Source organism: Eulemur rufifrons, chromosome 29 (genome assembly GCF_041146395.1).
Source record: "Eulemur rufifrons isolate Redbay chromosome 29, OSU_ERuf_1, whole genome shotgun sequence".
NCBI lineage: Eukaryota > Metazoa > Chordata > Mammalia > Primates > Lemuridae > Eulemur > Eulemur rufifrons.
Window position 1 is genome coordinate 62,656,656 of NC_091011.1, and position 72,089 is coordinate 62,728,744.

The 72,089-nt window shown below is 39.7% G+C and overlaps 1 protein-coding gene across 1 annotated transcript; it reads left to right on the top strand.

The window, feature by feature from the left end:
• The first annotated feature begins 17,684 nt into the window (after positions 1–17,684).
• Positions 17,685–47,398, top strand: PIK3CG (phosphatidylinositol-4,5-bisphosphate 3-kinase catalytic subunit gamma). The gene is made up of 10 exons (XM_069461988.1): positions 17,685–19,679; positions 22,688–22,753; positions 22,864–23,089; positions 24,731–24,834; positions 28,524–28,670; positions 30,225–30,315; positions 31,147–31,277; positions 32,285–32,396; positions 33,635–33,792; positions 47,120–47,398. Exons 1-10 carry the CDS (start codon positions 17,685–17,687, stop codon positions 47,396–47,398), a joined length of 3,309 nt encoding a protein of 1,102 aa, XP_069318089.1.
• The last annotated feature ends 24,691 nt before the right edge of the window (positions 47,399–72,089 follow it).

The following is a 72,089-nucleotide window of genomic DNA, read 5'->3' on the forward strand; positions in this document are numbered from 1 at the left end:
GACTGAGACATGTTCACACAGGTCACCAGTGATGGGTTCTAATCCCAAGGACTCTCAAGCACTGACTTAGCCATGAAAAGCCCTATCTACATTTCATCCTATATTCAAACTTTAAACCACTTATGGGTCAATTTTATCAAACACCATTTTTTTTTCCTGTAAAGCAAGATGAATAGATGTCTCCAGAATTTGTTTCTAAGACAAGGCCTTTAAAAATGTATTACATGCTACTACTGATCATATAGATAGAGTCAAAATAGGCAGTTCCAGCTAATAGCACAGCCCCAGAGTATAAGCAGTAGCTTTTGCCCAAGAGGAGCACAAACAGTGATCTTAAAAGATGGGAATTAACCTGGGAATGGCGGATGCAGTCAATAATCCTCTCACATCCTCTTGGCCCACCATAGAAGTCTTCCGGAAACAGTTCCCACATGTACCAACAGATTCCAAACTCAAGCACTGTGTCTCTCTGCCCAAGGGCATGCTCAGACCAGGCACAGCACAGGCCAGAAGTGCCAAACAATGAGCCCAGGAGTAACTTTCAACCAGTAAAGGATAAATAACCAGCTTCCTCCATCAATATGGTAGTTCTGAGTCGTGTTTCACATATTTTCTTGGAGGATACCAAAGAGATTGAGCCCTCATGCCCAGAGTGGTTATTGATTCCCCCACACCCCATCGCACCATCTCATTCTTTCATCATACTTCCTGGGGCCACCTCCCATATAAACTGCTTGCATTCAAATCCTTATCTCAGTTTTGGAATCCACTGTGGAAGGAATCCAGACTAAGACACTGAACCTTCCATTCCACATTTGTTCACTCCTACATCTCCATTTCCAGAACTACAGTCTTTGAATCAACATGGCATCATACTCCACATATCAGCTACCTAAGAGTCAATGCTTTCAGTTTGACATTTGAGAAAGCCAACAATTTTGCATGACAATGCTTTGTAAGATTGTATAAATATACATTGAAAACACACACACACACACACACACACACAGAGAAGCAACAAAATAATCTGGGGCAACATTTCCCAAAATATTTTCCAGCGAACAGTTGTTTCCACAGAATTTTAATAAATTTTACTTGAAAAACCATCCAATGTCAAATAAATTTTGCAAATGCTAGGTAACTTAAAGAATAGAGAGGTAGGTGTATTGTACATACCATGTTTCTATTGTGCAAAGAAAAAAAAAACATATCTATTCTCTACAACTTATCTCACCTTGTTCTTGAGCCTTTATTCTCACCAACAGGAAAAAATAAATAAATAAACTTGCCAGTTAAAAGTACCTCAGTTTTATCAATTTTAAAACAGTCTCTTTCGAGTAAATATTTAGCTAACTCAAAGTTCAAACTCCCTATCAGAGCTTTTTTCCCTCTCAAAGGGTCTCACCACCTCTAATTTCCCACGGTGGCTTGTGGGCACAGAGGAAAATGCACATATCCCTGTGGCAGACGAAGGATAAGAATGACACTCCGCTCTGTGTGTTGTCTCCGAATGGTTCTCTATGACCTTTGCTAAGATGGCCCCAGCTGTCTACCAGAATTACCTAGAGAGACTGATAAAAATACAGATTTCCAAGTCCTTTCTCTGGATGTTTTGATTCAGGGAAACTGGAGTGAAACCCAGGAACCTACGTTTTCAACAAGTTTCCCAGAGGGTTCTGACATAGCCAGGACAAAGTCTGGCATTTGTGAACCAATAGCATACCCCATCCTGTTTCCTTACCAAGCTTTGAACTTCCTGCTCTATTGTAAAATAGACTCATAACCTATTATCTCACATTAAGGTATACTGGAGAAGAGGATACATGGTATCCACAGTATATCTTGGCACTGTTAGAAAATATACTGATACTGCAATTTAACTATGGTAATCATAGAATTTTCAAAGCAGAACTGAGGAAACAAAAGGAGAAATACGCTCCTCTGGTATTAATTCCAGTTATTTCAATACCATTAAGAAGGAGGAGGTTCTAAGAAAAGTCACACAAAATCCCTGTGGGGAAGGAGGAACAGTTTCATGAAGAAAGAAAGAAAAAGAATGAAATATAATTTACTGTTACTAAAAACTACATCTAAAACGCTGAAAATTATATCTCATTTAAAAGCTGCTAGTAAAAGAAATTTGCTAACATTTTTCTATAATTGTGTACCTTAAATATTACAGGAAATGTTTGCCGTTTCTCTGGTATTTATATAATGAAGTTTACAGATCACTTTTGAAGCATTCTTAAGTCAAGTATTTAATGAGTAAACAGGATGTTCTATATCATCAAGTTGATTTCAACAAAATCACTACCCCAAAAAGCTTTATATTTCAAATCCCATTAAGTGAAATGTAACCTTATAAAATCTGATCCGAAATATTATGTCAGCCTATTTTTTCCCAAGAAGACCTTAACCTGTTGTATCAGTCAGAAGCTATTAAGTTGTACTATAGTTACAAACAACCCCAAGATTTCAGCAGCATGACCCACCAAAGGTTTATTTCTTACCCATAGACATGTCCAACATGGGTCAGCGAGGGGTTCTGTTGATCCCAGGCTTTCAGGGACCAAGTCAACAAGGTTCCATTTCACTATGTGCTTCCAAGGCCTCCACAAGCAGAAGGAAGGAAACATGGCAAATTGTAAGAAATTTCTGTTCACATTTTATGGGTCATCATCCCTAACTTCAAAGGGGTGGGCTAATGTAGTCTCACCACCCGCCTTCTAAGAAGAAAACTGTAGTATTTACAACCAGCCCTATTGACAACCATTCTTGCCTTTGCTTTTTACCTCCTTTGAACCTTGGCACCATATAATTACCCATACTGTCTCCCTGTCTGGGATTTATATTACCAATCTAATAAATTTATACTATAATTCAAGAACAACAAAATATTTCACTCTTTTAGAACCACTGTATTAAAGCAAGGTCTTCTTTCTTTTTCCTTTTTTTTTTTTTTTCAAATAAAGGAAAAATAAAGAATTTATTACCAGCCAACATACCCCAAAAGTATGGCTAAACAGAAAGGCAATAATAAATATTCTTGCAACATAAGAAAGAATAATGCTGGACACATTAATAGCACTAACTTAAGCATTATAAAAGGTATCCACATAACAAAAACATTTGTACCCCCTTAATATTTTGAAATAGAAAAATAATTGAAGAGGGAAATATATGGAGCTTCTTCCTAAGAGTTGGCTACATTTTTCATGTGATTGAAAAACTGACTTCAACAGCCATAATTCCTAATCTTTCATATCCACTAGGAACATAAAATGTCTTTTTTAAATTTTTATTTCAGAATATTATGAGGGTACAAATGTTTTGGTTACATAACTTGCTTTTGTACCATTTCAGTCAAAATTATAAGTGTGTCCATCATCCAGATAGTGTGTACTGCACCTGTTAGGTGTGAATCTACCCATCGCCTCCTCCCCCCTGACCTACTTGATTTCAGATGAATGTTATTTCCTTATGTGCTCATACATGTTGACCAATTGGTTCCAATTTAACAGTAAGTACATGTGGTCTTTGTTTTCCATTCTTGGGATACTTCACTTGGAGTAATGGTCTCCAGCTCTATCCAGGTTAATACAAGAGGTATTAGTTCACGATTTTTTTATGGCAAAGTAGTACTCCATGGTATACATATACCACATTTTATTAATCCATTCATGTATTGATGGGAACTTGAGTTATTTCCACATCTTTGCTATTATGAATTGTGCTGCTATAAACATTCAAGTGCAGTGTCTTTTTTATAAAATGTCTTCTTTTCCTTTGGGTAAATACCCAGTAGTGGGATTGCTGGATCAAAAGGTAGGTCTACTTTTAGTTCTTTGAGGTCGTTCCATACTACTTTCCGTAGAGGTTGTAGTAGCTTGCAGTCCCACTAACAGTGTATGAGTGTTCTTATCTCTCCACATCCATGCCAGCAATTATTGTTTTGGGACTTTTTGATAAAAGCCATTCTCATTGGAGTTAAGTGATAACTCATTGTAGTTTTGATTTACATTTCCCTGATGATTAGAGACGTTGAGCATTTTTTATGTTTTTTGGCCATTAGTCTATCTTTTAAAAAGTTTCTGTTCATGTCTTTTGCCCACTTTTTAATGGGGTTGTTTGGTTTTTTTTGTTAATTTGCTTGAGTTCTTTGTAGGTTCTAGTTTTCAGCCCCTTATTGGATATATAGCATGCAAATATTTTCTCCCATTCTGTAAGTTGTCCATTCACTCTAATGATTGTTTCCTTAGCTGTGCAGAAGCTTTTTAATTTGATCAAGTCCCATTTATTTATTTTTGTTATTGCTGTGATAACTTTTGGGGTCTTCTTCATAAACTCTTTACTTAGGCTGATGTCTATAAGAGGTTTTCCAACATTTTCTTCTAGAATTCTTATAGTATCATGCCTTAGGTTTAAGTCTGTTATCCAACCTGAATTAATTTTCATAAGTGCAGATCCTCTTTCAGTCTTCTATATGTGGCTATCCAATTTTCCCAGCACCATTTATGGAATAGGAATTCCTCTTCCCAGCGTATGCTTTTGTCTGCTTTGTCAAAGATCAGATGGCAATATGAAGATGGTTTTATATCTGGGTTCTCTGTTCTTATCCATTGCTCTATGTCTCTGTTCTTCTGCCACTACCAGGCTGTTTTGGTTACTATAACCTTGTAGTATAGCTTGAAGTCTGGTAAATTGATGCCCACCAATTTGTTCTTTTTGCTTAAGGTTGCTTTGTCTAGATAGGGTCTTCTCTGGTTCCATATGAAGCATAGAATGGTTTTTTCTAGATCTGCAAAAAATGACGTAGGTATTTTAATAGGGAATTAAATTGAATCTGTAGATCACTTTGGGTACTATAGACATTTTAACAATGTTGATTCTGCCAACCCATGAGCATGATATATTTTTCCATCTTTGTATGTGCTCTGCTATTTTCTTCCTCAGTTTCATAGTTCTCCATGTAGAGGTCTTTCACCTCCTTAGTTAAATATATTTCTAGGTATTTTATTTTCTTTGTTGGTATTGTGAATGGTATTGAGTCTTTGATTAGATTCTCAGCATGACTATTTTGGCATATATGAATGCTACTGTTTTATATACATCGATTTTGTAGCCTCAGACTTTGCTGAATTTATTTATCAATTCCAGGAGTCTCCTGGCAGGATCTTTAGGATTTTCTAGATATAAGATCACATCATCCATAAAGAGCAATAGTTTGACCTCTTCTGCACCCATTTGGATACCCTTGATTTCCTCTCTTGTCTGATTGCTCTGGCTAGGACTTCCAGCACTATGTTGAATAGAAGTGATGATAGTGGGCAACCTTGTCTGGTTCCAGTTCTAAGTAGGAATGATTTCAGTTTTTCCCTGTTCAGTATGATGCTGGCTGTGGGTTTGTCATATATGGCTTTTATCATTTTGAGGTAAGTCCTGTCTATGCCTATTTTGTTAAGCATTCTTGTCATAAAAGACTGCTGAATTTTGTCAAATGCTTTTCTATGTCTGTTGAGAAGATCATATGGTCTTTGTTTTTACTTCTATTTATGTGGTAAATTACATTTATAGATTTGCATATGTTGAACCATTCTTGCATCCCTGGGATGAAGCCCACTTGGTCGTGATAGATTATTTTTGTGATGTGCAGCTGAATTAAGTTTGCTAGAATTTTATTGAGAATTTTTCCATCTATATTCATAAAGGATATTAGTCTGTAGTTTTCTTTTTTTGTTGAGTCCTTTCTGGCTTTGGTATCAAGATGATATTGGCTTCGTAAAATGTGTTGGGAAGGATTCCTTCCTTCTAGATGTTATGGAATAATTTCTGCAGGATAGATACCAGTTCTTCTTTTGTAGGTCTGGTAAAATTCGGGTGTGAAACCATCTGGCCTGGGACTTTTTTTTGTTAGAAGATTTTTTTATTGCTGCTTCAAGTTCGGTGATATTGTTCTGTTCAGGAATTCTATTTCTTCCTTATTGAGCCTAGGGAGGCTGTGAGTTTCTAAGGATTTGTCCATTTCCTCCATATTTCCAAGTTTATGTGCATAGATATTTTTATAGTATTCAGAGACGATATTTTATATTCCCTTTATTTTTCTTAAGCCAACATCTCTAGTATAGTTACTTTTGGCAGTCAGGGTACTGTATGTAAGTTTAAAGAAAAGAGAAGTTGGTAGCTCAGCATGGCAGAGATGACTAGCTGTTCATCAAAAACTGATGACCCACCCCCACCACTGAAGGGTAAAGTCATTGCTGAGTTGCAACAGAGGCTATATTTCTCAGACCCCCTACTCTTGCAATAGGTGTGGTCACATAGCTGAGTCTGGCTAATAAAATGTAGATGGAAGTGACATTTACCACTTTCAGACCCACCCAATAAAAATATCCTGCACCATCCTCCACTCTCATCTGCTGGCTGGGTATTGATGTCTAAGGATACCTCAAAATCCACGTGTTCTAAATGACAGAGTTCTTGTCATCTTGTTCTCCAAATGACTATATGATGCAGACCTTCCACCAATCCCCCACCCTGTTGGCAATAAGTATAAACCTTTTATAAAAAGGTGGCTATTAAAAAAGTTTATAAAATAAACTTTTAGTATGATAAATAAACTTTAATAGTGATGGAGTAGAAGAATAAATTGACAAAACACTCCAAAAGTGTGAATTTTAAAAAGTTTAGGCGTTGGCCTTAACAATGATGAGTTCAACCAATGTAATGCCTTGTTATCTAATAAACTCTCTGCATTGTCTTATGTTTGTTATCTGGATTACTGCATTGCCTGATTAGAACAGCCTGATTAGAACAGAATTTTCTGGCAAGTGAAGGAAGAACTGCATTGTCGAAGAGGAGTTTGGAAAAGGCAACAAGGGTAGGACTGCCAATTTCTAGTTTTGTAAAAGCCTTTACTTATCACCACCACTCAATACAGAGACAAGAAATTATCATAACGTCAGTAACTGCCTAAGGCTGGAGGGCCATATTCTAAGTGTCTCATGATAGAAATAATTCCTAATACATGAAATCAGATGCATGATAGTACTTATATTTTATTGTGTTCATTAAAGTTCTATTATCTATAACGTGTTGTAGCAAACATAATGCTATGGGTTTGCCAATCTATTTTCTTTTCCCTCTGGGCACAAGGGTAGGCTATATTTCCCAGCCACCCCTGTGGTTAGGTGGGCCATGTGACAGAGTTCTGGCCAATGAAAAATGGGCACAAGAGATGCCAGCCATTCTCAGATTCAGTGGAGGACTTGAGGCCCAAGAGGAGAGCAGAAGCTAGGACATAGTTGAAAGGAACTAGGTCCTGAATGAATGCTTAGAACAGCGCCTCCCCATGGAACCTGCATGGGACTATGAGAAGAGAAAGAAATAACCCACTGAGATTTTGCTGTAGCAATTAACAGTTAGCATACCCTAATAAATATTTTAGGACTACTGAATGTGTCTCTGAGAACTATGTGAAAGATTAAAACTAGCAGGGATGGAGAATGGTATGTTTCTTAATAAGGCTCTTATTTAAAAAAGAAAGGCCGGGTGCGGTGGCTCATGCCTGTAATCCTAGCACTCTGGGAGGCCAGGCGGGTGGATAGCTCGAGGTCAGGAGTTCGAGACCAGCCTGAGCAAGAGCAAGACCCCGTCTCTACTAAAAATAGAAAGAAATTATCTGGCCAACTAAAATATATATAGAAAAAATTAGCCAGGCATGGTGGTGCATGCCTGTAGTCCTAGCTACCTGGGAGGCTGAGGCACTAGGATCACTTAAGCCCAGGAGTTTGAGGTTGCTGTGAGCTAGGCTGACGCCATGGCACTCACTCTAGCCCGGGCAACAGAGTGAGACTCTGTCTCAAAAAAGAAAAAGAAAAGAAAGAAGAGGGGCTTTAGAGATGTACTACAACCCCTCCCCTACTCTATCCCCAGGCTCTTCAATTTGGCTCATCATAACTGTTTACCAACGCCTACAAGTAAAGGCCAATGCTACTTGCCCTAGCTGTCAGGAACACCATGATTTGACCATAACTGTCCCTCCTCCGCCTCCCCACCCGCCCCGAGTTGGGACTACTTAAGTGAATTTCACTCTTCTGACTTTTGGCTGCCTTACACTATTCCCTCTGCTAGAATGCTCTTTCCCCTCACCTCTGCCTAGGCAGAATTCTGCCTGTTCTCCTTGCCACTCCTATTGCACCCTTCTCTCTGGAAGGTCCAGCTGGGAAAGGCAGCATTCTGCTGTGATTCCTATAATTTGTTCCCCAAACGGCTCTGAGGGCACATCTTATGCCCTCTAGGACACTCTGCTATGCCCTTGCATGTTTCGTGATGATGATAGCTGGATATCTTCTCTGCCCAGCTAAGTTGCAAGTTCCTTGCAGACAGGGACGCTATGTGCTATTACATAAAAGATATTCAACAACAATTGTTAAATGAATGTAGGAACAAATGCATTCATTACATACGTCAGTGAGTAAGTCAATGGAATCCACAACATCAGCTTGGATTGGAGACCCTTTTCCCTCCAAATGAGTCCAAATGGGATCACATTTCCTTTATGACATTCTGCCTAGCCCCACAGCTCACCAGCTAACATAAAGGTGAAGCCACTGGGTGGAGGTCAAAGCTTCTGAGAGGCAGACACAACAGTTCAGAACTGGCCTCCACTTGAAACATCAAGATTCAGGTGGAAAAGAATCTGCCAAGAATGTAGAGGGGGAAAAAAACCATTCTTAATTGTTTAATAAAGTATGGGAAGTAGCTTAAATTTTAGCCATTTTTAAGTAAAAATACCTTTCAGTAAAGCTATTTTTTGATGTGTAACACACATACAGAAAAGTGACCATCCAGTGTACAACTTGATGAATTATCACAAACGGAGCACAAGTGAAGGCAGCTCCTCATCAAGAAACATTACCAGCAACCCAGAAGCCCCTCCCATTCAAGTCAGTACACTTTTAAAAGAAAAGAAAGAGATGAAAGAGGGAAGGAAGGGAGAAGAAAAAAGACACTGGGAGTGAAGACTGCCGGCATCTACTTTAAAGGAAAATGAGAAACGCTACGCTATGCAGAGGGCAGGAGGGCACACCCCTGGGGACCTCAAGCCCTCACTGAGACACACCCCAGCAGGGTATTTCCCGACCTGCAAAGAACTCTCAAGTGATTAAACAGACCCACACAATGGGTAATTCCAGAAAATGCAAGCCGAGGTGTGGGGGTGAAGAGGATTCCTCCTAGGTACAGAGCAAGGTAGGAAAAGAGACTGCCCAGTCCAGCCTGTCCTCCGGAGGGGGCAGTAGCTGAGGTCAGGGCGGGGAGCCCCCCCCCCGCCCGCCCCCTGGGAAGAATGCAGCAGAGGTCGGTGGCATGAAGTTGATACTCGCTTAGGAGAGAAAAAAAAAAAAAGAGGAAGAAGAAAAGGAAGGCCATGCAGGGCTGTGGCCTCGCAGCGGCCCCCCTTCCCTACCGGGTGACAGGGACACTCTTGGCTCTCCCAACCCACCGCCCCTTCCCAGCCTGGCACGCCTACTGTGCCCTTTCTCTGAACCTGGAGTGGAGGGGCATCCGCTTGACTTCCTTCCAACTGGAGGTGACTCCTGCCAGACTCAAAGCTGAGAAGCCACCAGGGCTTTGGAAGGAATAAAGTTCCATAGAAAGGCTCGAGAAGCAGCTCTTATTATAATATAATGTGCTTTCCAGCCTCAGGACCACGGCTTTGAGGACAGGCTCCATCCAAGCCAGTCTACTAAGTCTTCCTCTCTCTCAGGACTCTCTGCTGTGCCCTTGAGCAGGAAAAATCCAAGAAGAAAGGATATAGAGCTGGTCTGGAAACTTGACACCCTTACTGCAACAGCTTTGTCTCTGTCAGGATCACGGTATGTAAGAGGTACCTAGAGACAGGTAGGTAAGTGCTGAGACAGGTGAGTAAGCAGACGGATAAACGCCCTGGGCAGACGCAGGTAATTGGGATGGCAGGGCCCCGGGGATGGGTGTGGATATCCATTATATGGGAGGATTTCTTGCTCACACCAACATGGTCCAGGCAGCCTTTGGTCTTAGATTTCAGTCACTATTAGGAAGGTAACAAAGAAAACTAAAAAATTGGGTCAAACAGAAGACCTATAAAGAGGATGTTTCTAAAGCGTTGTGATTCCTTATAATGTTAGTAAAACTGGGTTCCTTCTTAAGCTCCACGCTCGACCATTTTTCTCCCAGGTTTCCTGTTCTGAGGTTTGAAGAGGAGGCAGATCGCAGGGCTTTAGGTTAGGTGGCTAAATGGAAGGAAGGGGCTGTCTGGGTTTTGTTGGTCTGGGAGGCTTTGGGAATATCACTCAATATTCCTGTTGCTTCCCGTACATGCAGAAGAATCCAATGATTTTCAAAAAGAAATACTCTATACACAGATATTTATTGAGGCCCTAGTTTTGTCTGTGCCAAGCACTGTGTAAAACCCTGGGGAACACAGTGGCTGAATACAGAGCAGCTACGCAAAGCACTCAGTCTGGCAGAGGAGGCAGCTGAGTAAACAGCTGTCCTCCCCTGGGAGAAGCATTATGACACAGCCTTTTAGCAGCTGTAGGACTTGGGGCAAGCCACTTAACTTCTCTATGTCTTGCTTTCATCATGTGCAAATGGGGATGAGAGTTGTGCCCCTCTCCTTGGAATGTTGTGAGGATTAATGAATGAATGTACGAAAGTTCTTAGAACAATGTAAGACTCAGAAAGTGCTATAAAAGAGTTTGTTCTTGGTGGTGGTGGTCTTATTGTTATTGTGGAAGATTACTCATGCGGGAAGCTGCCCTAACCCCAAACTAAGAGAGCCCTCCCAGAGGAGGTTCCTCACCCTGAGCATTGATGAAGCAGGAGTTGGTCAAATGGCTGAGGGGATGAAGGAAGGGGAGGGAGAGAAGAGAAGAGAATACGGGGAGGGGAGAGGACATAGGCAGCAGTGTACAGAGGCCCAGATATGTGGAAAAGCACAGAGAGCTAGAGTAAAGATCAGTTTAATTCAATTGTGGACGGGATTTGGAAGATGAGGCAGAGAGTTAAGGATGGATCATAAGTGATCGATCATAGAGGGTCTAATGTATCATGCAAAGGAATCTGGATTTTTAAAAATCAGTTTACAGAAAAATCTTTTCAAGAAATGTGTGAAGTGCTTACTGATCTGTATTGGCAACATTTAACTGAACAAGGAAATTGAGAAAAGTGCACTCAGTAGTCAATTTCTGATAAGAATGGTGAGGCCAGTCATAGTGGCTCACGTCTCTAATCCCAGCACTTTGGGAGGCTGAAGGGGAGGATTGCTTAAGGCCAGGAGTTCAAGACCAGCCTGAGGGTAGGGGCAAAAAATCTACCCAAAGGGTACAATAAACACTATTTGGATGATGGGTACATTTATAGCTGTGACTGAAGCATTACAAAAGCAATCCATGTAATCAAAAATATTTGTACTCCCTTAATTTTCTAATTTTTTAAAAAATTGAAAAAAAGTAAAAGACCAGCCTGGGCAACATAGCAAGATTCTGTCTCTACAAAAAAATTTTTAAAAAGAAAAATTAGCAGGGCGTGGTGGCACAGGCCCGTAGTCCCAGCTACTCAGGAGGCTGAGGCAAGAGAATCGCTTGAGTCCAAATGATCAAGTTTGCAGTGAACTATGATCATACCACTTCACTCCACTCCACTCCAGCCTGGGTGACAAAGCAAGACCCTGTCTTTTAAGAAAAAAAAAAGAATGGTGAACGAAGTAGAATGTCCCATAGACACAGGCACCTGGATCTGGCTATAGATCCTGGGGGTTCGGTTGACCGTGTCTCATTTCCTGTAGCTTCTTTTCTCAGAACCTGGAATGGCTGCCCTCTAAGCATATGGCATGATAATAGTCTACTTCCCTAATGGCACCAAAGCTGTGGCAGATTCTCTTGTGGACCTCTCCAGTACCCTTTTGTCCTTACTGTCAAAGCCCTGACATTTTGTTCTGGTGTCTGCTGTTCTCTGGCCAACCAGGAACTCAGGGGTAAATCCTGATTAGCTTAAACCATTCACATAATTCTATCCCCCTTCCTACTGATGGCCTGAGGTATAGATGGACACTTGTTACAATTCTGGCTAGAGACATAAGGGAACTCAGGAGGCTTCTGGGAAAGTTTTCCTCTCTGTGAAGAAGAAACACACAGATGACATGGCCTGTTCTTTTTCTCTATGTTGTTTTGGTATGGCATACTTGGAATTGTGTGTCCTTTGTAGCATCTAATCCAATATTTTACACAGTATAGTTAGATAAGTTTTTGTTCCGTTGAAAATTGAAGATTTTTAACAACTTCCTATGAGATAAGTAGGGTGGTTGTTATCCTTTTGGTAGATTAGGAAGCCAAGAGAGATGAATTGGCATATATTAGGCCTAAAGAATGAGCAGGAATCAACCCAGGTCTTATGAAGATTAGTGCTTCTACAATACCAGGATGCTTGTCTTTAATCTTACCAAATACAGACCAAAAAATATTAGGCACAGCTTCAATAAAGGTTTGCCTTTGTGCCCAAAGCAAGGTACAAAAGTGAATTAAACTGTTAGATTAGATTAAAATGAGTTTTTGTTCACAGGGTATAAGCCATCTGAGGCTGAGCTGAAAAAATGAGGGATCGCAGTGCTTTTTCAAGCTGAAAGACACCCTCATGTGAGTCAGAAAGCTACTTCAGCCAGGAACGATAACCAATAACAGAGCTTCCCAACCAGTGTGCCCTAAGGGGTGAGGGCTTTGGGGCTGCATTGTCTCAGGCTTTGAGGAGCCTCCTCAGTTTAACCCAGTGTGCCATACACACGTCATGACTATTCACATGTGCCAAGACATGATATAAGTGTGGGAAGCATGAGCTTATCTTGCCACGCGCTTCCTCATATCTCACACTGCTGTCTTTCACAAACTCTCCATTTCAGTGAACTGCTCTGTTCACTGTCCCCACATACCTTCTGGCTGGGGGATCTGCTCCTGTGATTATTTAAAATATTCTCTGAATATTTAAAATAATTTTTTTTAAATCCCACCCAAAGTGATCTCCTCCAGTAAACTGTTAGATTACATAAAGTTATGTAATACAGTTAAACCACTTGGACTGTATAGACTATCACATTGCACATGTTTTCTCATCTGCATGTTTTGTTTTTCCAACTAAACCATAAATAATCTCTCTGAAGGCCATTGCATAGAGCCTTTCTCATAACAAACAACTAATTCTTAATCTGTTTATTATCTTTGATACTTCCTACTGTGTTCTTATTTCCTAATCTGTTCTATCTTGTCATTCCTGTTACAGTTGGATGTGATATAGAGGGTCAGACTCTTTGATTATGCTTTTTTCCCCAAACAAAATTTATATGTCTACAGATTCACAGAAGGGAAAAATAAGAAACATATTAATAAAACAGGATAACGATGAGGTCTAGGGGTTTTCAACACTAAAAATTCCGGGTATAAAATATTCTTACTAGTAAAGAATACTTCTGCATCGAAGAAGTATCCACACAGAGGAAGGAAACATTTGCCATTACTTCTCCCTAGGAACATTTACCACATATAGTCAAATTTTAGTGGCTATTTAAGATTTGGAGAAGAGCAGGGTACTTTTCATCTCAACCCACAAATAAAGCCTGAAGTGTCTGCAAGTTTAGTTATGGAACAGACAACCTTTGCGTAATCGAATTAGCTGAATAGTTCCTTCAGAAGCAAGGAGAAGCCAGAGCCTGAGTCTAGTATTTCTAGCATAATGTGTATGTGTGTCTAGTGCCAGATTGGGACTTGGCCCCCTGGAAGTGACGGAGCCAGGACAGGGAAGAAATCTGTTGAATGGTCTTGGAAATGGAGCTGGCCTAGTTTATGGTTCCTCTGAGGTCAGCCCTCCCACCCCTCCTACCCACATGTACCCTCCCACACACTCTGGGTAAAACACAGGTTAGCAAGCTCCTATATCATGGCTTGGTGGCTACAGTGTGGTGGACTTCCCTCAGGACCAACCAAGAAGACCTCTAAAGCTGCCAACCTCCTAAGGGAGTATTCCTATATAGGAATATACTTTGGGAAGCCGATAAGCCTCCTCTAAATATTTGGGAGGCAGCCTTTGAATTACATGATTTGCCTGCTAATGTCAACTACTAGAGTGCTATTAAAAAGTTAAGACCCAAAAGGCCCATGTAAAAAGAGATAGATCAGATCAAGCAATTATTTATCTTGACATCAGAGTAATCCAGAGGAACTCTTACCTACCTGCAAGAGACTTGTGAGGGCAACTCCATCTCACCTCTTGTCCCTGGAGCTTAGCTGGAGAGCAGGAGTACCCAGCTCACAGGATGAACTCTGGTATGTGGAACTCTGAGATGGAGGGGAGGGGGCACTGGTTCAGGATCTGAGTGTGCTTGGAGGTTCTAGAAGGAATTGAGGTCACCTGGAAAACACAGAGCTGCTCTAAAAAATGATTTAGGATGGCTTTTCTATGTATTCTCTGCTCCATGGCAGTCAGGCACCATCTTCCAGTGACTCTGTCTGCTACATGCCATGACAGTTTTCAGCTCTCTAATTTCCCCTTGATACTAGGCAACCTCCTAGTTTGTCTGCAGGCAATGAATCATTGCTCACAGCAAGCCTCCACCCTCAACATTCATGATATTTTCTGAAACATTAATTTTTGTTTCAATAGTTGATTTCTTGTTTGAAATATACTGTAGTATAATTTAGTGATACTAAATATTAAAATCTAAATACCTTATTATTCATCTTTCAATTTTAATACTTTTAGTATTTCAACCATTAAGGGTTTCTTACCACAGTATGTCACATTTACACACATACCATGCACATGCTGCTGTACTTTCAGTTTGAGCCAGTGATATTTTGGGCCCTGAAGGCTCTGAAAAAATAGAGAAATCTCTTGCCGAGCTAAGGAAGTGAGCTCCCAAACCTTGTCTCTGAAAATATTCAGCATGATAACTCAGTATTACTAGGTTTCTCTTCCCCCATCCATCATTTACAGTATATGAACAAGGGTTCATTTGAATTCCCATGAGGGGAATGGGCTTAATTTGGCTGTTAAAAAAATCTCCCTAATCGGATGTCTAATATTGTGGCTGTTAGGCCTTATACTTAGAACTAGCTACAAAAATATTGCATTTGTGTCTCATGATGTGTATTTTTGGTTTGGATCTATGTAGTTTTAATTTGTCTCAGTCTTCCACAATTTTTGAAAAATTAGTTCAAAGAGTAAAAAAAAAAATATGGTAAACACGGCTCACTCTCATGTTCTTGCTCTCTCTGTGCTATAACAGGAAATGCATTTCTGACACTTTTAAAATGAGCAATCACACGTATAATCAACTTGGTTAAAACTTCCTTCCTGGTAACTGCAACACTTCCTCTGCATCTGGATATGAAGGGAGCCCCAAAAAAGCGGAAGAGTTTAGAAGCACACTGGGTAGGTTTGAATTTGTTTTGTTTTCAAAAATTAAACAAATGATCCTTCAGCATCATCGCCTCCGCTGCTTTATCAGGTATTGCTTCCTTCTATTTTTTGCCCTTTGTTGGGTCTGACTCGGAATAGTGACACTTCCTTCTCAGCTAGAATATTTTTATCTGGAACTGTTGTTGTCGGTTCTTGAGATGATACTACCACTGTACGTCTGTGTTTCACTGTCTAGTCCGAGCTACACTGTGGATATCCACAAGGTTCCAGCAAGAGTTTTGCAGGTGCATCGGTTCTTTTTTGTTTTTGTTCGGGAGGAAGAGGGAGGGCACGGGAGCCTGAGCCATCCAGGCTTCACATTCTTACAAGTGCATGCTTAGAGATTACTGTACTTACAGTGTTTCCAACGTCTTCTCATAAAAGGAGAAAGCTTCATAGCTCCAACCATGCAGGAAACCAGTGAGTATTTAGTTAGCCTGTTTTCTTCTGCATCCTTTAAGATTGTTTGGTATCACTGAGGCAGATGTTACTGTTGTATATTTGCATGTTGCCTAAATTTGGACATATTTCAAGTTACTATCAATATTAACATACCTTACAGCTCATCTTTGTCAGTTATTATATAAGGTAGCAAAAGACCAAAATGAATGTTTTAAGCTGCAAGAGACAGTTCTTTGGGACAGCTGGTTTCATTTACTTACTAAGTATAACTTTATAATATTTTAAGAGAGGGAATATTGACTTTAAAAGTAAGTAAAACCAAGATTTAAATATAAGTTTGGATCTAATGAAACTTGCCTTTCTTATCTTTTAATCAAACTCTCCTTTTGGATATACATTGAATGCTCCATTATTTCTTAAGGAAATAAGTAGTTGTGAGTCTCACTAACATTAGTCATTTAAGAGAGTAAATGATATTTTCTGAAACATTAATTTTTGTTTTAATAGTTGATTCTTATGTAGAATATAATGTATTATAATTTATTGATACTAAATACTAAAACCAAATACTTTATTATTCACCTTTCAATTTTCATACTTTTAGCATTTCAATCATTAGAAGGGTTTCTTACTGCAGTATGTCACATTTATACTTAAATGCTTTGTGAAGGGTAGATACTTAAACATTTGTAGAAAGGGTGAATAAATTAATGAGAATAAATTTGTGAATTCATGTTATAGAAATGAAAATATTAGAGCAAAAAAGAAGTTAAATAATTGATTGGGGTCTAAACAGCAGGTCACCGGAGTCTAGAAATCCTGTCTTCTGCCCTGTGGCTCCTCCACTGTCTAAAGTAAGGCAGATCAAAAGAATTGGTACAAAATTAAAATTCCCTGAATGTTCATATTAGGAGAGTACAGGCTTGGATGACTCCTCGTAGACACTGACCTAAGCTAGAACATTTACACATTTCATGATTCAAAATTTTATGTATCTGCAGTTAGTTTTGATTGCAAACTTGCCAATTCTGATATTTTTGAGTTTTATGAATGAAATGTCTAGCTTTCCTAAATAGAAAGAAAAAAAAATGAAAAGTAAAAAGGGCAGGAAATCGAGTAGGGAGTGGATCCCGAGTCCAGACAGTTTGAAAATAGGGAACATGAAGAGAGCTTGGGTAAGGTGTCTAGTTCCAAGAAGTGTGAGACCGAACAAAGAGGAAGTAAGTTTAAGGCCTGTTTACAGAGTGAGGTATTTAAGCACCTCACGTTGCACCTTGTAAACTAAGACTTGATCCTTAACTGTATTATTTTACTCATCTATGTGTTTCAGTATACTTAAGAACAATTACTAATATGTCAGGCACTGTGCTATATGAGGGTTTTCCATATCTCTTTTTTTATTAAATTTTTCAAACTATACAAAGGTAGAGAGAGTGATCAGTGAACCCCCACATACCCATCACTGCTATTAAAAAAGTATTACTTTATTTAACTCTCACCTCCACCCTCTGAGGTATTTATTACTCACCCATCTGAGAGAGGAGAAACAGGCTCAGATTAATTAATTAGCCCAAGTCGCCCAGAGAGTAAGGGGTGGGGCCAGCATTCAAGGGCCCTGACTCCAAAGCCCATGCTCTGAAGGCTGTAGTGCCTCCAGCTTGAAGTACTTCGTCCCTCTGGGTCCTCACGCGCACGTCACTCTTCTGCGCCTTCTCTTCTGCTATCTCACGGGAAAATATGAAGTGCCTTTCTTGTGACAAAGCCCTCTGTTCCTCCACTCGCAGGTCGCGTAGGGCATGGAGCTGGAGAACTATGAACAGCCCGTGGTTCTGAGAGAGGACAACGGCCGCAGGCGCCGGAGGATGAAGCCGCGTAGCGCGGTGGCCAGCCTGTCCCCCATGGAGCTCATCCCCATCGAGTTCGTGCTGCCCACCAGCCAGCGCCACAGCAAGAGCCCCGAGACGGCGCTGCTGCACGTGGCGGGCCACGGCAACGTGGAGCAGATGAAGGCCCAGGTGTGGCTGCGCGCGCTGGAGACAAGCGTGGCGGCGGACTTCTACCACCGGCTCGGCCCGGACCACTTCCTCCTGCTCTACCAGAAGAGGGGCCAGTGGTATGAGATCTACGACAAGTACCAGGTGGTTCAGACTCTCGACTGCCTGCGGTACTGGCAGGTGCTGCACCGGAGCCCGGGCCAGATCCACTTGGTTCAGCGGCGGGCGCCCTCTGAGGAGACACAGGCCTTCCAGCGGCAGCTCACCGCCCTCATAGGCTACGACGTCACCGACGTCAGCAACGTGCACGACGACGAGCTCGAATTCACGCGCCGCCGCCTGGTCACCCCGCGCATGGCAGAGGTGGCGGGCCGTGACCCCAAGCTCTACGCCATGCACCCCTGGGTGACGTCCAAACCCCTCCCGGAGTACCTGTCCAAGAAGATTGCCAACAACTGCATCTTCATCATCATCCACCGCAGCACCACCAGCCAGACCATCAAGGTCTCGGCCGAGGACACCCCCGGCACCATCCTCCAGAGCTTCTTCACCAAGATGGCCAAGAAGAAGTCTCTGATGGACATCCCGGAAAGCCAGAACGAACAGGATTTTGTGCTACGCGTCTGTGGCCGGGATGAGTACCTGGTGGGTGAAACGCCCATCAAAAACTTCCAGTGGGTGAGGCACTGCCTCAAGAATGGGGAAGAGATTCACCTGGTGCTTGACACGCCTCCGGACCCAGCCCTGGATGACGTAAGGAAAGAAGAGTGGCCGCTGGTGGATGACTGCACGGGAGTCACCGGCTACCATGAGCAGCTGACCATCCACGGCAAGGACCATGAGAGTGTGTTCACTGTGTCCCTGTGGGACTGTGACCGGAAGTTTAGGGTCAAGATCAGAGGCATTGATATCCCGGTCCTGCCCCGGAATACTGACCTCACGGTTTTTGTAGAGGCAAACATCCAGCATGGGCAGCAAGTCCTTTGCCAAAGGAGAACCAGCCCCAAACCCTTCACAGAAGAGGTGCTCTGGAATGTGTGGCTTGAGTTCAGTATCAAAATCAAAGACTTGCCCAAAGGGGCTCTACTGAACCTCCAGATCTACTGCGGCAAAGCTCCAGCACTGTCCGGCAAGGTCTCTGCAGACACTGCCGGTTCTGAGTCCAAGGGCAAAGCTCAGCTTCTCTATTATGTGAATCTGCTGCTGATAGACCACCGGTTCCTCCTGCGCCGTGGAGAATACGTTCTCCACATGTGGCAGATATCCGGGAAGGGAGAGGACCAAGGGAGCTTCAGCGCTGACAAGCTCACGTCTGCAACCAACCCAGACAAGGAGAACTCCATGTCCATCTCCATTCTTCTGGACAATTACTGTCACCCGATAGCCCTGCCTAAGCATCGGCCCAGCCCTGACCCCGAAGGGGACCGGGTTCGAGCAGAAATGCCCAACCAACTTCGCAAGCAATTGGAGGCAATCATAGCCACTGATCCACTTAACCCTCTCACAGCAGAAGACAAAGAATTGCTCTGGCATTTTAGATATGAAAGCCTTAAGCATCCTAAAGCATATCCTAAGTTGTTTAGCTCAGTGAAATGGGGACAGCAAGAAATTGTGGCCAAAACATATCAATTGTTAGCCAGAAGGGAGGTCTGGGATCAAAGTGCTTTGGATGTTGGGTTAACGATGCAACTCCTGGACTGCAACTTTTCAGATGAAAATGTAAGAGCCATTGCAGTTCAGAAACTGGAGAGCTTGGAGGACGATGATGTTCTACATTACCTTCTACAGCTGGTCCAGGTAGGGATACTGGTGTTATCAACAGAACCCTCCTGGGAAGGAATTTATTTGCATGCGCACAGGCACAGCATTCAGTTGTTCTCTACTGCCCTTTGTTCAGGGCTTTGTCATCAGTCAAAGCAGATCTGATGAAGCCACCTCAAAAAGCAGTAAACTGTTCCATTTACTTTTTTACTGTCTTTGAGGGTTTGCAGGCAAACATTTTAAAAACATTAGTACTTCACTTTTTAGGAGAATTGGCCCTGTGGGAATACTTTGTTCTCATTTATTATTTTAATGATAGATTTGACTTACTGAAGGCTTCCTTGTGCCAAGGCTTCAGGCAATTACCATCCTTTTTGTGTATCATCTCATTTAACTCTCCCAACAATTATAATGGAGGTCAAATTAGTGTTTGCATTTTACACATAAGGAAACTGAGGCACAAGAGGCTAAGTAATGTGCCCAAGGTCACATACTTTGAAAGAAGCGGACCAGAATCAAAACCTAGGATGTTTGACTCCATGCTCTGCTCTTTTCACTATTCCCCTGATACCCTGGATCAGTCCAGTGTCTGCATGGTGTGGGCTAGACAGAAACAGTCTTACTCTCTGCCTGTGTTTATTACAATCCATGGACTAACATCTCATATCTGAGTTGAATCTGAAAGCTCCTCTTTTTAGACAGGTATGGAATGGTGTTTCCACACCAGTTCTCATGACGTTCCCTGGAGTCCTGAGAAACTAAGTGATTTGCTTAAGGTATAGCTAGGGAGGGAAAGAAAGAAGAAGGAACAGTTTGCCTGTTCTATAGCAGTTCTCAAATTACATTGTACTGCTTGACAAGGAAAAGGAAGTAAAGGAATTGGACTAGAAATGCTGTTTTAGAGCACAGACCTGTTCATTCATTAATTCAACAACTTGTACTGAGAAGACTGGCATTAAATGAGTACACACACAAACCGATGTTTAATACCAAATTGTGACAAATGCTTTGGGGAAAACTGCAGAGTGCTATGAGAAAACAGTCAGGGATGCAGGGGACACTTAATTTACACTGAGGGACCCAGGGACAGTTCTAAGTAGGTGATGTTTGACCTGAGATATTTAGGATTAACTAGGCTAAATTTTAGACGCTAAACAGTCTAATCATTCTCTATATTTATAGGAAGTCCTTGGAGTTTTCTGATAAGCATTTTGGATATTACCAACTTTAACTGAATCTTTACCTTCCCATTAGTCAGATACGTTAAATACATTATTTGACCTTTGCTTTCATCTATTAAATATATCCAATATTTTTTCTACCCACTAGTTCAGATACTGGCATAACACTAAAGAATTTTAGAATAATTAAGATCTTTAGTTTTCTAGTTCTCCATAACAAAAACAGAACAAATTTGCCTGAGCTCTGTTCCAAATCACAAGGCTACCATGAATTTTCACAAAAAAACTTTGCAGAATTGACAAATGAATAGTGTTCTTCTTGGAACTGTTTTAAATGAGAGAGGTCAATAAATAATATTAACATTGAATTTGTGGTCTTAAATTTATAGAAGAGTAGTCATTTGTAAAACTATTTGAGACATCTTCAGCTCATGGTTAAATGACTCATTCCAGATCAAAATGGTGTCTTAGTTGAGATCTGCATTGTCTTTAGAGAAGTGAAACATGAAGAAGGTCAGAAAGACGCATATTAGGGTTAAAAACGTAAAACATTTCTAAATTGAGTACTGGTGGCTAAATAACCACATTCTCAGAATTAAGGCCTTAGATGCAGCTACAAGGGCACCCATTTGACCATACCTATGAAAAGCTCTTTTGAGAACATGGGTATAATTGAAACATTATGAAGTCAATAGTGATCATTTTCTAACTGGAAACCAAAGTAAGAATTGTAAATCCTACCAAGAAGCCCTCAGATCCTAAAATGTAAATTAGAATGAGAATTTCTTCTGTTGCTTGGAAAAAAAGATAGACCATTTCTATTTATAAAGGGAATACTCCTAGATATTTAATTTTAAGCCATTCTTCATGTTTATATATGACATCTATCTTCTAACTTTATTTATGCATGTATAATAATCCAAACAATATTTATTAGTCTTGCTAATTTAAAAATTATTAACTATTTCAAACTTGCAGAAAAGTACAGAGAATAATATAACAAATATTCATGCAACCAAGATTTAATCATTTTTTACATTTTATTGGTTCTTTTTCCTCAGTAATAGAGCTGTCACCTAAGTCAATATTCTGTACATTAGCCAAGTGGTACGAAAACTACTAATCACTAAAAATGAAGATCAAATTCAACCCAAGGAAGCATATAAAATCAGGGATTTTTGGACAAAACGCTCTGTATATACCATAGGGTGGCAGGGTGGTAGTGATTGCTCTGTGTAGATTGATCTAGGCCAGTTGTTTACTTGCAGTGAGAAGCCAAAAAGGGAAGCTATCGGACTTTTAGGATCTTCACATCTAACAAATACTTTTCTCTAACATGTACTATACATTTCTCTCCACTGTCCATTTTCTTTCTCATAACCTCACTTTCCTTCTACTTTGTAGATTTCTTATAGCCGTCTCCATCTTCCCCCTCCACCCTTCCAGTAAAACCAGTACATCTTTAATTGGAGCAAATGCCCTCGCCTCTTCACCTTCCCAGCTGTCTCAAAAAAAAAAAAAAAAAAGGCCGGGAGCGGTGGCTCACGCCTGTAATCCTAGCACTCTGGGAGGCTGAGGCGGGTGGATCGCTCAAGATCGGGAGTTCGAGACCAGCTATCACACATGATTGTGAGTCAGTTCTGGCCTCTAATCCCAGTTCTGTTATCAGCTACTCTATGATCTCAAGCAAGTGGTTTATTCTGGTCCCAAGTGTCTTCGAAAAGAGAGGAGCTGAACTGGTGAGATTCTTATCACTCTGGCCATAAAGACCCTCTAAGCAGAACACCAGTTTCTCTGGTTTCCTCTTGCTGATGCACCTATGAAGAATGCAGTCTTACAAATGCTAATGTGTTCCTCCTTTAGGCTGTGAAGTTTGAACCATACCATGACAGTGCCCTTGCCAGATTCCTGCTAAAGCGTGGTTTAAGAGTAAGTACTTCCACTTTGATAATAGCGTGAAATTTTAAATCGACAGGCATTGACTGGTAGACTTACAGCATTAGTCATAATAATTTTAACCTTCTTGTACTTACCCTCAGAACAAGAGAATTGGTCACTTCTTGTTTTGGTTCTTGAGAAGTGAGATAGCCCAGTCCAGACACTATCAGCAGAGGTTCGCCGTGATCCTAGAAGCCTATCTGAGGGGGTGTGGCACAGCCATGCTGCACGACTTTACCCAACAAGTTCACGTAATCGAGATGTTACAGAAAGTCACCATTGATATTAAGTCACTCTCTGCCGAAAAGTATGATGTCAGTTCCCAAGGTACAGTGGCTTTATTTTCTTGGTTCTCTTTTCAAATGCCTTCATCTCCAAATGCCTGTAATTCTTTCTGGAAGCCAAGTTGCCTCTTCATAAAAGGCAGCCAAGAACACATTCTTTAGTATTTTGTCTGCATGGAATAAGCAAATTTAAAGTTCTCCTTTTACAAATTAATAATTTTTTAACTATATGTATATGCTTAATGATGAAGTTATGACAATAGATGTTAAACTCTTTGAAAAATTAAAAAGCATTATGCAGATGTAAGATATATTCTTTAAGAACAGTTCACACACACACACACACACACACACACAAGATTATTTCTAAATCTTTACCTTTTTCTCTGCATCTTTGAATATGTGCATATGGTTTCCAAGTTTTCAGTCTTTTCAAGCAATGAATTACTGAGAGGCTATTTTAAATTTTTTACATTTCTTGATATATACATATATATCAGAATATGTATATATGTATGTATATACACACACAGTTGGTCCTCCATTTCCATGGGTTCTGCATCTGTGAATTCAACCAACCACAGATCGAAAATATTTTAAAGAATTGCATCTGTACTGAACATGTATAGACTTTTCTTGTCATTATTCCCTAAATAATACAGTATAAGAACCAATCCCCCATGGATATTGAGAGATGACTGTATAGATATATACATATCTCACAGTTACACACACACTACCTCCTCTCTGAAGCCTTTTTCAGTATCCTCTATCCCTACCCTAAGAAAGCTTGTCCTTGCCCTAGGAATATTAATCACTCCCTCTTTGTATTCCCATAGGTTTTGACTAACACTACATTAAATTAAAGTCATTAACATATCTTTCTGGTCTGGCAAATTGTATGAACCTTGAAGCCAAAGGATATCTCTTTTTCATTTTTATGTACCTGGACCTAGCACTGTGGCTCATTATATAGATACTTACTGATATACTCATCCAGTATTTTAAACTTCTGAATATTTTAAATTTCTACTTTTTCCCTTTGATTCTTTTTCACTGTGTCAGTAATGCTATCTCCTAAAAATGATAATGGTAATAGTAATCTTACTTTTATTTTTGTTTTAAGAAAGGGAAGCATTTGTACTGACCTCCATTCTATCTGTTATCCAGAGGGTAATTTTTAATTTATGTATTTTGCCTTTAAAATTTTGAGGCTGTCGCATCTTCTCTGCACAACCTAACCTGCTCTTTCAAAAAGAGTTTACAAAACCCTAACCAAATTTCATTTGTTATTGTCTTCAAATGTCTGTTCCCCAAATCAGATGGCAGTTTAAAGTTTCAAATTCTGCTGGAAAGAAAACTATAGTATTGATTCCTTAGCATTACCCTCAAAACATCCTTTACCCGATCATATTGGCATCTGCGTGCCATCCCACATGTATTCACATATTTCTGTCCCATTGTAGTATGTGTACATGGTTGTGTTGCTCATGGTAAGCCTGACTTACCTCACCACTTCAAATGGGTAGTTCCTCAAAGGCAAGGCCCTACCCTCTTTTCTCCTGCACCACACCAGAACAAATACATAGAATGCTGAGAATAAGTATGCTCCCAGGAAGTGTTATAGATAATATTGATAATTTCTTGGACTCACATCATTCTTATGTACTTTTGACAATTACAGTTATTTCACAACTGAAGCAAAAGCTGGAAAACCTGCAGAATTCTAATCTCCCCAAAAGTTTTAGAGTTCCATATGATCCTGGATTGAAAGCAGGAGCACTGGTGGTAGGTATCGCTTGGATGTCTCCATGTGGTCTTTTTCTCTTGAAGATGTCTAGCATGCTTTCCAGGGCCCAGTCCTTAAAAGCTAATGTTTGTGTAGAGACAGGGAAGCTGGAGAGTCTGTGGATGGCCTTCTATCAAGCTCTTGTCTAATCATAGGCTACTAGAAACCTCAGCACCAGGTAATTTCCGTTTTATATTGTTTTAAATCAGCTTATTGAGGTATCTTTTACATGCAATAAAATTTGTCCATTTTCGTGTACAAGTCAATGAGTTTTGACAAATGTATGTATGCAATCATATAACCACTATCACTGTCAAAATAGAGAACATTTCCATAGAAAAGTATAGAAAAAGTTCTCTTATGTCCCTTTGCAGTTTGTCCTTTTCCTCTTCACATTCTCCACCTTGAGCAATAAATCTACTTTCTAGCATATAATTTTGCCTTTTCAAGAATTTTATTAAGTGGAATCATGCAGTATATAGTTTTACATCTGGGTTCTTTTACCTTGCATAATGCTTTTAAGATTCATTCATCTTATTGTATGTATCAGTAATTTATTCCTTTTTTAGACTGAATAGCATTCCCTTGGATGGATATGCCACTTTTGTTTTTCATTCATTTTTTTTGAGTAAATATTTAACAGTGAGATAGTTGGGTCGGATGATAAGTGTGTTTACAAGATACTGAAGAACTGTTTTTCCAAAGGGGCTGTACCATTTAAATTCCCACCAGCAATGTATGTGAGTTCCAGTCGTTCTACATCCTAGCCAACACTTGTTATTATCAGTCTTTTTAATCTTAGCCATTTAAATAAATGTGAAGTGGTATCTTACTGTTGTTCTTATTTGCATTTCCCTAATGATGTTGAACAGCTTTTTGTGTGCTTATTTTCTTCTGCTGAAAATTTTCTATTCAAATCTTACACCCATTTTTAAGTGGGTTGCCTTCTTATTTTTATTTATGAGAGTTATTTATATGAACTGGATACAAATTCTTTATCAGGCATACATGTTACAAATATTTTTTCACAGTCTGTGGATTGCCTTTTTATTTTTTTGGAAATATGTTTCCAAAAGCAGAAGGTTTTAATTTTGATTAAGTCCAATTTAAAACTTTTTCTTTCATGGTTTCTTCTTTTAGTGTCTTATCTAAGAAATCTCTGTCTAATCCAGTGCTTCAACCTGGGGTGATCTCCCTGTCCTCCAAGGACCGTTTGGCAATGTCTGGAGACATTTTTTCATTATTATAACTGGGATAATGTTACTGGCATCTAGTGGGTAGAGGCCAGGAAAGCTGCTGGATATCCTATGAGGTACAGGATGGTCCCCCATAACATAAATTATCCAGCCCAAAATGTCAACAGTGCCAAGGTTAAGAACTCCTGGACTAAATGTGATGAATAGTTTTTCCTAGAAGTGTTATGGTTTTAACTCTTACATTTAAGTCTATGATCCAGTTTCAGTTAATTTTTGTGTGTGGTCTGAGATAAAGATCAGAGTTCATTTTTATGTGACTCTCCAGATTTTCTGGCACCATTTGTTGAAAACGCTATTCTTTTCCTGTTTAATTACCTTGGCACCTTTGCCAAATATCAACTGACCATATATGTGTGGGTCGATACCTAGATTCTCTGTTCTGTTCCATTGATCTAAATGTCTGTCCTTATGTCACTACCACACACTCTTGATTATGTTCAAATAACAAATGACTTCATGTATGTGGACTTACACATACAACAATATACTTCCATTAACTCCCCCGCATCTTTGTACTACTTTTGTACATTTCATTTTTATGCATTTCATTTCTACATATGTTTTAAATACATTATTATCTTCACTTTAAACAGTTAAAAATAGATTTAACAGGCTTCATAGATTAATTTTTTATTATTTATCCACGGTATTTACCGTTACTGAGTACTCTTCACTGCTTTATATACATCCAGATTTCCATCTGGCATCACTTCCCTTCAGCCTTTGACATTTTCTGTAGTGTAAGTCTGCTGGCAATGAGTTCTTTCAGATTTGTTTACCTAAAAAAACTCTTTATTCTGGCCTGGTGCGGTGGCTCACGCTTGTAATCCTAGAACTCTGGGAGGCTGAGGCGGGAAGATTGCTCGAGGTCAGGAGTTCGAGACCAGCCTGAGCAAGAGCTAGACCCTGTCTCTACTAAAAATAGAAAGAAATTAGTTGGACAACTAAAAATATATAGAAAAAAATTAGCCGGGCATGGTGGTGCATGCCTGTAGTCCCAGCTACTAGGGAGGCTAAGGCAGGAAAATATTTTCCCTGAATATAGAATTCTAGATTGACTGTTTTTTTTTTTTCTCTCTCAGTAGCATTTTCTTCTGGCTTGCATATTTTCTGATGATACAACTGTTATTCTTATCTTTGATTCTCTTTACATATGTCTTTTTTTCCACAGGCTGTTTTTAAGATTTTCTTTTATCACTGATTTTCAGCAATTTGATTATGATGTGCCTTAGTATGGTTTCCTTTATGCTTAGTCTGCTAGGGTTTATTGAGCTTCTTGGATTTGTGAATTTATAGTCTATTAAATTTGGACATTTTTCAGCCAATATTTTTTTGTTCCCTCTTTCCTCTCCTCTCTGAGACTTCAGTTATAGTATTTTAGACTGTTACACTGGGGATTCAGTCTGAATTACTGTTCCAGGCAGTAATCTGGGGCAATTATAGGGCTCACCTCTTTTATCTTCCTTTTTTCAGGGGTCACATACCTATACTATCTGTTGTCCAATGTCTGAAAAGAGTCGTTTCATATATTTTACCTGGTTTTCTAGTTGTTAATGGCAGAAAAACAACTCCTGTAGCAATGAGTTAAGCCCCTAAGGAAATTTCCTCCCTTGTGTGTTTGATTTTGTATACAATGATCAGCAAGCTGGCCCGATAGCAAAAGCACCAAATATCCACTGTCCATTGTTTAGAGATTGGTAGGTATTATGATATATTAATACAGCTCCAAATTGTGTGTGTGTGTGTGTGTGTGTGTGTGTGTGTGTGTTTTAAGACCACATCATAGTTTTGATCCATGGTGAACTCATCTTTGGCCAAATCTCTTATGCTTTTTATTTTTAATTGGGTGACTTCTAAGCCACATTTCCTCTACCTTGACTTTATTTGAATGTGTGAGGGGTTTTCTTGAGAGGTTGTTAGACTTAAGTGTCAGATTTTTCACTTATTTCTGTTAAATTTCATCTTGTTGGATGTAGCCTATTGCATCTGATTCTGTAATAATGGTGTTTTAGACATTGTATGTTAGAACTCTTTTCAAATTAAATCTTAGGAGGAAGCCAAATATATAAACAGATAATGGCGAAGTTGCTCTCTATTAAAGGGGCTATGAGAGTTCCAGAATTCTGTAAAAGTGGGGCATAGAGAGTGTGGGATCTGCTGTACCTCTTAGGTACTTCCGCTGACTCTTACAGTTCCTTGGAACATAGTTTCAGAGCCACTGGTTTAAGTGTTGTGAATTTGCTCACACATAGCATTTCTAGATTTGATGAGAATACCTTCTGTATTTTCACCCAAATATTGAAAATGATTTTCCAGCTATGACTTTGTCCTGGTTGTTTATAGTGATGCTTTGCAAGAGAATTGCCAAGTGTCTCCACCACGTATATTGATTATTCATTGCATGTAGGAAACATGTGACCGCTTTCTTACAGATTGAAAAATGTAAAGTGATGGCCTCCAAGAAAAAGCCGCTGTGGCTTGAGTTTAAATGTGCTGATCCTACAGCTCTATCAAATGAAACAATTGGAATTATCTTTAAACATGGTGACGATCTGCGCCAAGACATGCTTATTTTACAGGTATGCTAATGCTAAAGAGCTGTTTTCAGTTATCTGAAAAAATACTTCTGTAGTAGATCTAAACCATGCCTTCTACTGATTCTATTCTGTTCTCTTCTTTCATATGATGAACAGTGATCCAAGATTACATAATAGAGTTTTCTCCTGGGGAACATGGCTGTGGACCATTAGATATGCAGTATAATGAGCATCACAGTTCTGTCCATTTCTTCCAAGATGCATATCCAACATTCCTGAATAGCCAGATATACTTCCCTCACCTAACTTCTTTTTATATACCCCATCCCAAGCTTGAAAACATATAATATAGCCTATTTGCACCAGCACCCACTTTATTCCTGTTTATAGACATGTCTGCACACCCATAGGCACTCTACTTAGATGTGTCTCCTCTGATACACATACACAAACTCAAGTGAATGAGTTGATGGGAAGGAGAGAGAAGATTATCAGGTAGGTAACTGGTGAAATCATGCAGGAAAGTGAGGAGAGTGAACATATTATTAGAGCAGAAGGTGAACAGTGAAGGTATCAGTGCTAATTGTTTTCATATTTTCTAACATTTCTGGATAGACTTTAGTTTCACAAATCTGTAAAGTAGTATTCTCCAGATTATAGTTTTCAACATTGTAGAAATAGTAATTTCTAAAACTTAATATGGTTTATTTAAAAAAGACAAACCACATTGATTTAATGGTAGCCTATTTAAAAACTGGTCATGTTTCCATTCTAAGTTTCTGTTTTTACTTATTTCTATTATGAAAACAATAATACCTTTGCTTTACTTCCATTTCAAGAAAGGTATGTGTATTTTCCAGGAAACCTTTTAGAAAAGAAAAAAAGAAATCCTTCAAACCTTTTACAAGTTTATTAAATTTCAAATAAATCTGTAGAATCTTTTGAATTATTTGAAGATGGGTGCTTTAAAAATACAAAAATCCCTCTGTTGTTCCTCTCAAAGTTTTCCCTTTCCCCTTATGTATTTTGTTGTATTTATTTATCATAGGCACACAGTTTGGCAGCTAAGGACAAGTTATTTAAGCTCTTTAAGCCTTTGTTCCTTCACCTGCAGAATGGGAATAATAATCCTACCCACATTATAGGGTAATGCAAGGATCACACATAAAATAGCCCTCAGTAAATGTTAACTATCATTACTACCATTTTTGTTATTGCTGCTCTGGTTGTAGACTTAGAATGGTAAATATGTATAAGAATGTTAGCGTTATTGTGGTAACATATACATAACTAAAGTTGAACATTTTAAACAGAGAGATGATGAACAATGGCTAAACCCTACCCCAAGAGCAGAGCAATTCACTTATCCTCTTCCCTAAGGTACATTTCAGGTACCGAAATGAACAGGCTTGCAAAGAAGGGAAATTTTAGAGTGCCGGGTTGATCAGCAAAAGTACAGTTGTCACTTACATATTTTACGGCTACTTCTATATTTTGTGTTAGCAGATAAGATTACTATTTTTTAAGGGAGAAGACAAATATATTAAATAAATATATATACTCATAATAGAAACATTTCTGTGTTTTGATGCCCAGATTCTACGAATCATGGAGTCCATTTGGGAGACGGAATCTTTGGATCTGTGCCTCCTGCCATATGGCTGCATTGCAACTGGTGACAAAATAGGTATGTGGTTACCTCAAAAGATGAATATACCACTCAGCTAGTTTTAAAAGATTACAATTCCTTCAGTGTAGGCACTTAGTAACTAAAACATCACAATTATAATCTATATAAAAAGGAAGAAAACATTTCCATGCTGGTGAGTGTGACTCTCAATTTAATATGGATATGTTGAAAATACATGAACACATGATTCAAATCCTTGTGACCATACATGGAAATGATTTTGGTTTCGTTCCCTCCTCTTTCCTTCTCCACCTCTAAACTTTAACTCATTTCGTTACACATTAAACTTTTCTCTCACAAATAACATTTAAAAATAGATGGAAAGATCTGTCACTTATTTTAATATTCCAGAATTCACATTATCAAAGCTATTACACACTCCACTCTTAGGTACTTTTATAGACATTCAACATTAGTTTCAATCAAACATATGTTTATTGAAGTTTCTGATTTGAAAGATTTGAGAACTACAAAACCATTTACATCTGACCCTGTAATTTAAAAAAGGAAAAGGCACAAATTGCCCTGTGAAGAAGGATATGCTCAGCACATAAATGCTTTCATTTATTACTGTTCAAAACCAGCCCTTTCCTCTTGTCACTCAGGGCTGTTGAAAGCATATCCCACACAACTTGCCTACCTTCCTTCTTTTCTTTCTCTTCCTCTTAAGAAAACCAACAGCCTGGACCTGAAAAATAGCGGGCTGGTTTTTAAAAATCAAAAATTAAAAACAAAACCTCTGCCTTCCATTCAACAAAGACATAGACATTCCTCCTCTGGGTCAGGCGCTAGGCCCCAATCTCCATCAAACTGTGCATCCTCACATAGGAATGATCGAGATCGTGAAAGATGCCACGACAATTGCCAAGATTCAGCAAAGCACGGTGGGCAACACGGGCGCGTTTAAAGATGAGGTCCTGAATCACTGGCTCAAAGAAAAATCCCCTATTGAAGAAAAGGTGAGCTCATGCTTTTCCTTACTTTAAAGACTCCTTACGAGTTGTCATATTGTCATTTAGGTAGCAATAATGGTTGCAGGTTTTCAAAAGACCTACCAACGTCTTGCCTCCTGACATATTGGTAAAGTCCTTTAGTCACAAAATGAAGGGGTTTTAAGAGCTTTCCCATGGTGGTGACATAGCAGATCTGTGTAAAACAGAGGTGCTCAGTTCAGGACTCTGGGAGCATTTGCTTCTCTTTTGATTATCAGGCAGGCTTTGCTTAAAATTTGGTTCTGTAAAATAATGTCGGCAATTTTTATGGCTATCTATTTTTGTTGTTCAGCCGAAAGATTTAGCTACCATGTATAAATTCTTTCCTACCTGGGAAATACAAAATACCCGATAACGTAATTTATAATTTACTACTGCACTCTAATCTAAATGGTAAATCATGGGTGCTGAAAATGTCAGTTCCACCATTCCTCTGCAGTGCATATGCTGAATCCTTCACAAGCTGTGTGGTTAGGCTGTTTGGCTGTCGTTTCAAGTTCTGCAGCACAGGATTAGCACTTCTCATTTGCATGGTGAGCAGCCTTTTGGGGAGGAAATATAATTAGTAGCACTTATTAATCTGTTATACATGTGGATTTGTGAACCCATGCATACTCTAAGCGGTCACAAACAAAACATATGTTCACAAACGAAGGAGAAAGTACTATGGGTTCTGTATAGTTGTTGGCAAGTGGTGCGTGGGGAGGAAGCGAACCCTTTCATTAAATTATTGTTGCCCTTTGACTCTCGTTTTCCCCGCGTGCTATTGTGATCCACTGAGTTTTCACCTAAAACATAAGCAGAGCGATGAGAAAGTTGGCACTTAATAGATACATAACACTAATGAAATCAGACACAACTAACCTGCTCTCTGAAAATGGCTTCCAGAACAATGTCTTTTTGCAAGTCATTTATAGATTCATGCTGCTTTTTGTAGTTAGAAGACAAGTAATATTCAGATGCATTTTAATTAGTTTCAGGCAGCAGTGGAGAGATTTGTTTATTCCTGTGCAGGCTACTGTGTGGCAACCTTTGTTCTGGGAATTGGCGACAGACACAACGACAATATTATGATCACAGAGACAGGTGAGTTTACTTACTGCAGAATGATTTTCTTATTGTGGCAAAATATACATAACATAAACTTTACCATTTTAACCATTTTTAAGTGTACAGTCCAGTGGCATTGAGTATATTCACATTGTTGTACAACTCTCACCACCATCCACAATTTTTTCATCTTCCCCAACTGAAACTCTGTACCCATTAAACGTTAATTCCCCATTATCCCTCTTTCCAGAGCAGAGTAATTCCGAAATGCAGTTTAAGGCTGGAGCACATATTTAGAAGTCATTATTCTATAGGGACCCTGATGCTGCCATCACCCTAGAGAGACCACCTGCCTTGAGGACCGAGGTGTGAGTGAGAAAAGAAGAGGCAGGAAATGAGAGTGAAGAAGGCAGAGTTAGAGAGACGGCTGGGAAACTAGGAGAGGGTCATATCCCAGAAGCTGGCGAAGCTGGGAGTGACCACCAGTGTCAGATGTTGCAGAGCAGCAGAAAGAACTCGTAGATATCCTTGAATCTGAACTGTTTTGTTTCCCTAACCCACCAGTTTCAGCGGTTTGCTGTTCTCTCTGACAGTGGTTAGTAATGGCCACCACACCATGAGATTTTTCTCTATGAATTTGGACCATTATATGAGTAAATTCTGGGCAAAGCACCAGAGGGGGGCCAACTGCTCACTCCCTGGGAGAACCAGAAGAGAGAATGCACGTATGGACGATAGAAATGGTACAGGGCTAAACAAATGAGAAGAGATGATGGCAATTGTGGTGGTGATGCTTGTAGTGGCAGAAATTGACCCAGGGGAGACTCATGATTTATTTCCATTGTGCTACTCAGAAGAAAAAGGTGAATGCCCCTCTCCCACCCAAGCAGAATGAAACATCAGTCTGTCCTGAGTTACTTAAAGAGCGTAAGAGAGTCATAGGCATAAAGATGACATACTGCCAGAGAGTTTTGATTTATGTTTCTAAGAATAATTTTGAGATGCGAATTTTTTATGGCATTTGGCTGTCATGTAAAGAACGCCAGACGAATATCAAAAACATACTTTGTTCAAAGAATGCTTTGTGGCTACTACTCTTGATACACCTGCTAAGCCAAAAAATATCACAAGCTGACAAAACATTGTAAAAAAAATGCTCTCTCACCCAAGGTAGCTCATTTTTAGGCAACTTCAAAAATATTTCAAGAAACAAAGAAAGTTTATTACATGTGCTTACACCAGTTTAATGATATCAGACATTTTCTTCTCTTAAGGAAACCTATTCCATATTGACTTTGGACACATTCTTGGGAATTACAAAAGTTTCCTGGGCTTTAATAAAGAGAGAGTACCATTCGTGCTAACCCCAGACTTCCTGTTTGTGATGGGAACCTCTGGAAAGAAGACAAGCCCACACTTTCAGAAATTTCAGGTAAGCCAGCTACCTCCCTCTCCATCACCTGCTCAGAACACCACCCCAGCAGATGGTGCCTGCAGCACACAGCACCCGTCACCTCTTGCTCCGCTTGGAGGCCTGTCTAGCCTCCATCCCACTCCTTCTAGCATGGACAACCCGATTCCTTCCGCAGGTGCAAAATGATGCTTCTCAGTAATCCTCCCACCTAATACCAAACAGCAAGTGAAAGTATTCCATAAGCAGTGGGACTGCCAAATAGGGAACACCAGGATGGCAGTGCCACTAAAGAGAGGGCTTTAAGGAAGGGCACCTGGTGAGCACTGTAGCCACTAGATGTTTATCTATTCAAGACCTCAGCTAGAAGCCTCACATTTTACACATATTTTTCAGGATTCTCAAACAACTGTGAGCTTCTCTTGATTTTTGCTACAAGTGTACATTTATCACATAAACACAGGGAATTCATGTCACATCACTTATGCTTGTCTCATTTTTGTAAAGCATAGTCCCCTCCCTCATTTCAAATCTTGTCCACTTAGCCACAGATTCTACCAAGAGCTCTGGCTTCTCCTGCTTAATCCTGTATACAAGCTCTGACATGAGTCTACCCATCTCCCGGGGAGTGTTCAGTTTCTACTTGCTTTTCCATTCCTTTCTGGACTATATGCAGTTTTGCCTATTAAATATCTCAAACACCCAACAAGAAAATTTCATACTTGCAAAGTTAATAATTATTAATAAACACAATTCAGAGGAGTTGTAAGTGCTACTGTAATATGCCTGTTTTATGGCAATACAAACACAAAACAGAGACAAAGAGTAATTATTTTATATGTACATTTGCCTTGGGTGCCCTTTAAATAGCCACCTCCCTTAGTACATCCTACGTAGGCTCTGCACTCCACATCTCAGGAACAAGTCTTTTTCCTGAGTCTCTCCTTGAGTCCAGTGTACCCTTAGATGACACAGGCCTCAAAGTTTAGTGGAACAGGAACTAGGACGCATTGTTTTGAAACCTGTCTGTTTTGTTTGTTCTCCTGGCTGTTTCTCAAGTTGATGATTACAAGACTGACCCTCCCACTGCTCCAGTGGTGTCAGGGAAACAGAGATCTCTGTGTCCAGATCATCTTGGGATTTTTAGTGTATGTTTTCTGCATAAACTCAATTGGGTTTCAGACTGTTTCCAGGGACTTGACACATTTCAGTCCTGTTTTTCTTTAAAGTTAAAAATCACATATTTTGACAAAACTTCCTGGAAGAGAAAAACGATTCTCAAAAAAAAAAAAAAACCCTGGAAGAATTTCACCAAGCGGGGGAAACACTCAGTTCTCTTTTCCTGGAAGTGGGACTAGCTTCGGACAAACACAGCAGCCATAAACTACAACAAAGAATCAGACAAACGCAAAGAGTTTGGCTTCACTGACAGGCTCTCCTTTCTGTATAAATATTCTCTTCCTTTCTGCCAGTGATTTTCCTGGAACAGCTGCCCGTCTGTCCTGTTGCTGATGACATTCCCATAGTGCTGATGTCACCCCTTTAGCTTTCTATATTGTTGTTAAGTTTCAAAATATTCTTTCATGGAAAGATTTGCGGTGTTGGGCGGCCACAGAGAGGTTGCCTCCCTCTACAGGCAGCTTCCACCCAAAGCAACAGATCTTTGCAGTGAGCTTTTGCACAGTCTGTCCTCCCAGTCGGGGAGCCTTTCTCCATCCTTTCTCAAGCCATTAAAACCTCTTTCACTAACGTGACTTCTAGGCAGTGTGCATCACTAAAAACACACCTTTGTAAATGTGCTGTACTTGTGTATGTCTATGTTTTGGAGTACTGGCATATATTTTAAGTGCCCGTGAATGTATGCACATGAAGCCTTAAGCACAGATACAGCATAGCATGGTAGTTGGAAGGATGGGCTTTGTAACAGACAAACCTGAGTTCGAATCCTGGCCCTGCTACTTAATGGCTACATACATGATGAAAATGACTCATCCTTTCAAAACCTTGGATTCTTCATCTATAAAGTGGGAATAGGAAGACCTACCTCCTGTGGTTTTCCTAGGGATCATTTAAATGAAATATGCAGAATGCATAACCCAGCCTCATACCACAACAGAGACTTCAATAAATGGCAGCTGCCATTGTTAAATCCAACACAGTGTGTCTTCAAACTCTGAAAACTTTTAAGTTAGAAACCATTTTTGAAATGAGATCTCAGGCAATGTATAAAACATGATAAAGCAGCAAGTTCTGGTTACCGTCCCAACTCCACCGGTTCTTTCTCTCCTTCCCTGCACCCTCTGTGTACACCCTCTCCCCGTTTTTCTCCACCCTGCTCACCCTGAACAGGAAAAAGCCTGCACACCACAGTATACATTATGTATATGCAGCATTTCCAAAGTTTCCAGCTTGACAAAGATGGACAGTAAGTTTCTTCATCTTTTGACTCTGACTGTTTGACAGTTGTTTTTTTTTTTTAAATACTGCTAAGCCTTCCTGAAAGATTTTCTGTTTTTTAGTTCTGTGTTTCCTTTTTGAAGTTCTTCAAGATCAGGGACCACATCTCTAAACTCTCTAAATAGTGTCTCAGAATCTTGTATAATAAAGCTGCCATTTTTAGGAAAGCTGGGAAGCGTTGTATACATTTGCATTCTGGATTAAAAGTGCCCTCATTTCCAGTGAATCGCTAATTTTGAATTGATAAGTTTAATTAATACACACCGCATATTTGAATAACCTGTTAGGAAGTGCAGGGAGCGTAGCTAACTCCCTGCAAACTGGCTCCCCGCAAGGAAGGGTAGAGAAAAGTTGACCCACTTTTTGTTAAGGGTGAGGTGAGCCTTCTCCACAAAGAATTAAAAACATATCTAGCTCGTGGCCTGAGAAAGGAAGGAAGGGGAACTGAAAGAAGAAGCTCTCCTGCATCCCACCTCTCTCCTTTCCAAGGTAGCTAGTGTAGCCTAGGACCATATTCATAAATTACTTCTAGAATAGAGGGAGAGTTCAGCAGGAAGCTGTAATTAGACAGAGGCCCACCATTTGAACCCTGGAATATCTGTTAGCCTTTAGAGCAGCATCCTACACAGAGGGTGCTAAACAGATATATTTCAATGATGATGATTTTGGTTAATAAATTATCCTTAGATTTTTTTTTTTTTTTGAGACAGAGTCTCACTCTGTTGCCCGGGCTAGAGTGAGTGCCATGGTGTCAGCCTAGCTCACAGCAACCTCAAACTCCTGGGCTTAAGCGATCCTACTGCCTCAGTCTCCTGAGTAGCTGGGACTACAGGCATGCGCCACCATGCCCGGCTAATTTTTTCTATATATATTTTTTCACCATGCCTGGCTAGTTTTTTCTATATATATATTTTAGTTGGCCAGATAATTTCTTTCTATTTTTAGTAGAGACGGTGGTCTCGCTCTTGCTCAGGCTGGTCTTGAACTCCTGACCTCGAGCAATCCACCCGGCTCGGCCTCCCAGAGTCCTGGGATTACAGGCATGAGCCACCACGCCCGGCCTATCCTTAGATATTGAATGTTCCCCACATAATGAAATGATAAATGTTTGAGATGATGGCTATGCTAATTGCCCTGATCTAATCACTATAGAGTATATGTATGGAAACATCACTATGTAGCCCATAAATATGTACAATTATTCTGTGTCATTTAAAAAAAATAATAAAATAAATAATTCTCCTTAGAAAAATCTCTCCCTTACTGGAGAGATAAAAAAGAAAAACAGCATTTTTACCCACTGGTAATTTATTTTAGACCACTTTATTTTAAATTTCAGTGAACAGTTATAGAACATATATAACACACAAATATATTTATGCTATTGGCAAATGAAATTTGGCTTCCCATTTATTTTTGTGTGAGAATGTGTTGTTTTTGTAATTTTAAAAGTAGTAAATGCTGTTTATTAAAAGCAAGAGCCCGCAAAATATTGAAGCATATCAGATGATATCAAAAAACCATTATCTTGCTTTCCAGAGACAACACTGTCAACATTTTTAATGCTTTTCCTTCATACTATTAAGTATTTGGTCTTTTAGAAGATTGTAAATTAATCAGAATTTGCTTAAAAACCGAAGTTAAGAACTAGATGTAACGTTAGTCCCTTACTTCAAACCAGGTGAGGCTCATTAATGTCCATGTGGTGGTAGTTTGTCACTTTGGATAAAATCTAAATGTCTAAGCTTGGCCTGCAAGGCCCTGTGCCAGGAGGCCCCGCCTGCTCCAGCCTCACCCTACGGGCTGCCCCCGTACGCCGTGGCCTTCCTCCACATCTTCCCCACCCCAGCTGCCCACCTCTTAGGCCTTCTTCCCCGAGTGCCCTTCCTGTCTCAGCTTAAATGTCATTCCTCAGAGCAGTCTTCTAGACTAGGTCCCCTCCTGTCATTCTTTGCCACAGCGCCCTGCCTGCCTCCTTCATTGCATCTGCCACAACAGACAATTACTTGCACTGGTTTGCTGTTTGTCTCTCCCTTTCCCCCTGCAAGCTCTGTGCCACGGAGCCACGAAGCCGGGAGGGGCACCTCCTGCGCAGACTGGGTAACCTCTAGGCTGTCTTTCTTCCCTGTCATACACTGTATTCTGTGGGTTTATGATCCAGTAACTCAGGCACAGATTAACAAACCACCATCACATGAAGTTACTAAGCCTTCCAGAGGCAGGTTAAACATCCATGCATCAGATGAGGAACTAAACCTAATTGTGAAATCTAGTGTTTTATTAAATAATACAAATATGTGAGTGTCACATGGTGCCTGTTCACATTTTTTGTGGAGATTTTCTTACTAGCATAAATAGCACATATTTTTTTTCCCCCCAATCAGAGCAGTAACCTATGCCAAAAGAATAGGACATGGAGTATATATGCATAGTTATAGGTTCAATACAAGACAGTTTTCAAAGAGCATGAACAATTTGTGCTTTTATAAATAAACATTTTGAAGGTGTTCTTTACACACCGTTGGCACTAAGCAAACGTGTCAGATAAATCTTAGGTCATTAGGGGAGCCAGCTAACACGGTCACAAACACATCTATACAAAGCAGGTCGTTTGAGGAGCTCCCTTGAAAGGCACTTGCCCCTAGGTGTCACTCTTAAGAAGCGCTTCTAGGAGAAAAGTCTGGAGCCCATTCATTGTGTTATTTGGATCTAGAAAGACTATGGATGATTTCTTGCCAGTTTTCTCAGGCCCTGCCCTGTTTCCAGCCCACAGCCTCATCCCCACGCCAGGGTGTGCCCAGGCCGCCAGCTGTAGGCTCAGCCCTCTGCTCAGCCTCTATGCAGAGTCCTGACTGAGGAAGTTTTTAAGAACCTTTATTCAACCAAAGTGCATCCCTGCTGTAGTCTAGCTCCACTCTTGGGTCTCAGGTCATTTTGATTGCTTCTGCCCCCGCTGCTCCACCAGAGGCCCTGCTTGTCAACCCACCTCTACTACGTGGAGCCCTGCTCCTGCCTTGGTGGAGACTCAAGTGTTCTTGGGAAGCCCAGCCACAGGGACCACAAAAACCCAGCCATCCAACAGTCTTCTGAGGACTGTGGCCACCTCGGCATTATCCCTCGTTACTATTCTCTAGCTCCCCTTCCTTTGTGTGGTAGCCCTCGTGTTCCTTATACCTGTAACCTGCCAGGCTGACTTCCTCAGCCTCTGACTCCATCCCGCTGTGGTCACCAGCCCCTGCTCACCATATACAAAATAGGACACTAATTCAACACACACTCACTAAATACCTACTACATTTCAGGCACTGTGCCAGGCACAGAGCAGGGTCAAATACTTCCCTTGGCAAGGCAAGATATCTTTCCAGTTTAATCCTTTTCAAAAACAATTGTTCCCTAATTCATCCTGCTTTTGTGGCAGTGAATCTTGCCTGAGACTGAACCTGGCTCCTGTACATTAAATACATATGCAGATTATCTACCGTGAGCCGGACCCTGTGCTGGTCACAGGCAATTCGGAGGATTCAGAGCAAAGGCACAGCCCCAGAATGCAGCAAGAGTGATACATACTTTGTGCTAAGGAATACTTTGTGTTAAAGAGTGTCAACAGTGGTTTGCAGAGGGAGCAGTTAATCCTGCCCTGGAGGATAGAAAAGGGCTGTTCAGAGAAGGAAGTGTTTTTACCAGGTCTTAAGGGCTGAATTCAATTTCATTTTGCCAGGCAGATGTAGGGAGGGGAAGGAACATCCAGGGAAAAAGAACAGCATGACCAAGGGCATGGAGTTAGAAAAGTACGTACAATCAGAATTTAGGAACGAAAAGTACAGTTGCCCATTATGGATGGAATATAGGTGTTTGTGGGCAGGTGCAGTAACATTTGAATCAAGAAAGGAAATTTGGGTCCAACTTGAAACAGTACATGGACTGGATTGGGGGGTAGAGAGCAGAGCGAAGCAAAGCAGTCATTTGGAGCTCATTTGATTAATCACAAATTACTGTAATTAAGGCCTATTCTAGGTCAAGTGGGAGATGACAAGTTCATCTGTCACGTTACCCGTAATGTACTGAGCTGAGAAAAGACTCCCCTTTGAGATTTGCACCCTGGCCCACTAACTAGGTTGGGCTCAGCCTCCTCTATTCCAGTGTGAAGACTTTCAGTACTTCCCTCTCTCTCCATGTTATCCACTGGAAGATGCCCTCGAGAAGGGTCCAGCATCAGCCCATTGTAAGAGTTGGAATATGTTGGTATGCTATTTCCCCCAGATGCAGACTCATGTGGGGTTGTCAGATTGTTAGAATTTGGTTAAGTGTGTTGAGTTTAATCACTATTCTGGAAAAGATATGAAAAGAGATGAATCCGAGACTAGACAGATGGCCGTAGATTGGATTTATGTGTGAGTCCTCCAGCATGCAGTATCACTCAGTACCTGACATATCGGGCCCCTGTTACTTTTCAAGAATAGCCTTTCAACCGGCATCATTCTCTTAATGTTTAGTTTCTTTTAGAGAATTGTTTGGTCTAGCATAAGAATATTATCAAGGACATTGCTCACTATGTTACAAAGTGTACTCTCTAAAAAGATCCTCTTGTGAAATTTCTATTGGCTGTAGTTTCTAGAAAAGCTATGCTTCTCCTAAACAAATAAGTTTTTAAAAATTTTCTGAACATTGGATGGAGTAAGGGATTAGAGTTTCCTTTTGGCTAGAGGTATATTTGAAGACTACCCATAGCAAGTACAGTCATGCATCACTTAAAGATGGGGATATTTTCTGAGAAATGTGTCATTAGGCAATTTCATCATTGTGTGAACATGATGAGTGTACTTACAGAAACCTAGATGCTATACCCTGCTAGACACCTAAGCTATATGGTATAGTCTGTTGCTCTCAGACTACAGACCTGTACCGCATGTTGCTGTACTGAATACTGTAGGCAATCAGAACACAATGGTAAGTATTTGTGTATCTAAACATGCCTAAACAGAGAAGGAATACAGTAAAAATACAGTATTATATTCTTATGGAACCACCAAAGTACATTCGGTCCATGCCATCATATTTGGCATATGACACATAGAATTTGTGATGAATAGTTTTAAATTAGTTTTTTTCCCCAACCTGTTGTGGATCATTTCCTTTATTATTTCCTTTCCTTTTCCCTCCACTTCAAACTAATGTTATTTTGACTTTTGTGTATCCGAACAGTTCACCTTAAATCCTTAAATCCTTTTTGAAACAAGGCTGGAAGCTAAATACACTCACATACACACCCCTGCATACAAGCTGTTCAAAATATTGACTGAAGTAGAACTGTTTAATTGTAGCCTTTAGGTTTCTAATGAGCTTCTAACTAAATATTTGAGAAGATGGCAGCACAGTCCTTCCCCTGGTAAACAGAGCTAGTCTGAGAACCATTGCCAAGTCCTTAAAGATAAGAATCCTAATTCAAACTCAAAAAAAGCATAGCCTTCTGTGACTTGAGTCCACTAAAAAAAAAAGAAAGGGGGAAAGAAAAAAAAAAAAAGCATAGCCAAGTACCAGACACACCCTTCTTTCAGATTTACCAGAAAGTGCTTCTTCCTGCATTATTAGGTGTATTAATCAGTGGCTTTCTCCATTTTGCCAAATAACTTCTAAAGACATTGACTAGCCAATGCATTGATTTTTTAAAAAATCAAAATAATATCCTTTGCCTTGGACTGCAATATTTTTTCTCCACTGTCTCCTTCCGCTAGCAGACAGAGGCAACATCAGTATTTAGGAAAAGTCAGGGGAGGTTCTACTTCATTTCTAGATGAGAATAGAGGATTTTGATTTAAGAAAAAGTATTGCATATGACCTTAGACAGTTTAAAGCAGCCACCGCTCATCAGTGGTTAAAAACTTAGTAGATTGTGCATAGAAGTAGCTTGTTTTCAATTTAGTGAACTGATAGTTGAGCCAGTTAGCCAATCAAGGCAAAGTTTGGGGCCTGAAATGGTAATGAATTCCTTTGTTCCCAAGACTTATGGGGGTGGTAACTTTGTAAAAACAATTCTTTCTTTTAGTGCTAGATGCTATAATTAAGGCATTTGAATCAACAATGAAATTAAGAGCAGATGTACCACGTAGGCTCAATCTATTTATTAGCTACTAATGGAGAGCGTTCTAGCTAATGACATTAATAATAATGTAATGTTCCCCACAGTCACACTCATTAACAAGTACATTAAACCCAGTCCCCAAAATCAGATTCTTCCCTTACTCTTCTTCTCCACTCAATACTGCAAAGCTGTCAACAGGCCGCTGAGAAGGAGAGAATAAGGATGTTTGGGGTCAATGACAGGCTGCCCTAGCAGAAGGGAAAATCTGTTGTGACAGCCAGTAACTTCTGTGTTCTGTGTTTTCCCCTGAGCTCCCCAAGCCACAACCTCATAGTCCCTCAAACCACAGGCCCTCTGGGCAGCAGCATGGTCAGGACTCTCTCACAGATCCTCTGGCTGAGTGCAGAAGGCAGAAATGAAACTTCTGGGGCTTGTGTGGGTGGAGCAAGTGCTCAGCTGTGGCCCCCAAGGCAAGAGAACCACCTGCAGATATGGCCGGTGTGCCCTGTGCTTCCACCCCGCCCACCTTGCCAGCCAGCACCAAACAGCCCCGTCCTCCTTGACACTGGCTGGAGTGAGGCTCATCTAGTGCTCAGCCGGCCTCACCCTCTAGGCCTTTGCTGCCTAAGGAAACACTAGACTGGTGGTCTAGATGGAAAGTGACCTCCTTAGCGTTGAGCAGTGTGTGTTCCATAATGCAACTCCTCATGGTATTTATTAATAGTAATAGCCATCCTCTTACATGGCACTTAAATCTCACCACAACCAGATGAAATGAGTGTGGTTATTTTCATTCTCATTCTACAGATGAGGAAACTAAGGTCCAGAAAGGTTAAGTGCCTTCTCTAATGCCATACAGCTTGTCAGTAATGAGGCTGAGATTTGAATTCACACAGCCGTGTGTCAATCTGAGCTATTGACCACTGCTCCACCCTGCCTTTCAGCAAAGGATAATCACATCTGCACCAAGTCTCGAAGTCTGTGCAGCCAGTCAGAATGTGGACATTGTGTCTGACGAGCATGGGGAAGTTAAATTTGGGGAAGAAATTTCTTTCTCATGGAAGAAACCCTCATGTGTGAAAATCATAACTAACAGAATAAATTGGCGCCATCAGAAATCCTATCTATGGGTCAGATGACCTTCGAGAAGAGCAGGACAGTTCCTTTCCTTCCACGCCTCTCTGGGTGCTGCAGGGGTCCGTGATTCCTCACGTGCATGCTTAGCAAATATTTACTGAGCACCAGTGGATTGGTGTTATAATAACTTGGCCTCAGGTTAATTTCCCTCCTCGAAAATTTTATTGAAGAGTTTGACCACGCAGTGGGCTCACACAGCAGGGGTTTTGCCTGGAGCTCCCGGTGTATAGAGGGATAGAAAATAATTAAAAATCAGAATGTAGTCTAATTCAAAAGCAAAAGGCATTCCCATCTATGCCCTTGTGAAAATTGTGTGAGTTAGCAAATTAATAAGACTCTTGCCTGGGGTGACATCTGCACTTAGGCTGTGTAATTACCAAGAAATGAGAGAGACCTCAGTGGGTCCTATGGAAGAGCAAAAAAAAAATATTTCTGGACATAAGTGGAGTTATTAAGAATGCAAGAGCACTAATGCACCGGGGCTGCTTCCAGGGCGCAAGTGATGGCTGGGCACAGGCAGCAGCCCGACCCACCTTTCGGGCTGTTGCAGTCGCCTGCTTCATGGTGAGCAGAGAGGAGATGCGGGGTGAATGGTAGGGAAGGGAGAGTACTGACATTTGATTAAGCCCTTGCTTTGTGCCTGCCTCCATGCCAGGCATTTTTCATGTATTGTCTCACTTAGAAGATGCCAGAATAGTCTATGGATCTTTGTAACTTGGCCAGGGCAATGCATACATGCACAGTCCAGCCTTGACACACGGAATGACGCAGGCCTGACCTCAGTTATTGCAGTGACTCTGCCACATACAAATAGCATAGATAAGATCATCTAGAAGCAACAGAAAATTCACTATTAAACATTTTGACCTGTAAACTTATATTTTTCTTTCTATATAAATATTCTGTGTTAATTTACCAAAATGGGATGTGGTTTTTTTAAATCTGCTTCTTAACACAAACACTTTTATGCGCTTGTTAAATATTCTTCCACAATATCATTCTAGTAGTTGCAGAACATGTAATTGTAGCTACTTTTCATAAACCTTTTTATCAATCCCCTATTATAGAGAATTTAGGTTGCTTTCAAGTTTCTACAATTTTAACCAGTGTTCTAATGAACATCCTTGTAGATAAATCACTGAAAATTTTTCCGCTTTTTTTAAAAGATAAATTTCTAGCATGGAAACTGTTGGGGAAAAGGATATAGATATTTTAAAGTCAAGTCTATTGAGGCATATTTCACATACAGCAAAATTCCCCCTTTTTAGGTGTACATTTCTATGAATTTTGACAAATGCATCAGTCATGTAACCACCTCCACAATTATGTTATACAACACAAGCACTTTAAAGCTTTTGATGCATGTTAACCAATTGTCTGCTGGTAACGTTATACCTGTCCCATCTACCATCAGCCTATGAAAGGGGAACATTGGGCATTAGATTCCTTAAAAGACTAAAAAAATTCCAGTTTGTAGGTGAGTGTTTCCATCTCATTTTAAGTTACATTTATTTGAATACTAATGAGATTGCATATTTTTATAGGTTTATTATCCATTTTTATGTCTTATAGGGTGAATTTTTGTTTATGTACTTGGCCTGTATTTCTAGCTAACTCTCTATGTCTTTCTTATTGATTTGTAAGAACAATTAGGGGGCTAGGCATGGAGGAGTGATCTGTCATATCGCAAATATGTTTACTTTTGTCATTGGCCTCTTTTAATATTGTTTATATCTTTTTTTCCCCAAAAGTTTCAAGTTTCTGTAATCTCTCCATCTTTTCCTTATAGATTCCACCTTGGAAATCATCTTCATAGTCCTGTCACACTCCATGATTATTTAAATATTTGCCCTGTTTATTTTAAATCTTTAATTCATCTGGAATGTATTTTAGTATTAATATATCACATGAAGTAAAAATTTAAATTTTTCCCCCAAGTGATGAGCCAGTTGTCCTGGTCCCATTTATCACATAATAAATATTTTCCCTACCAATTTGATAAGTCACCTTTATTATATATCATATTTATTATGTATTTAGACATGTCTCTGAACTTTCCATTCTGTTCCACAAAAACCTGTCTTTTGTGGAAAAGAATAGATTTTTTTTCACACCATTTTTAATATTGTAGTTTTATAAAATGTTTTAATCTCCGGTTTGGCAAGCACTGGTTTTCATTACTATACTTTTTCAAAATGTCCTCTCAGGTTCTAACTATTATATTCCAGATGAACTTAAACCATATCTGAGTTTAAATGTCCAGTAAGAATTTTTATTGAAATTTCATTATGTTTTTAGATTAATCTGAGAATAATTTACATCTTTATAATAAGACTTATTGCTGAGGAACACATGTTGCTCTATTTATTCAAATTTTCTTTTATATGATTCACTAACATTTTAGTTTTTAAAAAGGTATTCTGCATGTTTTATGTGTTTAACCTAGGTATCATTAATCACAACATCTGTTTTTTCATTATACTTTCCAACTTGTGGCTCCTATTTACAGCATTCTGTTTATTTCTTTTTATAAAAAGTTAAAAACTAGTTACAGTAATATTTGAGTTTTTCTTCCCTTTAGTGTTCCAAGAAGACAATTAGGTCGTTTGTTAATATTAATAATTTTACCTTCACTTTTCTGATTTTATACTTCATTTTTTTCTAGTATTTTACTATTTACAACTGTTTTGATAATGTCAGATAATTCTTCACTTTGTTACATTTTAATGAAATTAAGGTGCATGTTACTTTTTTAAAAATCAAAAATGGATATTAACTTATGATGAACTAATCTTGCAGTTTGGGAATAAACCCTATTTGGCTATGGTGTGTTTTTTTTTTTAACATTTTGTTCAACATTTTATTGAAATATTTATATCTATAATCATTAACATGAATTTTCTTTACTATGCTATCTTTATCAAGTTATGGTGTTAAGGTTCAGTTATTCCCATGTTGTAAAACTGGGAACCTTGCATCTCTGGGCCAATTTAAATGGCATAATAATACACATTGCTTGGTAAGTGAATATAACCCACCTGTATCGCCTGCTGCAAAGCTTTTTGGGAAGACATCAGCCATAGCATTTTTAAAAGTCCCCTCCCTCACTCAGTATTCAGAATTTGCATTAAAATTGCAAAGTTCATTCAACAATTTTGACCATCAAACAGTGAAAAGCTAATTCATCTGTTTTCTTAGAATAGAACAAAGTGTAAAATAAAGATGAAAACTAAATCTCAGACACCATATTTCCATCATTTCTTTGGATTTCATTAGCTCTTGGCAAACCTTATTAACACTTCTGTAAAGTTTATTAATTCCAGAAAAAAACTAACTCATTCCCCTTCAGAGATTACAGAAATGTTCACCCCTCTATCTCTTGGGAAAGAAATTAAATTAAAAAGACAGAGTAAGAGATAAGGTGAAACTTAACCTGTACCAATTAGGGTTCCTTGAGCAATCTCCAGATATGTGCAACTACACTAAAGTGTTAAGAGATTATAAAAAAACAGTTTATGTTCTCATGAAGTTTTTCATCTGAGCCAGGGACCTACCTTGTTTGTGCTGGTTTCTTCTCATGGAGAGGTAATGCTGTGCAAGTCCCAATATAGCCCAGTGGTCTTCAGCCTACTTAGTTACTGCACCAACAGTAACGGCATTTTCTCCTTTATCCAGGATGTCTGTGTTAAGGCTTATTTAGCCCTTCGTCATCACACAAACCTGCTGATCATCCTGTTCTCCATGATGCTGATGACAGGAATGCCCCAATTAACAAGCAAAGAAGATATCGAATACATCCGGGATGCCCTCACAGTGGGGAAAAGTGAGGAGGACGCTAAAAAGTATTTTCTTGATCAGATTGAAGTTTGCAGAGACAAAGGATGGACTGTGCAGTTTAATTGGTTCCTACATCTTGTTCTTGGCATCAAACAAGGAGAGAAACATTCAGCCTAATGCTTTGGGCTAGAATTAAAAACAAGTTGGTGTTCTAAAGCTTTAAATTAGCATGTCAGTCATCGAACTTGGATTTAAAATGCCATAGGGCATGGTGAAAGCTGGCACTTCAGAAATATAGCTCTTTTCCTAGCTGAACTCTTCACTGAAGGAAAAATGTTGGCATTGCTGATTATTTGGTTAAGTACTATTCAGTGCTAAGCTTATTTGCAGGTTTGTTCTTTTCTCATTTGTCTCAGGGATGTTGGAGAATATTCTAAGTTTAAACAGACCAATGACTTCCTTACTGTGCCTCATATTTTGACTACCTTCTTCTTGAGTGCGTCTGGAAATTCTTTAGAATAATTGGTGACATCTGTTTTCACCCGGGTTTACTCTCAAATTGGTTATCCTTATGTTCTTCGACCTCGTCACAGAGAAAGATGTAATCATTGTAACCTTTATCTCATTTCTTAAATGATGCTTCCAAACATCCCTTCAGTGTCTGCAGATGTTAGTCGTATGCTAAAGGCAAGGAAAGCAAGTTAGTGTTTTTAGTGTCTTTTGCAATTAGCTTCTTTTAGACTGAGACACACAAACACAAAAGGGCAAATTGGAACCTCTGTGCCTTGGCCCTCCTCTGCTGGTCTGGTTCCAGGCTCATGAATATAAAAAATAGAGATGAGACCTTTTGTCTCAACTCTGCCCACGAGAGTGAATTATCTAGCACAATTAGTGTAGCCTTCTCCAGCATGGAAGCAGGCGGTAAGTAAAGGGACTCTTTCATGCCTGGACATTTCCTCTCTCCCTTTTTCCCTACTTCCCTTCTTCCTCAATTGCCACCCTCCCACAACTCTTTACACACTTGTGAAATCTTCAAGGACACTTTTACCCTAGAACTCAAAAATTAGTTGAAAAATAATTTCTCCTCAATGATTACTACAGTTTTAGGGACTTATTTGTAAAGATGTTTAGTGGAGTTTTTTAAAATATATATTATTAAAGGAAGCAGTCTAAGAAAATATGAATTCGTTTCCAAATGCTTTAATTTTAAATTTTGGTCTGAGCATTTTTTTTTCTTTCTTTTTTAATGGAAGAAGATATTTGATATCTAAAAAGTTTTCCAAGTTAAGAACAACACTACTTGCCCTATCCATTTCTCAGTTTAAACGACTTTCAAACTTTGACACATCTTTCAGATTTCCTAAACATAATTGAAATGTCTTCCTTACAAAAAAATCTTCATCTCTTAAATATCTTGCTATTTATTGCAAATGTTGTTTAACCTTAGAGAGCAATCATTAAATTATTTATAAAATATTTTTGTAATTACCTATAGTTAATACATTACATAGAAATAACTATGTTAACAGTGTCTATGTTTAAGTATCATCACATATAAATATATATATAATTTTTAAATTTTTGAAGTCCTGTATGACTTTGAGGTAACCCAAACCTTTCTTTTTGTGCATGCAAAAACCCAGTGGTTTTTAACCCTGGCTGCAAATAAGAATCACCAGGGACACTTTTTTAAAGTACCTTTGCCTGAGCCCCACTCCCAGGTTATAATTTAATTCATGTGGGATGAGGCCCAGACATCCATATTTTTCTAATGTGCAGCCAGGGTTAGAAGCCCTGAATGGCCTCAAAGGTGTAGGGAACTCTGCCTCCTTGCCCAGTGAGCCTTTCTCCTGGCTCATAGGTGTCTAGAAAGAACTCCTCCTCCTTGACAACTTGTCCTTTTAAAATCTCAGTCTAGACTGGGTGCAGTAGCTCACACCTATAATCCCAGCAGTTTGGGAGGCTGAGGTAGGAGGATTGCCTGGGGCCAGGAGTTCCAGACCAGCCTGGGCAACATGACAAGGCCCCATCTCTACAAAAAATGTAAAAATTAGCCAGGGGTAGTGTCACATGCCTGTAGGCCTAGCTACTTGAGGGACTGAGGCAGGAGGGTTGCTTGAGCCGAGAAGGTCGAGGTTATAGTGAGCTATGATGATGCCACTGCACTCCAGCCTGGGCAATAGAGTGTGACCCTGTCTCTAAAAATAAACAAAAAATAAATAAAATCATACTCCATCCCCCTGAACAGAGGACTATGCTCTGTAATGAAATGTTTATTCCTCTCTATAAATAGAGGATAGACTTTGTATGGCACTTCTAGACTAACTATTCCCTACCATTCTTTTGAAGAAAAGCAGGAAAAACTTTCTAATTCAGAAGAGTATGCTTTCACTATTCTAATAAATAATAACCAAGCTTAGACCTTGAACAGATTCTACTTTGCTTTTTGTTCGGATTGCTAAAATAATTGTCTTGATGATAAAAAAAATTACAGAGGAATGTATTTATATTTAGCATGTTGGCACATGCATACATATTTGCTCTTCAAATGAACTAGTTCTTTCATGATGCTGATATATATATATATATATCTTCCAACTGGGCTTGATTCTTCCATATTCCAATGAGAGTATAATTTCAACTCTGTAGACTTACACATAAACAAAAATCACCTTTGTGTGCATCCTTCCTTTACTGTCACCTGCTAATTACATATACTTTTGAAAATGTTCTAGAACTAGGTTCAGCCTGCTGCTGGGGAACTACCCACAACTCTATCTTCAATGCCAAATGAAAACACAGACCACAAGTCAAGTGAATCAAGTCAAAGCAACTTTTATGTGTATCTAGGACTGGCTACATAATTGGCAGAGCCCAGTGCGAAATGAAAATATGAGGCCCATAGTTCAAAAATTATTAAGAAACTCAAGAAGGCAACAGCAGAGTATTAAACCAAGCCTTTCTGAGCTCTGTGCAGCCGTACTTGTCACTTGAAACTGGTGCTGTGTATATCTGAATACTGACTTTGGTGCTCAATTTTGTACATATGGTCTACCATGTCTGCATGAGTGCAGGTAAAGAGTGCCTGGATCAACATGTTGCGTCTGTTCAAATTGAAATACCTTCTCTCTATGTCTGTACATGAGGACCTAGAACAGTGGCTCATTGCTCTTGGATTGGAACTATGGCCACTAAAGGTAAAAGCAATGCAGATGTTTTAGGCCTAGCCTCACATGACTGCATTTGACTAGCTTTAGTGATATATTGGTGAAAGTAGGGTAAGTGGAGACATTACAGATAAAATATACCAACTCCTAGAGAAAACTCTTGATTTAAAAAATTAACAGTAGTAAATATATCTTTTTTAGGAAGTGAATTTTTTTTTTTTTAAAGTTTAGACATAGGAATTCGACAGCATAATTTGGAGGCTATTAGTCCTATATTAAAGGAAATTAGTTATTTTTTAAGATAAGTACAAAAGTTCCAGCCGGGCGCGGTGGCTCATGCTTGTAATCCTAGCACTCTGGGAGGCCGAGGTGGGCAGATCGTTTGAGCTCAGGAGTTCAAGACCAGCCTGAGCAAGAGCAAGACTCCATCTCTACTGAAAAAAATAGAAAGAAATTAGCTGGATAACTAAAAATATATAGAAAAAATTAGCCGGGCATGGTGGTGCATGCCTGTAGTCCCAGCTACTCAGGAAGCTGAGGCAGTAGGATTGTTTGAGCCCAGGAGTTTGAGGTTGCTGTGAGCTAGGCTGATGCCACTGCACTCTAGCCTGGGCAACAGAGTGAGACTCTGCCTCAAAAAAATATATAAATAAATAAAATAAGTCCAAAAAAGTCACTTATAAAGTAAGTTTCTGGAGCAAATTCTGACATTTGATGTGCTAGGCTCTGCTTTCAATGATTATGAATATGGTATGATATGAATATGATAAATTGACAATCATATTTAATAATGTGAAGAAAATAGATTAAATTTGGATTTTTAAGTGTTTTATTGGCTTATTTTCTGTTTCATCCAACCTGATAATTCTGGTAAGTAAGTTTGGTTCTAATCCGAGTGCTTGTCTGCAAATTTTCAAAGACTCATTTCAGGACAGGTGCCCGGAGAACCCAAAACACAGCCCTGGCTGAGGTCCCCATTCAGGAGGCTGCGGCCGTCCCTCTTCTGGGCAGTCCAGGTCTCCTCACTTGCATGTATTTTAAATTATAAATTGTTCAATGTCAATTTAAATAAAAGAAAATCTGACTTCTTGTGTCCACTATACACATCTTTTAATATCTGAAAGGCCAAATATTCCTAAAAATCAAATCCTTTCTTTTAAGAAATCATTTTTGAGGGCCCACTGCCTGCAAGACACTGTGCTAACTACTGGGAATTAGAATATAGAATATGACTGGCCCAGCCCCCGTCCTTACAGTGTTTCTAATATGCTGGTGCTATCAGACACTTCATGATGGGTAGGTATCTGCTGGGGGTTGAATTGTGCCCCCCAAAAAGATAGATTGAAGTCTTAACCCTGATACCTATGAATTTAACTTTATTTGGAAGTAGGTTCTGTAAGTATAATCAAGTTAAGATGAGGTCATTAGGGTGGGCCCTAATCCAACATGACTGGTGTCCTTGTAAGAAGAAGAGAAGTAACATACAGGGCAAGGGCCACGTGATGGAGGTAGCGATCATAGTGAAGCATCTACAAGCCAGGAACACCTGGGCCTACCAGCAGCTGGAGGAGGCAAGAAAGGTTTCTCCCCTAGAAGCCTTCAAGGGAGCACAGCCCTACCAACAATCCGATTTCAGACTTCTAGCTTTCAGAACTGTGAAAGAACACATTTCTATAGTGGTAAGCCACCCTGTTAGTGGCACTTTGTTATGGCATCCCTAGGGAACTAATACAGTGTCAGTAACCAAAATTTTGTGGAGGTTTTCTTTGGAGAGTGGGGGGGGGGCTATGATCACAGAGTTTATGTAAGTATACCTGTTCGATATTTTCTACTGTTATCAAAAAGATTTAATTGCATGCAAAATATGTGATAAAGTGCTAATATTCTTAATATATAAAAACTCTAATAATTCGATAAGTGAAAGGTAAACACCTCATCAGAAAATATTGAATTCACAAAAGAAATATATGTGGGCAATAAGCATATGACAATAGACCCCAAGTCACTATTGATTAAATAAACGCAAATTAAAATAACCTAAATTCCTTTTCCCTATCAGCTTAGCAAAGATTAGTAATGCCCAGAGTTGGTACTAATTTGACAGGAAGGGCACGCTATCACACTGTTGAAAGTAGTGCAAGTTGGTAAATTCATGCGTGGAATTTTGACAAAATTTATCAAAATTAAGAAGGTATCTATTCTCTGACCCAGCAAGTCCCCATCTAATAATTTATCCTTCAAAAATTATTGCACAAGTGTTCAAAAACAAGTCAAAAAGAATTATCAGTATTCTTTGTAATAACCAAAGAATGCTGGAATTGGAAACAGCCTAAAAGTCCCTCAGAAGGAAATTGGGTAATGAAATCACATCCATACAATGGACTATAATGAAGCCCTTGAAAAGGTTAGGTAGATACAACGTATTGACGTTCATGTGGATCTGTTACATATTGAGGGGTGAAACAAGGTGGTTATGGGACAGTATTGCATTATGATCATATGTAGGTTTGTATTTGCATTAAAAGGCATTACGATCAAAATGTAGGTTTGTATTTGCATTAAAAGGCTGGAAGGATATGTATTCACTCACACTGTTAATAATTTTTTGTTTTTTATGTTTTTTTTTTTTTAGTCTTGCATTTATTTTTTCTCTTGAGTTTTAGGGAACTTGACTTTCTATTATTTGAATTTCTTAATAAGGAAAAATACTAAGTATTTTCATTTTGGAAAAAAAAATGCAGTCTGCATGATAATCATATCCTTCAAGCTTACGTCACGCATCATTAAAAGCTCAGAAAATGTTTCTCCAAGGAAAGAAAAATTATTTGAAGTCAATAATTATTAAGAAGTGGCATCAAAGCTATTGTTGGAACTTCTTGGCATAAACATGGCCATGTAAAAATTTCCTGCTTTACCCGGCCATACTGGATTGTGATCTATTATACTGCTAAGGCTGGCCATGATTTCTCCCCTAGAAGGGCAATTCTTTTGGAGAAGGAGGGCCTTTAAGGATGCTGCCTATTAATCAGCAAGGGAGGCTTTGCCTAGCACAGCTTTTCTCAGCTCTGCAGACCTCATGCTGCCTGTCTGGCCATGCTGAGCTCTCTAGCTCACATTTGAGGTCCCCCTTGGAGGTGCAAACAGCCTCATTTTCACTTCTCTTGAATGTCAGATTCTTTTCTAAGCATTCAGTCATTAGTATGAGTGAGTAAATCTCACTGCCTGCTGCTTTGGTAAGAATTTTTCCTCCTAGGGTCTGGACTCTGAGTCCAGGTCCATAATGCACTTGGCAATCTGTCTTGGAGGATGTCATGGGGGACGGGGACAGACCAAGGAACCCAGTCTATTTGCAGCACCTTAGCAGCACTTTTTTCCATCTCACAGCAGATTGACGGTCATCTGAGAAGTTTTATACTCAAAGAATCAAACTCAGAATCGTTTGATTACACTTGAGTTAAAATGGGCCCCCACTGTCCAGCACAGATCCACCTACCATTAGCACCACCATTCCCAGCCATGAGCAAGGTTTATGGCTGAACAGGAGCCCCCATCACCAGATGTGTATGGTGGCCAAAGCCACACGGGGCCTCCGGACCACCCCACCCCCACTCTTTCCCTTGTTTCATCACCAAGCACCTGTTCTACAAAACAACCAGCCCTGTGACTACACAAGAACCAGCCCCTGGGGAAATCCCAAGGCCACAAACCACTGCCAAGTCCCTGACCTCTCCCAGGCTCTGCTCTCTCCTATCCATGGTTCTGGAAACCAGGGAAGACAATTCCTCATTTTTGAGGAAACTCCTTGCTCAGGGACTAATTGCTCCAAGTGGCAGGACACAGACACACTCTTCAGGCTTTCAGCAGGTAGATGGGTTTGACTCCTTTTAATCTGTGCAGATTTAAAGAAGTCCGAGACTCTCGAGATCCTGGAGGAAATGCAGAATAAGCATGTGTGGCTGGGGACGTGGATGACCTTAAGCCAGCAACCTTAGAGCCTGAGCAAGTGCTGCAGGAGCAGGTTAGAATAGGTGAGGCAGTAAAGGGTGGGTTAAGTGGCTTTGGCAGTAGATCATCCCAAATTCAAGTACTAATTGATTGTCACCTGAGCAAGCTGTCAAATGTCTCTAAGTTCCAGCTCTCTTCTCTGTAAACTGGGAAGGACAGTATACCCTACCTTACGGAATTGCTGTGCAGATTAAACGAAATAATGAAAGTGAAGCATTAAGTAGAATGTCCGGTCAGGAGTTAATGCTCAATAAATGATAGCTATTATTTCTATGTTCCTTTTTAAAGAAGGTTGAAGAATCCCAAGAAATCAAAACAAAAAAGTTTAATGGCATCATCCTTGGAGTGTGACTTTGGGGTGTACTTTAAATGATGGAAATCTTAATTTTCTAAGTCTCGTGTCTTCCCAGTATAACTTCAAAGGAGAAATAATTTCCATTCTCTGTCAATATCAAATACCAAGAAACCTTCTAAATAGCATCCTTCTCTGATAAGTTATTCTAATCAATGCAAATTAGTTCCTGTGTTCTGGGCCTGAAGAAAATTAGACAGAGAAACTAGAATCAATTGACGATACTACTAACTCCGATTTACTTTTTAAAATCAGCTTTATTGAAGATTAATTTACATGAATAAAGTTCACCAAGTTTAAATGTCTAATTTGATGAGTTTTAATAAATATATAAACCTATTGTATCTACCACCATGGTCAAGATAAAAAACAATTCCATCACTCCAGAAAGTTCTCTCATGCCCCTTTGCAGTCAATTCCCTCCCACCTCTCCTAACCCCTAAGTACCACTGAATTGGTTTCTATCACTACAGTTTTGCATTTTCTAGATTTTTATATAAATGAAATCATACAATATGCAGTCTTCCGTGCCTGGCTTCTCTCATGTAGCATACTGCTTTTGAGATTCATCTATGTTGCCTAAATAAAGTATAATTTAGGAAAGCTCAGTTTTTGGACAGATTTGCTGCAGTTCACTTTAGAGCCAAGTGCCAAGTTTCATTTTTAATTGTCTGCTGTCTCTGATTCTCCATGCCAATGGTTCCTGCTCCATCTTAGATTATCGAGAGACCCCGTTATTATGCTTACCTTGTTGCTGTTTGTACGAGACAGCAGGTGATAAGAAGCCTTCATTCGGAGCCTTTCTTTTCTCTGGTTTTGAAATAGTGCAAGGATAGATTATAATATTCTCCACAACTGCTGAAAGGCAAACAACTTCCGAGGCCAGCAGACAGAGGAGCACAGGAACACCGGCGTCAGCAGAGAACCCCAGAGAGGAGACTTTCTCGAGCAGCATTTCTCAAACTTGAACGTGCACATGAATCACCTGGGGATGCAGATTCTGATTCTGTGGAGCTGGAGTTGAGCCCGAGACTCTGCATTTCCAACAAGCTTCCGGGTGAGGCTGGTGGTCCCCGAGCCATGCTTTACACAGCAAAGCTCTGTAGACATAAAGGCAGATCCTGTGAGTGCGGAAAATCAAATTGATAAGAGGGCTGAAAATGTGTACCAATCTGTGCTTGAGAAATACTCCTCAGAGACATGAATTTTCATCATACACGATGAAATACATACATACATCATCAATCTCTGTTATTTCAAATGGCATCTCAATTTTCTCATCTGTAGAATGGATATGATAGTATCTATCTCTGTGGTGGGTAGACCTCCACCATGGTCCCCAGTAATCTCTGCCTCCTGGTGTTCATGCCTTTGTGTGAGCCCCTCCCCTTGCATAGGAAATGGACTTGCCAACTTGCTTCTAATAAATGAAATGTGGCAAAGGTGATATGTCACTTCCAAGACAAGGTTATAAAAGCCTGTGACTTTCATCTTGCAGGCATTCTATAGCACGCTCTTTCTCGCCTACCTGTTCAGCTTGATGGAGCCACTTGCCATGTTGTGAGATGCTCTACGCAGGTCTATGTGGCAGGGAAGCCAGTGAGGTCTCCAGCCAGCAACTCATGGGGACTAGAATTCGGCCAGTGACCGCACCAGTGAGTCAAGACATGTTCCTTTCAAGCTGAGCCTTGTGAGAAACCCAGAGCCAGAGGCCCGAGCCAAGCCATGCCTGGATTTCTAATCCATGGAAACTATGAGATAATAAATATCATGGTTTTAAGCCACTAAATTTGGGGGTAATTTGTTATGTGGCGATAGATAACTAATACATTTCAGAGTTGTTTTGAGAAGATTAAAGAGGACAAAGGAATCTATGTGAAAGGATGTAGCACAATGCCTGGCATGGAGTAGTTTCTTGGCAATGTCAGTCAAATCTAGAAACAGCAGAGCCACAAACATCACCAGGACTTGTAAACAGCAGCTGCAGCCACTAACCGAAGAATAATCCATATGTAGAAAGTCTGTTAGTTTCACCTTGTCAGGAAACCTTCAGACTAAAAGGGAAGAAATGTAGAAGGGAAGAACCCAGGAGTCTGACTTGTGCAATATATACAAAGACACAACTAAATACTCGTGTGTGTTTTACACATATATGTAGACAGTCCCACTTTTTAAATGTAAGATTGTTTTTCCTGGATCTTAGAGCTGGATCAGGCACTCAGGCAATGATGCTCAGAGAAGGGGAGCTCCCACTGAGCCATGTCTTATAAAGTGATGATCCCACCTTTTCTCATTCCTTCTCTCCTACTTTCTAGTTTATTCAAAGATGCAAGTTCAATAGCAAACATCAAGCCAAATGGAAACTATCAAGAAACATTTAAGGGAAGTAAGTCCCCGGCTCAGAGCTGCCACTACCTTAACAGCTGTCACAGCCCTTCATCTTTAGCTACAAAGAAAAAAAAACTATGACCAGCATGCAGATACCTCTCACAGAATTCCTCGAAGGGCCTGAAGGATTGTTTGCCATGTTTTCCCTTTTTCCTTCATTTAGATTTTAGCAAACACGACGGGCAGACCATTTGAAGGCAGCTAGAACTGGCTAGGATGGCTAACGAGGTGGTACTGAGGGCTGGAGTGAAGAGTCACAGCTGTGAGCATTGAAACCAGTAGTCGAAACTGGCTCAGTACCACCAAAACCTATATGAAAATGACCGTGGATGTCCTGAAACCCAATCCACTCAATTCAGCAGAACTGTATTCAGTGTCTACTATGTGTGTGGCCCTCAGAGGGGCTACATGATCCTGGGGAAACAAAAATAAGTCAGGCACCGTCTGGTGGAGGGAGCAGACACATGCACATTTGACTATAATAGAAGAAAATCCACGATAAATCATGATCTAACTGATGCCTGCTCTGTTCTAGGCTGGGGTGTGGGGGCAGGGATACAAAGACCTCTTGACTAGGAACACAGGACAGATTGTGATGTGCTATGATAGGTAGAAATAAAGAGAAAAAAAATACAAAGGTGGCAAGAGTTCATTCTGTCTAAGGGATCAGGAAAGGCTTCCTAGAGAAGGTGACATTGGAGTTAGGTCTTTGAGGTATGAATGGGAATCTCAACAGGTGGTCAGAGCATTCCAGATGGGGTGAGGGTGGGAGTGGCAAGACAAAGGCAGCAAGGGGCAAAAATGCAAGGTGAGTCAAGAAATACACCACGGCAGGAGTGTCAGCTGAATGGCAAGTGAGTGGAAGCAAAGGCTAAAAGGAGCAAAACCAGAAAAGGCCTTGAAGCTGAGCAGAGGAGGCTGGTTTATTCTGCATGTGACACAAAGGCACGAATAACTTTTCAGGACAATAGTGATATGGCCATGCATTATTCAGTATGCTTTACGTTGCTAGTGACTGAAACACAATTCAAATTGGCTTAAGCAAAAATATATATATATATATTGGTTCATTTAACTGGGAAATTCAGAGATAAGTCTGGCTTCAGGCCCAGCTGATGCCAAGGAATAAACGATGTCATCTCTCAGCTCTACTTTCCTCTTCTTGATTTCTTCCTCAAAGGGATTCTCTCCAAAGATGTGGCAAAGATGGCAAATCAACAGCTTGAGATTATGTCCTAGTCACTTGGGCTCCCTGGGGAAAAGAGACTGCTTCTTCCACAATAGTTCCATCAAGAGCCCGGGATGAGTCTCATTGGATAACTTGGGTCACCCTTTACGTAGATGTAAACGCTGTGGCCGGGGGGAATGCAATGCCCATCCCTGCAGACGGAGGGTGGGGTCAGCACACCAAACCCCATTCACTCATCCACTGGGGCTGAGGGTCAGAGTGCTACTGAAAGAAAAATCTAAGTGCTGTTTTCAAAAGAAAAAGAAATGGGTACAAAGTTGGACAAAAAACTGTCCATTACAAAATGGAAAAAATAATTCCAGAGGCAATCTGTGGGAGAAAATGAGAGAGTGAGAGAGAGGAGAAGGGGGGTGTTTCCCAGAGGCAAGGAAACCTCTACAAAAGAGTCGGCAGGAGACAAAATGACAGAAAAGAGGACAGTGGGGGAGGGGTGCGGCACGGCATGGACAAAGCCGTCTTGCAGACCACACACAGACTCTCTAGGGGTCAAGAGAGAAGAGAAGTTTTAAGAAGTGGATTTGGAAACCATCTGTGTAATGAATATGATATTGAAGGGCACATGGTACCAAGTTAAAACTAAGATTTACCTTCTAGATCCATGTTAACTAAGTGCGGGTGACCTTGGTGTGTTATTGTGGTTTACCGGATAGCAGAACAAGCACAGCCTAAGACAACTTGGGTTGAAGGTTGACAAACACCACACATACAGATCTACTGAAAGGAAAAAGAAAAACAATTATTCAGTCACATTATCTACGGACTCATATTTTTCTTCGTTTGCCTTAAAAATAAATGACTTTAACTTCATCACACGGATCATATAATCCATAGCCACATATGTGGTATAAAAACCTTATTCTGTATATTACAGCCATAGCCCAGAAGGGAAGGACCCAGGAATCTAAACTCTTTTTATTAAGAAAGTACTAGAAGCAGAATGGGGTTGAGGAAAGAACCCAGGAGGTGAGAAGTCCTGGCTCCACCGCGGGACAAGCCACGACTGCCTCCCTGGGCTTCATGGTTCTTATCTGCACAAAGAAGTGGTGGAACTGGCCTCTGCAGAAGATTCCTTTCACATCTACCATTTTATGATTCTAAACCCCACACCTGGGAGTCTCCCTCCCAGGGAAAACTTTGAATCTCCTCCACCCTGTTTCCCTGTCTGGCCAGCCCGCGCTGTGTCAGTTCTATAAAAAGCCCCAACAATGTCTCCTGTCAGAAACCACCATATGACTGGGGATGGCATTGCTGTGTAGGTCACCAGCCACACCCCATGTGAAGATCACGACCTGAGTCACAGGCCCAGCCCTCAAATGACCAGAGCGGAAGGACATTGTCCTCACAGTCCCGTAAGAGGGAACATCTGCCATGGCACCGGCTGAGGTCAGAAGTGGCAAGCCCAGCAACCCACAAACCTGGACCGTTTGGAAAGAAATGGGGTAAAAGCTGATTCTAGCAAAGCTGGGTGTTTTTATGAGGGGCCTTTTGGTTGGAAGAAACAGAAAACCACGCTAGCTTAAAAACAAAGTGGAATTTATTTTGAGGATATAATCTGTCTCACAAAACCTTGGATCAGAAAGTCCACCCAGGCCTCCCAAAGAAACAGGAACTAGAAAACCATCACCAGTTCTTCCAGTCTCTCTTTTCTCTCTCTCCGTCCCTTGGCCTTTTCTTTCTCTGTGTGGCTTGCATCTCCCTCTGTCCCTGCATAGCCCCTTTCCCCCTTTGGCCTGGGCTGGTAGTTAAGCAGGGCTACCTCTCAGCTCTCCGCTCCTTTGACTATCTAGTTTAAACTTGCAGCATCTTTGCCTCCCAATTCACACTGCATTGGCTCAGCTTTGGTCAGGAGTCCCCACCAGGGCCAATCAGTTATGATCAGGGACGTGGCATCACCTGGGGGGACCTACTCCTCCTGCACTGGAAGCAGGGGCAGGGAAACAGGCCAATGTCTCCAAGTCTTTGGGCATGAATGCAGATATGTAGTTGTAGAGATATTTCTGCCAAGTTTTCTGTGGTTTTCTTGCTCAACTATTTCTTTGCATATTAAAAAATGTACAACAAGACATTCTGTGGTATTTGCATTTTCTACAGAGCTTAATGTACACAGGGTCTCACTGGGAAGACACCACTGCTCAATCTGAGCATCACTGCTATTCATTAGTAGCCATCACAATGACAAGAAAGAAAAGCAATTCATCCAACAGGAGTTAATCCTCCCTATCTTTCACCCCACAAATGAACCCAGGTCATTCAGTTCTCCCCAGCTGAGTATGCAGCTGACATTTAGTGAAGGAAGCATAAAAATGACTTGTGGGTACGTGGGTGTGTTTCATGCAAACACTTTTCTTCAGCAGCTTTTGACTTCAAATGAGAACCCCAGGCACTAGCAGGCACGTTTAGTGCTTAATAAATTTCAGAAACAGAGAATAGAAGTTATATGGTTTCCCTGGAAACCTTTTCTAAAGAGCTTGCACATGCACCTTCTCAAGAAGCAGGTGCTGCAGGCTGGAGATGCTCCCCTGCCCTAGGCCAGCCATGAAACAGCCAAGGCCAGGGCTCCTCAGCTGCAGCTCCAGGAGCGGTGGTTGAGCTTATTTTGCTCAAGGTTATTTAATGTCAAGTCTCTCTTTACCAGCTGGTTCAATGAGAAAAATATGCTCAGGTAATGTTTGGCATCTTTGAAAGCATTTGCAAGTTTTGGTTTATCAAAGAGAAGTGGAGGAAGTCCTATAATGTATATCAGGATGGGTGATGGGAACAAGAGGAGATTGCCCACTGATATTAAAAATCATTTGAATCTGAATTCCCAATGCAGCCATATTCAGACTGCATTGCAAATTAGAATTAAAATGACCTGTAAAAGGGCCAGGCATGTAAGTATCTCTCCCAGGACCTTTTCCGATAGCTGGGAATTTACAGAGTCTTAGGAAAGAAAAGAAAGAAGAAATAAAGGAAGAAAGGAAGAGAGAAAGAGGGAGGGAGGGAGGGAGGGAGGAAGGAAGGAAGGAAGGGGAAAGAAAGAAAAGAAAAAGAAGACAAAGAGCTATCAGGTTTGTAGAATTTAGGAGATTATTGATTGCTTAATTCCCAAAGTGCCAGGAGACCTAGATTGAGAATGATTCTTATCTGGCTTAAAGGGATATATTATGAACACCCAGGCTTATATATGTGTCTTAGTCCATTCAAGCTGCTATAACAAAATACCTAGACTAGGTAGACTGGGTAGCTTATAGACAACATTATTGCCTACTACTGTGGAGTCTGGGAAGTCCAAGATCAAGGCACCAGCAGATTCAGTGTCTGGTGACGGCCTGTTTCTTGGTTCATAAGTGGCATCTTCTTGCTGTGTCCTCACATGGCAAAAGGGACAAGGAATCTCTCTTGGGCCTCTTTTGTAAAGGTGTTAATCCCATTCATGAAAGCTCCACCCTCATGACATAATCACTTTCCAAGGCCCCACCTCCAAATACCATCACATGAGGGGTTAGGGTTTCAACATATGGATTTTAGGAGGACGTAAACATTCAGTCCATAGCAATAAGAATGGACTTTTTTCACTGAAACAATCACAATCCTTTTCCTGTTTCCTCCTCCTTTCCATCATCATAATAAGCAGGGTTTTTATCAGGAAGAAATCAGCCTGCCCCTGCCATCTTTGTCTCTAATTTAGGGATGCTTATCTTGGGAGGTCCATGTTAATTCTTTCTTGGGAACGCTTGAAGTTTTAAGGCATCAGTCCTATATCTAGGTATCAAGGTCTCCTCCTATGTCCAACGTCAATAGAGGAGATGAAAACCATGTAAATCACATAGGAAAAGGAGGTATTCTAAGATATGGAAAGGACCACATGACTCTATTTAATAGATCAGGAGATCAGGACAGGCAGTACAACTGTAACATTGACAAGTCATGGATAGGCAAGGGAAAGAAATATTAGCCCGAGCAGTGCATACTCCAGACTCCCTTACTAACCAAGGCCTCCAACAACATCCCCATTTCCACTTGAAACCATCTTCAACACTGGGGATGCCCTGGAGTCAAAGCTGAAAGTACCCAATCTACTTTCTGGGTGATGTCCCTTCTCTTTCAATATGGTTATCAAATGTTTATGTGACAGGCATCATGTGAAATCTTAGGAATCCAGAATTATCATAATAACACATAATCCCTTCAGAGATAGAGTAAATTTAGATCTTCTGCCTGTATATTTTCCTGGCTCTCTTTTAGGAAAAATTTAATCACATTCCCTAATTAATCTGGACAAAATATTTTTTAGGAAAAACTTTCCTGAATCAATGCGGCTTTCTAAATTTTTCTAAAACACAAGCGCTCAAGTTCTTCAAATGTTTATCACTGATGAATGATTTCTATCCTTCCTGGCCTTTGCTCTTCTCAGTGCTAAAATGGATCCAGCTATCCAATCAACACAGGATTTGTGCGAGCAAGAACTGCCATCGGCTCTCCTGTAAAGTTCAGTAAAGGCTCATCATTTTGTTAGTGACTCTGCCCTCTAAATTCAATCCTTTGTGTCTGCAAATCACAAATAAAATATGTGTTGGTTCATAACTAAAAGCTGCACTCCCTTTTCCTCAAAATTCCCAGAACTCTCTTAAAATTTTATATTTATCTTAGGGCAAATATGTAGGGCATATTTTGAATACTTGGAATATTTTGTCTTCACCAAGTATGTCAATTGACTTGAGAATATTTTGAAGTTATACAGACCTCGATATAGAAACTACCAAATAGAATGAAAGACTTCAGAATGCCTAATTAATTGGACTGAACAATCAAACGATTAATATAATTGTAACAACTAGAATTACTAGGATATAAATGTATGCAGATTTTTAAAAATCCTTTCCTTAACGTTCCTGAGACAGCCACAAAGGATAGCAGGAGACACTTGCAGATCTAATAACCAAGAGTTCAGCTATTGAAGAGCAACTCTGACCCATCATTTTTTGTAGAAAATCAACTTTGAATCTAGGCTTTGAGGCTAATTTGAGGCATTTAGCTAATAAGTGAATCCTTCTGACCTATCATATTCATATCCCTACAATTCTTTTGGGAGTGCATCACTCCTTATAGAGTAATTTTTTTTAATGAAAAATGGCCACCTAAAGAATCCCAAATCTGGCTATAGGGGGGAAAAGTAAAATTAAAGATGACTTAGGTAGTAATTAATGGTTCTCAGCCGAAATTAGATATAGATATTAAATTTAGCACTGGCTCAGATATATAATGAACAAATCCATGGCCATATTCAGTATTCTGCTATTTAAAACTAAACGTGCCAAGGATCTATCTCTCCCTTGTATTATAGAAACTTGAGGTATCTTTTGGAGGCCTCTAGTTGTAATTTTCTCAATGTTGACAGATTACTTTATGGAACAACGAATGAGGCCAGGTGCGGTGAATCAGGCCTGTAATCCTAGTACTCTGGGAGGCCGAGGCTGGAGGATCACTTGAGCTTAGGAGTTCAAGACCAGCCTGACAAGAGTGAGACCCCCATCTCTACAAAAAATAGAAAAATTAGCGGGTCGTAGTGGTGCACACCTATAGTCCCAGCTACTCAGGAGCCTGAGGCAGGAGGACCAGTTGAGCCCAGGCGTCTGAGGTTGCTGTGAGCTATGATGCTGATGCCTGGGCAACAGAGTGAGACTCTGTCTCAAAAAACCCAAAACAAGCAAACAAAAAAACCCACAATGAATGAGACAAGTAATACGTGGGTTTAGGCTGTGATAACCAGACAGCCTCACTTTCTTTTTTAAACACAATTGGCTTCTCCAGACACAATTGTAAAACATCTTTTGGGAAACTTGTAAACTTTGACGTACATCTCTATATCAAAAGCAGACACAAGTATGATGTCAGTGTTATTTATTTATTACTTTGCCATGTTTAGTAGTTTTCTGTGTCATATTTTTGTAGTTGGAAAATCCATTTATTCATTTGTACACCAAAAATTTTTATGTGTCAGTCACTGAGGATTCTGTAGGAAACAAATATAGGGAAAGTCCCTGTTCTCATGTATTTACTCTGTGGGAAAGAGAGATAAACAAGATACTTATGGGTTGCAGTAAGTGTGATAAAAGAAATAGGTTATGTGTTCCCAAGTAAATACAAGAGGACAACCATACACAGACGTTTGTCAGGAAAGACCCTCTGGGGAATTAACATCTGAGTTGAGACATGAAAGAAGAGAATTAGAATGCCAGTAGTTAAATTATTAACTGTTGTCGGAGAAAATTAAGTATATACAGAAATAAAAGATGCTACTCACACATTCTGGGGCACTTAAGTATCAAAAGCCATCTACGGGATGGATATGATGTGTTTAAATCCCTTTATATTATGCATTTGCTTTTTAATGAGATATTTTAGTTCTTAGGACAAAACAAAGCCACTGTGATATAATGTTCTATTTAAAACAAACAATAGTTCTTATAACAGCTGTTTTACCTTAAGTGTTACCTTAGAGCAAAAGTAAATCAAATAACAAAAAATCAATTGTATTTTATACACTTGTAATAAATAATCTGAAAATGAAACAAATAAAATAATTGTGTTTATAGTAACATCCAAAAGAATAAAATACTTGGGAATAAATTTAACAAAAGATTTTATCTCCACGAGAAGAGCTACATTTTATGAACAGAATCAGCAATGTGAATTATTGAAAGAAGATTTCTATAGCAATATAGCATTTCTGTGTGATATCATGTAAAACTAAGGCTATATATGATATGTGGCCAAAAAAAAAAAAAATCCAAGCATTTCGAAAAAAGCTGTCTTTTTTCAAAACACTTCTTCAAAAGGAAATTTACGATGAACATTTTCCCTAGTTAACAAAAGTCATTGATGAGTAGCATATGTGCGAATCATTGGAAGAGTACGCAGCTGTTATAGACTATTAATTGGAGAACACAATGAAATGTTCACTGACTTTGAGAATCATGACATCACACTCAAATTAGCATTTCAGCCTCACCTAGTTGATATCACCAAGGCCTCTAAAGAACTACAGATGGAATTGATTGAGCTCTCAGTAGATGACATTCTAAAGTCATTGTTTGATGCTAAGAAGATCCAATTGAAATATGGAAAAATGCAGTAGAATACCCATGCCTTCGGTAACATGCCCCCAAAATGCTTCCTTATTTTTCCCATTTATTGCTGCAAATCTACATTCTGCTACCTAACCCAAATCAAGATGCCCTTAAGGTCACAAATGACTGATACCCATCTAGAGGATCAAATGAAACTGCAGACCTACATGCTGCAACCAAATATTCAAATGCTTACCAACAAAAAGCAGACACAACAAAATCTTAAAAGGTTAGGTAATTTTAAAATTAACAAATAGTTTTCATTTTTTGAAATTATTAAGTACATAGTTGTTAGATTTTTACAAAATAGTGTACATTTTTAAGTATATCTAATTGAGGTTTCCTGAATGCAGTCTTATTTGATTACAGCTAAATTAATGCAGCCTTCCAACATGAAAAGCTTCCCCACCCCCGATCTATAGAGACAGAAAGTAGATTAGTGGTTGCCTAGGCCGGGGATTGGGGGTGGTTGGAAGGAAATGACGAGTGCCTGTTAAGGGTTATGGGTTTGCTTTGCGGGTGATATGTTCTAAAATTGACTGTGGTAGTTACACAACTCTAGGAATATACTATAACTGTACACGTTAAATGGGTGAATTGTATGGTGTGTGACTAACATCTTAATAAAAATTTTCTATCAAAAAAAAGTAAATCACAGACAATTCCAGGAAACATCAATGCTTCTATCATTGAACCTTAAGATCGGAAGAGTCACCAAAAATTTAAGTTGATTTATCTATCTTGCTTTTAGGTATAGCCTCTGTGTAATAACATTAGATGAAAATCTTTTCTGTTTTTAGGCCTTTAAGAAAAGGACAATCCATCACCTTTTCAATGAACCATTCCAATTTTGACAACTCCCTGAATCAGCACAGTCTTCCCTAAAACCCCGTGTTGGATTTTAGACCAAGATTAATCACCCTTGAGGAGAGAAGATTACTGTAGTAATTACTGTTTCCTATTTTTCTGAATACTTCTCTTTTTTTCTGAAATGGAGACTCTGGTACTAATATAGTATTCCTCTCTGCTCTCTTGCTCTCATGTCAGGCTTGGTTCTTTCTTGCAAATCTTGAGTAGAGGTCTCACATCTTAATTTAAGACAAAAATGATACTGTACAAATGAGGCAATTTCTCCCTGCTTTCATCTCTCCCTACTGGTATTTCTAAAATAAAGTCACCTGACCCTATCAATTTCATAGGATACTGTGTGATAAACAAGCTCATATACAAAAGGGAGAGTATCACTCAATATCAATAGCATCTTTTTCAAAAATGGTATGATCTTAATTACTGTTTTACAATATTGCCAGCACCTAACAGTCCTTTTCTTCTTTCCATGGGTACTTTGGAATACTTTAATTTGAGGTTATTAGCCTCTCTTTGCCTGATGCCTTTGGCACTTTAGTATCAGCAGACTTTAAAATACCACAGCCTTCTGAAAATCTGAAACCAGCGATTGGATGGTGTGAGGGAAAAGGCTGCAAAGATAACTTTTCCTGGGGAAGAGCAGCTCTCCAAGAAGATGAAAAGGAGGCAGAGAAGAGTGGGGGATAAAAACCAGTATGTGACTTTTTCATTGGAGCTCTATCAGTTTTTTCTCTCTTCTAACCAGCATATTTAGGTGGTAGCCTGCCCTCAGGTTATACTTTATATTAGATTGTCTCAACAGCTCTTCTAGAAAGTTCTGGCTGAGACATCCCTCTATCTGGAAAAGTTCAGTAATGGATAATAGAATAATTAAATATTGTTTTAATGCAGTAAGAGCTTGTCACATGAAGATATGCTTTTCCCCAGATTATGTTTCATTTGTGCTTTTTTCACATTTCTATGCTGATGGGATCCTGGTTTCTTGAAACAGTGAAATTTTTGTCTTTAAATTATATTTTACTTTGGTACAATGATTATTAATATTAATATTATATGAAATGCTGTGGGGGTTAAGAAGATGATTCAGATACAACTCTCAAGGACCTTAGTTTAATGAGGGGATAAAGGGCACAAGTGACTTTGATACAAGACAGAGCATGACAAACATCATCTATCAGCATCGGTATTTGGTTAATGATTTCTCAAAGCTTTGTTTCCGTGTTTAATATTCCCAGTAGCTCCTAAGAATTTGAATAACATGCAAATATCAAGCAATCATCCAAACATGAGGTCTTCCCCTCACTGTTACACATCATTTCCTCCAGTTTGCTGACCCAGTAAAAACAACATTCAAGCCTTCTAATGCTCTAGCATGTAAACTTATTTTCACTGGAGATTTGTGTCCTTTCAAAGAAAAAAACAGTGAAAAGCCAGAAAAGCAGAGGAATCGTGAAGAAGTAAGCCAGAGACTCTAATGGAAAATTACTTAATTCTTTATGATCTTAAGAGACTCAGGTGTTTTTAGATTCCCTCAACAGTTGGATTTTTCTTTAGATAGCTCTCTCAAAAACACATGTAATACCCATATGAAATCCACCAGTGTTATACATAAATATTTGAAACATTCACAGATAAATGCAAAACTCCAATTCCCTTTCTACACCACAGAAATAATAGAGGGTTCTGTTAAGGTAGACAATGAGGTTTCTCTGTGGCAGTAAAAGAAAACTTTTTCCTACAGAAGATGGTTGTAAAGACTTAATCCTCCGGCTGTGAATGCCATAAGTGTTCAGCAGTGTCATATCCATTATATTTTCTCATTTTCCCCTAATGCATCAATGACTTACTCTAATATCATACCCACTCCTTAATAAACCTGAAAGTTTAGTCTTTGATAGACCCACTAGGTAATACTTGCTGCTAAGTTTGCCCAGCAAACCTAGTGAGCCTTTTAAATATTTTTTAGTTGCACTGATTATGGCAAAAATATTTGATCTCATATGAATTCACCTGTGTCTCCTACAACAAGTTGATTCTGCCCTCAAGGAGTCATGTTGAAGTGTATTTGCTCATATTCAGAACCCCAAAGTAGATATTTGGTTCTTTTCCAAGAATAGACATTAAAGGAAACAGGGAAAGCATTGTCTATGTGATTTAATTTGGGAGATGCACAAAATATATCAACTATGGTGCAAGTCCTACCACAGTCCAAGCGAGGTAGCTATGCTTTGTTCCAAGACACAGCGACCTTGTTAGGCAGATAGCAAGGGACCTCTGGCTATCCTAGAGACAAAGGCGGGCACCTTGCCTTGGTGCTGCCTCTAGCAACTGCCCCATCTGGGGAAGAAGGACAAGGGTGGGATGCCCAGTCTTGGTGCTGCCCCACTTTAATCCTACCCTGAGCAACTGCCACGCATGGGGGAAGGAGTAACACCCTGCTAATCTGCAAAAGAATGCAGGGAAACCCCCAGTCCCAGAGCCAGGCAGCCCAGGCACAATAGGATCTGGTAAGTGACCTAGAATAACCTAAGGCTAATTATTCCATTAACTGTCCATCAAAGTGGTTCCGTGGTGACGTCTGAACCACAAGGAGGGCCCAATCCAGATAGCATAAAACAGGACCCCAGACCATAACCAGAGCCTGTTGTTACAACAGGGGGCCTATTAGTTGTCTGTGGGAACATATCTTGCTCTTACTCTAGAAACCTATCTTGCTCTTCCTCAATAAACCTTGTTTTCGTGCTTACCTTGCTTTCAGTGTGTTTGGTCATTCCTCAGCCAAGAGCATACCAAGAACCGAGAACAGATTGCCAACCCAACAGCCTCACCTGACTATGGCTGAGTATGAGCCAATCCATAGCCAGGCTAGCGACCTGTGACATATCCTGACATATCTAGTGACCGGTGACATGTGGAAAGTTGAAGAGCCCTTGTCTTGGAAATTTAAACTAAGACGTATGGAGAAAATAAGCGAATAATATTTGCAATAATGAGAAAAGTACTTCACTCTCTCAGTTTCTCGGAAATAATGGAAATGGTAATAAAAGTATTTACAACATAGCAGAGATTAAACTAACCAATAATATTTTAAAAGAAGGAACAGAGACTGGCATTTAATAAGCATAAAATAAATGCATGACTGTTGTTATCATCATCATCATCATTATTTTGAGTAGTTGTCTCCTGTTCAAAAAACCTTCCATGAGAAAACATGTGTAACAAGCTGAAAAATGAAAGAAATAAGGGATGACTAACCCTACCAGACAGAAAAATAAAAAATAAAGTCACTTTAAGTAAAATGAAATGAAGATTCATGCAGAAAAAGGCAGACACAAATTGTTCCTGAAATTGACACAAGTATACATAGAAATATAGTTCATGATAAAGATGGCATTTCGGATTAGTGAAGGAAAGATATTTTATTAAATTATTAATAACCACTTTTGGAATAATTGTGAATTATTTGGAAAAATAAAATAAAATGAATCTCTAACTCACCTCTTACAACAATTTAATTCCTGGGGTCAAACCAGAAAATGGAAAATTTCCTAGTAGAAATACTCCCAGGCTTCTACTTGCCAGAGCTGTATTAAGACTAGAAAGTATCCCTACTCCTACTCTAGTCACACAAATGAGACCCTATTCATTAAATGCCATAACTCAGGAACAGTTCTATGCTATAGCCAGGATTGCTCTATCAACCAATGGCTGAATATTTGCAATCATGAGAAAAGTATTCTTTGAGGAGTTTTAAAAGATGCTCTCAGGCAAAAGCTCTCTTTCACATGATCTGCATTTTGTACGTTTTGCATTGATATTGAAGAGCTTCAGTAATTTTAACTAATCAGGTTTTTAATTTTGTTCTGGGGACATGGCATTGGCAGCAATTCAACTCTCAGTCTTTTGCAAACCTAAAGATTTAGCTTCTTGAGGGCATATTCTCCACTATCGGGTATTAAGAGAAATGAGAAAAACACTGACTTAGTCCCATATTTTGAATCTTTTTCATTCCCACATTTACCTTGCCTTTTTAAAATAAATTATAAGTTAAGATTTCTGCCTCTACATTCCATCTATTATCAATACAGCTTCTCCAAAGCTAGTGGCACTGCCCTTCTCCCCCATGTTACATGGGCCATATAACAATACATTTGCATGTACCTGGCACACATTGGATGCTTAACAAATCTTTAATGGAGGAAGTACTGTTATTTACCAGTCAATTTTTGTCTTTATGAAGAAAATTAACAAACGATGAGATTTTTAAGATTTTGTGAATAATGCATTCTTTTCTGGGTAATTATAGTTGCCAGTAAATTATGAAATCCTTTGTTTTGTTATTTTTCTTAATGAGCTCACTTTTGCATTTAGGCGCCTTTTAATGCCAATTTTTCTCTTCAGTTTGGGAATAAATGGCTCCACATTCTTGCTCCAGTTCAATGAAGGTTCTTTTTAAAGGCCAAAGTTTATAGTCATGTGTGTCCTGCCTCAGCATGTCTAAGTAGGTGCATTTGCAGAAACCAACCCCCAGGGGTCAGAATTAACAAACTAGAAGTGGCCTTGGGGTTTAGTCATTAGCTCAAGAACTTTCAGCTCTGTTTCTCTGGAGAGTAACCTCTTACCTGTTGTCAGAGAATTGAGTTTTTCTCCAAAGAGCTTTTTTACTTCTCTTCACCCGATGATATAGGAGTAGGTCTGGATGACAAAAAGAGAAGACGATGTCAAAATCATCGTGAGTAGGCTAATGAATCTTTTGTATATTGCACAAAAATGTTCCTGACTTAACAATTTTGGTAACTATTTTAAGTCTTTCCTAATCCTTTAGCAAGAAAGAATGTTCTTTGCTGGTTTTCCAACTTATACCAAATAGGTTTTATATTCACACTGACATAATTTTTCATTCTTATTTTGAAACCACTATGTGTCTTTTTAGAAAAAAAATACATCATATAAATAGATAGATAAATAGATTATAATTGACAAGAACTTTTCAGAAAACCATTTTCACAGAAGTACACTGATATCTGACCTCAGCTATAAAGTATGGCAAAGGCAAAAAATGAAGAAATGATTAATGTTTAAAATGTTTATGGTATTAAAATTTTAGATTAACACTTAATTCTATACTCTTGGAGGATATCCTATCAGAAAGAGAGTTGCTTCTTTAGGTTAGAGTGAAAATTACTCCCTTGGGAGGGAACAAATATCCTAGAGTTTCCTGCAGCCTAGTTGTCTTCACTTTTGCCCCGTGGAAGGACAAAGAAAAGCAAGGCCACCGTTGGGGGGTAACAGCCAAGCCTGAGCACAGCACGAACCCAACCTTCATCGGAATTCCAGCAATCCCTCTGTCATCCTTGAACATGACCCTCATCTATCTCCTTCTCTATCCTGCTCCCAAATCCGAGATGCACCTTCCTAAATCTTATTGTCATTGGGATTCACCATTTGAGAGTAAACAAATTTCTTTGTCATTCTCAACCTATTCAAAGCTCCCTGCTCTCTATTCTCCTTGCATGGAGGGAAGCTCTGCTGTCCCTGAGATGCCACTTTTCTGTAGTCCTCTGGGACAAAAGCTGTTCTGCATTTTCACGCTCTGATTGTGTGTATTGCAGGGAAGGTTGCAGCATTCTCCTGTTTCTACTTTCAAACCACAGATACTGCCTTTAGCATACTCACCTCTGACCTCACTACACATTCAACAGAAACACGCAGCTCAAGTCACCACTTG

Coding starts and splice junctions, on each gene's coding strand:
- PIK3CG (XM_069461988.1), top strand. CDS start 17,685: ATGGAGCTGGAGAACTATGAACAGCCCGTGGTTCTGAGAGAGGACAAC. Junction 23,090..24,730: donor GTATGATGTCAGTTCCCAAG/GTACAGTGGCTT, acceptor TGACAATTACAG/TTATTTCACAACTGAAGCAA. Junction 32,397..33,634: donor TATTATGATCACAGAGACAG/GTGAGTTTACTT, acceptor TCTTCTCTTAAG/GAAACCTATTCCATATTGAC.